The sequence below is a fragment of the Arachis ipaensis genome, chromosome B3 (genome assembly GCF_059453495.1).
Source record: "Arachis ipaensis isolate K30076 ecotype BB chromosome B3, ASM5945349v1, whole genome shotgun sequence".
In the NCBI taxonomy this organism is placed as follows: domain Eukaryota; kingdom Viridiplantae; phylum Streptophyta; class Magnoliopsida; order Fabales; family Fabaceae; genus Arachis; species Arachis ipaensis.
Genome location: NC_142438.1, coordinates 1,291,670 through 1,363,758, shown reverse-complemented (window position 1 = coordinate 1,363,758; position 72,089 = coordinate 1,291,670). Strand labels below are relative to the sequence as shown.

Here is a 72,089-nt window from a genome sequence, read left to right as displayed (position 1 = left end):
AAAATTATTGACTAAAAAACTGTTGACCTTCTAGGCACTTGCATCATAAATTGCTGTAATGATTATCGGATGCTAGATTTATTAAAGTTAGTTCCTCAAGAGAAAAACATCTTGTCATATTCCATGAAATTTCCTTTTCATTTTTCATTCTTATTTTGGTATCAAGTGATAACTAAAATTACAAACATTGATTCTGTTTTAATCTCAACTGCCCCTTATTTTGAGAAATCAAGGAAATTTTGATTGAATACTGTTTGGGTTTGTTCAGGATCCAGCCCGAGCTTGCTACGGAGTTAAACATGTTGAGGTCGCCAATGAACGATTAGCTGTGCAAACGCTTCTTATTACAGATGATCTTTTCAGGTGCCAATGTATCATTCTAACTGAACTTAATGTTTTCAGCAGTGTCTTTCTCCATGCCCTTTCAAGTTCACATTGGAACTTTGTGCCTTAATCTGAATGCTTTTCGCTACAGGAATTCAGATATAGCAACAAGACAGAAGTTTGTCGAGTTGGTCAACTCAGTTAAGGATTCAGGAGGCTCTGTCCATGTATTTTCATCCTTGCATGTCTCTGGAGAACGTGAGTGTTTTTACTTTATTACTTTCCTAGAACTCAATTTATGTTTGGCTATTGTATGTATTTGTTTAGAACTCAAATTGTCCTTTGCTGTTGATGGACAGAGCTAGCACAGATAAGTGGCATTGCCGCAATTCTTCGGTTTCCTCTGCCTGATCTTGAAGACATTGAAATGTGATGTTGCAACAGCACCCTTTGTGATAATAACTTGTATTGCTTGGTATTTATATGTTGAAATTAACACTCACCATCATATATGAATCTGTAATTCTTTGTATTGTTATGTTTATAAAATAATTTTTCACCGGAGATGGGAAACAAAAGTAGGCATCTAGAGTTGAAACAAGATAAACTCCACATATCTGTGATCGACTAGTGATATTTGCATTTGCACAACAATTTCAAGAGACACCCCAAACACCCCCTCTACTTTTTCCCACTTCAATAAGTTATACACATGAGAATGACAATGCAGCTAGTTTGCGGGAATGGTTTCTCTCAATTTTTTTTTTAACAATTGAGGGAGTAAAGTGTGATCTATAAGTTAGCTTGTCTTACAACATTTTGATAACATTCCAAAACATATCTTGTCAACTGGACTTGACTTCCCTATTTCAAAACAGGGTTCTTCCGACAGTTGAAATCGGCTGCTATTCAAGTTATTCCAGCTCAGGACTGTACTGAGTAACCAACATGATACAAGTATCTCCTGTATAAGATACTCGTTAATTTGTTTAGGTTAACAAGCATAAACCTTTGGATATCCATCAGCAGAGAATCAACAATAAATTCCTAACTATGAAATTTATTACACACATCACTATTATACGCTACAATTTGTTATCGATAAAATTACGAGTCGTTAGTAAAATAGGATAAAATAGACTATCAATACATTGGTTGTCAATAAAACTATTGGTAATGGAGAATTTTCTAAGGTTGTGTTTATTTTCAGAGACTAAAATTAAAATTTCAGTCCCAGAACAAAAAGTTTCAGTCTCTTTAGTACCTTTAGAAAGTTGAGACAGGAAATTGAAATTTTTTGGAATTAAAATTGAAATTTTAATTCTATCTCTCAATCTCCATATTTATCTTAAATTAAAGCAACTCAATCTAGTTCATTTTACACTAAACATAATACAATTAAGTTTCAGTCTTGGTAACGTTTGTTTTGAGGTACTGAGACAGAGACTGAGAGACTGAGATTCAGTATCATGTTTGTTAGTTCAGAGACTGGTACTAAAATTTCTGTCTCTGTTTCCAAAATTTCAGTATTTCAGTACCTCCAAAAAGTAGGGACACAGGAGACTAAAATTTTTAGAGATGAAGACTGAAACTTTAATAACATTTTATACCTAAAATACCCTCATTTCAATTAATTAATTCCAATTTTACCCTTTGTGCAAATTAAATTAGAGTTTCATTTTTGTTTCAATTCCTGTCTCCCATTTTGCACCAAACAGAATACTGAGATTTACTTCAATTTCTGTCTCTTAGTCTCTGTCTCTCAGTCTCAGTCTTTCCGTCTCTGTCTCTCCACCAAACGCTACCTTTAATTCCTATCTTCCAATCTCAGTCTCTCAATCTAAGTCTCCTTTTTAAATACAGTCTAATAGTGCATATTGTCTTCTAAATATCAAACCTAGGACATAACTATATTTAAATTTATCCTTAAATAACTACAATTGTGTTATAGATTTTATGGTTAATTAAGACATTTGTTAGTTAATTCACTACATTTTACACATTCTCATAAAATTACTAAGAACTAAATAGATAAAATAAATTTACCAAATCTATCTCGTTATGAATGTGCCAACTAAATCAATGTAAAAAATAAGTGTGCTAATGAATATGAAAGGTTAGAATATGATTATGCAAAACTATCAAATTTAATTTCCCTTCGTTTTCGTACTGATTTCTATCTGCAATGACTACAAAGACATCATTTTATCATTACTTACTGATCTCCGCTAGAAAGATAATGAAAAATCTTGACAATATGTACAATGAATTTTGAATTTGGCACAATACAAAGAAAAAAAAAACAAACCCAAACAGTTATTTCAAAAATTTAATTATCTCAACCCCAATTTACCAAAGAAATTTATTCAAACATCCTCTTCTCCCCAAATCATCTATTACCCCATTCTCATCAATCATCTCACCTCTCCGGCGTTAGAAGCTCCTTCATTGGCCATTAAACAATCATCTATGTAATTATTAAAATAATCATCTGGCTATCTAGTGAAATGACCATCCAACATTTGTTAATTGTATATGCTTAAATTGAATCGAATAAAATAACCGTCCAATTAAAAATTAAAATAACCATCTACGTACTTCGTAAATTGAACATCCAGCACATTTACAGGGTAAAAAGAGTCGACAATGACGCATGGAAGCAGGGGAGGAGATTCAACGGTGAAGGAACAAGAGGTGCAAATCATTCCTTTGATGTGTATCTGGCATACCTGAGCATTTTTCTCATTGGATTCGTCTCTGTATAAGATGGCTTCAAAACCAGCATCTTCAACGGCCTCCCGAATGGTCTCATCGTTAACGAAAGTTGGGTAGAAGAGGACCTGAGCACAGTTGTTAAGAACATCTACATTGCAAAAGGTGGCCGGAACTCAAGCCTCCATCATTGCATACGCAAGCTAATGCCAGAAAGTTGTTAGCCATTGCGGCATGTGAACAATAACTAACGTAACAACAACAATATCGACCAGAGATGGAAGAGGAGGAGGAGTCGAATCGGTGGGAGTAAGGGCAGCGCTGATGAGGTGCGATACAACAGCAACAATTGACGCAGACTGCGCCACGGTGCTACTCAGGCGATCGCGGTGCGCACGGCGGCGTCAGGCAGAGCTATGGACGACTGTGGCTGTTGTCGGTGGCGGCGCGACACCCATGAGACTAATATACTTTTTGAATTGAATTTGAGTCATGCTTAGTACTAGATTTAACTGGGCATGAAAAGTTGAAAACATAATTTATAAATAAAATACTCATTTTAAAGTGAAATTAATAAAAAATATTATATTTTTATATTATAATTGATATTTTTATAATATATAATGTTATTTTTATTTTAAAATAATTTTTATATAAATATTATATAATTATTAAATATAATCTTTAAAAATAAGATTTTATAAATTTATTATATAAAATTTACAAAAATTATATATATTGAATTGACCTAATATAAATAGTTGTCTTTAAATTGTCACCAAAAAACACTTGTTGTTTTTATATTAAGTTAGACTAAAATTTGAATATTTAAAATAAATCTAACAAAATATTAATATTTTATTACAATACATTCATCACTGTTGCAAATTACAATAATCTACACAGTATTTTGTTTCCATATCTAAGGTCCATCAAACCATTAAAAAAAAATCCTTAACCCAATATTTTCCAATCGGCTCCCAAACAATTAGGCAACCGACTTCCCACTATCGACAATGGCTTGATGCGTTTAGGAAAACACAAAGGTAATTTACAACATGGTGCTTTTGGATAAGGGTATCACAGGTTGAAGGTTTTCTTTGCACTCCCTTTTTATGGAGTATATTGCAGATTTCTGGTAATCAATCATGTCCATTACAATATTTTAATATAGATCTGAACGCCTATAAATAATGGAATAGCAGATTTCCAATAAAGTGGTTTGGTACATCTGAAAACTTTCCTATTAATTAATGCATATGAAAATTATTTGGTTATAAATTTCTGAAAAAATATTATTTATTTGTAATGAGAACTTTTTCTTTTTAATATTGTATTACTAGAAGTGAAATCCTTCATCATGAACCAAACTATGTGTTGAGCACAACTATGGCCATTTACAAAACGTCAGTGACGTTTTGTGTTTCTTCAATTAAAATAATATTTTTTATTACAAAACGTCAGCGACGTTTTGTTCTTTCATGATTAAAAAATTTTTTTTATCGCAAAACGTCAACGACGTTTTGTGTTACTACCACAACCGTGTAGAACACCAAAATGATCAAATATTTTTGTATTTCACATTAAAATTATTCATATATAAAAATTTTAGCCTTGTAATGATGATGTGTCAACTTTAATTTCAAGTTCAACATACAGGATGGATATTTTTTAATAATTATTTTGAGTTATATTTTATTCTTAATAACAAAAATTCATATTTATATATTATGACTATATAATATGAATAGATCGAATCACAAGATATCCCAAAATAAATACATATAAGTGGCTAATTTTAAAAATGAATTATCTATTATATATAAATATCGATCAAATTATATATATTTGTATCATGTTTATAAAATTTTTAAGAAAGATATTTCTTTTACAAATAAATAATATTTGCACTTATTTTAACAGAAAGATTTAGTTTGATAATTTTTTTGAAGAGGTATTTATATTTTTTAAAGATACAAATGTTTTTTAAAGCATCTAAAATAGAATTTTTAAAGATGATTTGTGTTGATCAAAATTAAAAAAATTTAATATAATCTCATAATTAATTAATATCCAAATTTAATTTTTATATTAATATTAATTATAATATTTTTTAAAAATTATTTTATCAAATACACTTATTATTGTTTGTATTGATTAAAATTTATTTTTAATTTAATTTATTAAACATAAATAATACAACTTTAATTTTAAAAACTAATTTTTATAAGCTCTTTTTGAGAAATAAAAATTTTACAAAACCGAACAAAAATATAGAAAATAGAATTGAGATTATTTTCCATGCGCATATGACACTACAAGCAGGGATAAAAGCATGAATGTTTAAACTTGTTTTTTTTATATGAATTAGTCAACGAATTATAATTTAATTTTGGTCGTAACAAATTTATCAAAAAAGCATGAATGTGATATAATCAAGATTTGATTCTGATTTAATTTCTTATTTCTTTTTCGAATTGCAATTTTGTTATATTCTCTATTTTTGTATGTCTGATGTTCTGTAGTTATGTTAAAAAAAGGAGATTTATTTTCTTTTAGGTGGTGAGTGATTGAAATTTAAATTATATATTTTTTATTTATAATTTTGTTTACTTCATGTGTCATTAATAATCTTATGAATTTGTGTTAATTTAATTAGACGTCACCTTCATACAAAACGAAAAAAGCTCTTGCCATGTAACATGTAAAAGTATTTTAATATTCTATATGATTAGTGCATATAAAATGAGGCTTCTACCTACTAAACCTTTGACGAAAGTTCTGTGGAAGTCATTGTAATAGGTGACACAGTTTTTTAATTATGTTCTTTAGATTTTTTCTTTTAGAAAAACATTTTTTCCTTTTATTCATCTAAAAAATTATCTTCATATTTAATAAAAATATTTATTATTTATTATTTATTTTTAAATTTTATTTTATTTTAATCATAAAACAGACGTTTACCTTAAGATTTGATTTATTAATCATTTTAAAAAATTGGTGAATAATAATAATACTCTCGTTACGTTTTTGTTGAGTAACCATCAACAAAAAAATATTGGAATAATCTCCTTGAATAAACTAAAGGAGGACCATCTGCACATCTCTCTTGTATCGTATATGCAAAGAATTTTTTTATTGATCCTTCTTCATGACCTCTTTCGAAGTTAACATTCTGTTTGTTTAGGGATATATCTTCTTTTTCGCGATCTTCATCATACGAAAACAATAAAGGATATTGTAATCTCAAGTACGCTGGATTAAACTGGTTTATTCGCTTGAATTTCAATCAATATCTCTAAGTCTTATCAATTTGATGCTGTTGCTGCTTAGTGATGCTGTTGCTGCTTGAGTGATGTTGTCTGCTCTGTTTGGCTGTTTTAAAAGTCCTATCCCAGACACTTTGCTTTGCTTATAGTATACCTAAAATCGGATTCATATCTACACTTTTAAAGAACGCCTGATTTCTCAATTTTCATATTGTGAAGGTTATCTAACTAACAAAAAAAAGTTTTACTTAAGAGGTTTAGTTTAAGTACATCCAAAAAATAAAAAAGTGATTGGTGGAAAGGTAGCTCTCCTTACCAAGTAAAAGTTGAAAGTTTTGACAACTAAAAATGACCCACAAAAGAAATATGATATATTCTCTTCAGTATAAAAGGATTCAAAACTTTTGGCCCATCACTATTTCACTATAAAGAATGAATTGATTTGGAATAAAGATGTGGGCTAACACTAAAAAGTAGATATAAGCAAAAAGGCTACCCAAGAGTTTGATTGAGAATTAGGATTAAATCCTGAGTGTCAAGCAGAGATCCAACTTTCCTAACAAGACTAAAAAAAACAACAATGCTCAAGGCATTAAATCCTGAGTGTCAAGCAGAGATCCAATTTTCCTAACAAGACACTAAAAAAAACAACAATGCTCAAGGCATTAAATCCTGAGTGTCAAGCAGAGATCCAACTTTCCTAACAATGCTCAAGGACTTAAATCCCGAGTGTCAGCCTCGATATGAGGGGACACAGCTAACGAAAGTTGAGTTGGAGTAATCAAACAGAAATAATGGCTGACAAATCGAGATCCTCTGAGGAGTAGGATGCACGGACGAGCAATCTTGCAAACATCGAAAATTTCCTCCAAAATTGGAGGGCAATCCTGCTGGTTAACCGCAAGGAATGGAATTACGTAGTGCAGCAGCTCCTTAGTCTGAGTAATGAATGCCTTATCAACATCATCAATATCACCTCTGAAAAAAACAAAATAAAATTATTACTAAAAATACATAAATATTGATGGACGAGATAATACATGAATAAACTATAACAATACATACTTAATTAGCAGCAGATACAAATTGCTTGAGGTCAGTAATTCCCCCAATGATGGATCCTTCAGCAGCTCAGCCATGTGGGGCTCCTCAATGCCCGACAGATCAAATGTATCCTTCCAACTTTCTTTGTCATGTTCTTCTTTTTTGGGAGATTCAAGATGGAATCCACGCTCTCTGTTTTTTTTCATTCTCGGAAGATGATGTGCTGTTACCACTGGGAGGGGAGCTCCCAGTAGGTGACTTCTCGGCAGCACCTAATCCGAGCACGTCTACCAAGACGTATTCACTTTCACTTGTCATCTAGGAGAAAAAACACAAAATTAGATCATAAAAAATAGGGATGAGATTCGCAGATTAGAAAATCAAGATAAACAGAAATCATAACATAAACACAAATAGGAGACGAGAGATCGAGAGAAAAATCGAAAAAAAAAAACAAATCACAAACAAGAAAACAAAAATAGAGATGAGATCCGCAGATTAGAAAACCAAAATAGACTGAAATCATAACATAAACACAAATAGGAGACGAGAGATCGAGAGAAAAATCGAAAAAAAAAACAAATCACAAACAAGAAAACAAAAATAGAGATGAGATCCGCAGATTAGAAAACCAAAATAAACTGAAATCATAACATAAACACAAATAGGAGACGAGAGATCGAGAGAAAAATCGAAAAAAAAAAAAAAACAAATCACAAACAAGAAAACAAAAATAGAGATGAGATCCGCAGATTAAAAAACCAGAAGAAAAAGAAAGAAATCAAATCATAAACTCAACTCCGAATTCGAGAGGAGAAAACCGCTAATACGACTGAGAAGTTGGAAATTGACAACTCCCTTGAATGATAAAGCACTAAAATCTCTTTAAATATGCATCTTTCGATTTTTACTAAATTTTTAATTAAATTATTATAATTATTTTTAATTAGACTTTTATATTTTTTTAATTTTATAATTGATTTTTTTTTATGTCAAAAATATTAAAATTAATAAAATATTTTTTTAAAATACATACCTTTAAAAATATAATTATATTTTTAATTATAAATATTTTTAATTTATAAAAAAATATTCAATTAACTATAATATTTATTTATACTAAAAAAAATTAATTATAAAATTAAAAATAATATAAAAATATAATTAAAAATATATATATATATCTAATTATAAATTTAATAAAATTATAAAAATCAACCAAATAATTAAACCGAAAATAAATTTTACCATTCACCCTAGAATATAAAGGGAGTCCTTATTCCCACTAAAAACCATTTGGAGAATTTCGAAAGAGTATAGAAGGGATGAACTGACCACAATTCGCATACAATTTGCGTTGTAAATTCACTAAATGGTAAGTAATTATTAAGGTATTTTTTAGTTATTAAATATATATTAATAAAAAATTATTTTAAATTGTAATTTTGTTTTAAAATTCAAATTAAATCATTGAATATTATTGGCATCCAAAAACCAATTTACTACACCTTATCGCAGATTACGTTGATAACTTAAATACTCATAAATAGCTACACTTTGTAGCGGTTTATGATCATATGGGCTCGAAGCCTATTCCGCTACACCCTCTAGCGGATTATGAAGACAGTGGAAATAAAGAAGATGCCTATATATACTCAGCAAGTTGTGTAGAGTGTCATTTTCATTCATTCATAACTTGAGGAATGGATAGTGAAGAGAGCTTTTTGGTGTTAGTGCACTCTTCTGGAAAAATAAAAAAGAGTAAGAGGTACGGTATGAAGTTTACAGATAGAGAACCATGGAGTGTTTTTATCAGGTCATCTAGTACACCGTTAGATCTGAAGACCAGTATATTGGAGAAGTTGGGCACGGGTGGCACAAAGTGGGTGAAGAAGCTGTTCTACAAGATTCCTATTGCGATTGTGTCAACCGGCGTGCAATATAAAACATTCGTGTTACGATCAGATGAAGATATGTAGGTGTTGTTTCATTGTTGTCGGAGTTTTCCATAAGTGAGGATACACGAGTTGTTTACGAAGTTGGAACATGGCATCGATAGTTCTAGCGCATCCGCGTCAAACCCTCAGTCCACCACGATGGGGGGTGCCTCTACCTCGATGCCCGTCGTTGCACCTGAGTGTTTGTTGGAGTATCGGCCAGCTCGTCCAGTTGAGGTATTCACCTCAGCTCATCCATCTCCAGATGTAGGACGTGAGGGGGAACCATATCAGGTTGAAAATGCGATGCTAGAGGATGATTCCGACGAAGAGCCTGCTGACATTGGAGGGGGCAGCGATGATGAAATTTCGACAAACCCAACAACATGTCAACCACCATCAAGTGTCGGCACACATGAGCAACCTGCACATTATTCTACCCTAGACCTGGAAGCCATCGGCCAACCACCGGAGTCAGTTCCAACCTTTGGGGGTCAAGGGTTGCACGAGAAAAATTCTGTAGTTGAATTTCAAGTTGGCCAATCTTTTCACAGTAAGGAGGAAGCTGTTCTTACTGTAAAGGATTACAGCATTCGGTGCGGTGTTAAGTACAGAGTGATGGAGTCGGATCATCTTAAGTACCATGGGAGATGCAAGGAGTTCGGGAAGGGTTGCACGTGGATGATTCGCATCAGCCTTCGCGCGTGGAAGGGAACCTGGGAGGTTCGACGGTACAACGGACCACACACGTGCTTGGCTACATCGATATCAAGCAACTACCGACAACTTGATTATCACGTGATCTGTGCGAAAATCTTTCCTCTGGTTCGAGCCAATGCAGCGGTATCGATAAAGGTGTTGCAAGAAGCTACCGAAGGAACGTACGGGTTCATGCCAACTTACAGGAAGACGTGGTTGGCAAAATAGATAGGCACAACGGCATCAAGGCTGCACTAGAGAACCCTAACAGTGGGTGGTTACCCCCTCATGCGTACCGAGCGTTTTGTATTTAGCATGTTGCAGCTAACTTCGCACTCAGTTTCAAGGGCACGGATGCAAAGCGTTTGCTTGTGAACGCTGCTGATGCAAAGTTTCAATATTGGTTTGATATAATGCGGACTGAGAATCTGGCAATGTGTGATTGGACGAACATAATAGAATACGATAAGGGGACTCAGCACCAGGATGGTGGCAGACGATTCGGTCACATGACGACCAATATATCTGAGTGTGTTAATTCTATTCTGAAGGGTACACGAAATCTTTCGGTTACTGCCCTTGTGAAGTCCACATATGGTCGGCTAGCAGAGTTGTTCGTGATTCGTGGTTAGACAGTAGAGGCTCAGTTGGCCAGCGGTGCCAAGTTTTGCCAGTCTTTTATGAAGGCGACGGAGCGCAACTTGAGAGACTCCGGGTGCTTCACTGTCACCCTATTCGATAGACACTAGTCTGAGTACACCGTTGTCGAGACAACATCGACCGGTAGCTTTTCACTTGGGACGTACCGAGTTTCCCTTCAGGATCGTACATGCGACTGTGGATACTTTCAGGATCTCCATTATCTATGTTGCCATGCGATTGCATGTTGTGCCCAGTCACGGCTTGACTGGTCTATCTATGTCGACAAAGTCTACACCATACAGAAGGTGTTCAGGGTGTACTATATGGGTTTTGTGCCGCCAATACCAGAGGGACTTTGACCACCTTATGATGGTCCGACCGTTATTCCGGATCCTAGCTTGAGGTGTTGTCGTGATGGGCGACCGAGATCTACCAGAATCCGGAACAACATGGATGAGACCGACCCTAACCGACCGAAGCGATGCGGGCTCTGCAGACAGCCTAGGCATACGCGTAGATCTTGCCCACAGAGAGGCTCTACCGTTGCTGGTAGTTCGTAGGGCTCATAGTCTTTGTGCTTCTAGTTTTTGAATTTTATTTTCTCATGTAGCGATTTATGTTTTTGGGTGTTAGTGTTAGTGCCTTTGGTGTGTTGCTATTAGTGTTAGTTCCGACCTATTTGTATTACTTATGACATTTTTATTTCCTTTAACTGTTAATCGTTTGGACTATTACATTTGTATGACCTATGTAGTAATTTATTCTATATTAGTGTTAATGTCTGGTGGCTATTATATTTCTACGACTTATTGCTTATGACGAGTATATTTGTATAACTTCGTACATTTTGCATCACGAGTTGTTACTATTAGACTGGTATTCATGAATATGTTTCTAAGTTTTCACTTTCTTCATAATCCGCTAGAGGGTGTAGCAGAATAGGCTTCGGGCCCATATGATCAGTGTAGCGGTTTTTGAGTATTTAAGTTCGCAACGTAATCCACAACAGGATATAGCGGATTACGTGTATTTAGGTTTCGCGTTAGGGTGTCGCGAATTACATACAATTAAATTTGTTGTATTTGCGTCTGATTTTTCAGAATATTGTATTTGCATAACAGTTTTTCTCATTCATTTTATTTATGTAAATTGCCCTATAAAAGAGTGACTTAAAATGCGTAGCTGAGACAATGCCAAACACAAAATGGTCCAAAAAGCGGTTTTCATAGTTTAGCTAAAATTAAGGTTGAAACATTTAAAAAATTAATTATTTTAGTAAATAATTACTTAGCTAAAAGAATATATTATTAACACATATAAATAAACAATTATATATATGTGATGACTAGTTTTAAATATTCGTAAAATAATATTTTTGTAACAGCCCAGACCACCCGCTAGCACGATATTGTCCGCTTTGGCACACAAGGCCTCACGGTTTTGCCTTTGACGATAGGGATGCTAGCCGAAGCCCCCCACACTCACTCGTCAAAACGCGTCATGCTAGAGAGAGGTATCCACACCCTTATAAGGCATGCTTCGTTCCCCTCTCCAACCGATGTGGGCCTTACAATCCACCCCCCTAAGGGAGTCCAGCGCCCTCGCTGGCACATCGATCCGGGTTCTGGCTCTGATACCATCTGTAACAGCCCAGACCACCCGCTAGCACGATATTGTCCGCTTTGGCACACAAGGCCTCACGGTTTTTCCTTTGACGATAGGGATGCTAGCCGAAGCCCCCCACACTCACTCGTCAAAACGCGTCATGCTAGAGAGAGGTATCCACACCCTTATAAGGCATGCTTCGTTCCCCTCTCCAACCGATGTGGGCCTTACAATTTTTATATTATTGAATTTTTTACTATCTCAACCATTTTATTTTATTTATTTGAGTATCAAAAATACTATAAACATACTAAAAGTTAACTATTATATATTTAACTCATTTTAATAAATATTTTATATTTTAGTGTATATTATACACAAATATAAGTGATTTAATTTAATGGATAATTAATAGTATTCACTTTATTGCATGATGGATTCTAGTATTAGAAATTATTTTTTATATTGAGAGTTTGTTGGTGTTTTGGCTGAATATTGGGGAGTGAAATATTTTGCCGATCTATAGAGGTCACGGTCAACACGCAGGAGGCGTGGTATCGCTGCTCGTCAGAAGCGTGTTAGCACCTCAACAACATGCCGGAAGCGTGGTGGAGTAGGCTTTGCAGATTTCCTAATGTGTTCAGCAACACTGGGTGGGCGTGTTGGAGGCTGTCTGCATGCAGGAAACAACTCTTCTACCTCGATAAACAGCAAACGTTGTTCATGATTCTATAAAAAGAGAGCCTCCTCCACCTCTAGTATATGCATTAGTTAGAGTGTGTTAGTGAGAGAAGGGTTGCTGTTCGTTTTTGTTAGAGAGAAAAAGGGGGCTTCGAGGAAACAAAGAAAAAGGTGGATAAAAAATAAGGATAAAAAAATATTAGTTTATATTTAATTTTAAAAATGGTACGTAATTATACCGCTCTAGAAGAACATATTATAAATTATTTGAATCATCTAATTTATGTAAATTGACAAATTATATTTTTTTATGTATTTAATTTTTTTATATTTTATTATTTAATATGTTAGAATATAAATTTTTTGTTATTTTTGAATTAATTTTCTACTATAAAAATACTATAATAAAATATATATTTTATCATTTTTATTATGAATATACTAATGAATAAATAAATATTCGGAGTTTTTGAAAATAAATATGTATCTCGAGCATGTATGTTCAAAATTTTAATATATAAATATTAAAATAAATATATAAATATTTAAAAAATATATTGTTATTAAATATCAAAAAAATAAATATTTTGGCGTTCTGAAAAAAAAATCAGTCATTTATATTTATTTAAAAAAACTGTATATAATATTTAAAAAAAATGTTAATATATAATTTTTTATTATTTTTTTTAGAATAAAATTATTTTTCTGTGAATTTAATTAATAAACAGTTTGTAGACATACATTTTTTAAATAAATATGCTAATATTCGTTAATTATTTTAATAAATGAATACATATACTTTTTAAATAAAAATGCTAATATTTGTATATTAATAAATAAATATTTATTGTTTATTTAATCTAACAAATATATTTTTGTTGATGCAGAGTAACAGGAATTTGTTGGTCCGTCCACAGACGTAGAACTTGATGGTCGAAAACTACTTACACGTCACGAAATTCTACTACGTATCTAGAATTGGGGTGAAAAGAGGATTTCACCCCTTATTAGCTGTTCTGGTTGAAAGGTGAAGGCCAGAAACTCACACTTTTGTATTGCCGGTGGGTGAGGTTACAGTGACATTGAAAAATGTCGTTCATATATTTGGCTTACCCATTAATGGAGAGCCTGTGAGTGGATGGACTGATAGTAGTAGCGACTTCCTGCAGAGCCAGAGCATCGCAATATTCGATCGTGAACCAGTAGTCAATCATTCTTCGAAATCCTATATAAAGCTGGGTTGGGTTCGACGTATTAGAGACGCGGAGCCGTTGGACACTAAAGAGTCCATTAGGAGATACGTTAGATGTCAGATTCTGCATACTTGCTTCATCAGTGATCGGTATGATATCAAACTGTATTAGACCACCAAAACTACAACAGGATTCCGATACAGAATTCTGCTCACTCTCGTTAACATACAGTTCTCCATGCTTTGACAGAGACCATTCTGAAGCTCCATTAACGCCATGGTGCATGGAACCACAAACGAAAATGAATTCTGGCACACAAACATCACTCCCTCATGAGTATTCCGTATTATCTCACCGTTGCGATACACTACCAAATTTACGGTACCCTCCATTACACTACCGACACTCAAAGACCACTCAAAACATACTCTTCTTCGGAATGAAAATGGTACCGAACTTTGCCTTATATAGAGGTGAGCATTCAACACGCCCCACATGCTACCAGCTTCAACCAACCAAACGTCGTCACGTGTCAACACGTCCCCTGCGTAGTGATTCAGCACGTCTCCCACGTACTACCAGTTTCAGCCAACCAGCCCTCGCCACGTGTGCTCCATGCCCCCTGCGTGATGAATGTAACACGCCCTGTGTAATACACCTCTCATCTGACACGTCTACTAAAATGTAAATACACTTTTTTTACCCATTTCTAACCTAAATACTACCCTTTATTCCATAACAAAATTCTTGAACCTCCTTGTATATCTAATATCTCTTTTTCCGTAATTTTAAGTTTGTTTTGGAAATTTTCTTTTCCAAAACCACGTCATTGATATGCCATTTGTGGCGTGGTCTCCTATTTATATATTAATATAATAATTATATTCCGTGCAATTCTGCTATATGTTACTCTTTTTTAATAAATATCATTTTCACATTAGTATTTTTTAATAATAAAATATATTTTTTTTATTTTATTAATTAAAAAATAATTTAAATACACAACTAATTAATAATAACTGTATTTTTATATATATGGGCGTAACAAATATTTGATATATAAATAGTATTTTTCTATTACATGCATACAAAAAAATTGTCACCGATTAACTATTATGTATACAAATACGTATTCGATCTTTTATATTTTTTTATTATATTACTAAAAATAAGTTTGGTTATTTATTTATTACACAACATTTAATTATTTTATCATGACATATTTGACATTTTGGTATCTAATTATTTAGTTAAAAAAATGTAAATATATATATATATATATTGATTAATTTGATTTTTTATTTTTAATATATATGAAGTATTTTAGATTATATGTAATATAGTAAATATGTAGGTGAGCACTCTTTGTATTTGTAGGCCATGTAGCTATTGTGTATGTATCAATGCTAAATAATTTAAAAAATAAAGCATAGTCAAATGGATGGTACAATGAAGTCATATGGTGATTTAATTTACCTTTTATGTTTGGTAGTTGTTTTTACTTTTTATCACCAAAATAGGAGATATATTATTATAGAAGAGTGCTAGATAACCAAAGAATAATTATAATATAAAAAAATTACGTAAAAAATTTTATTCTCTTGATAAACAAGTGATATATAATTTTTTATTATTTATTTTTCTTATCATCTATCATTTTACTACATGTTTGGATTAATTAATGTTCTTTCTAAAATCAATTTCAGTTTTTTCCAAATCAAATTCCTAACATCTCTCAATTACATTATTATTCATTAAAATGCAATAATTCTCTGCAAAAATTATGGAAGTTAAATTAAAAATTTTTAACAACTTTTACTATATAATTTATATTTTACATATAGACAATTAAAAGATAAAAAATTAAAAATTAAAAATTAAAAAATTAAAAAATAAATTTTAAAAATAATTATGAACTCGTCATATTAAAATCAATAAAAAAGCATACATACAAATATTAAATAAAAATATTAAAATAATTAAAATCATGACCTATTAGTACACATATGAGATAATTTGAAGAATACAATAAGAGGTATAGTTTAAAATTTTATAATATTGATTATAAAAAATTATTAATTATAGACATCATATGTATGAAATTATGAATATTATGAGTACAAAATTATAGATGTTATTAATATGAAATTATGTATGTTATGTGTATGAATTTATGGATGTTATGAGTAAATTTATCAATTGAATAAATTAATTTAAGAATTTGACGTTTTTTAAATTCAATTATGATAAAATTTAAAAACATCTGTGTTAATTTTATAGTTACTTAAGCAATAACTAAAAAATGATATGTGTATGGATGTAATATCTAATAAACATGAATTTAATTTTTAGATGTTAGTTGTATGTAATTATGGATGTTATGTATATAAATGTATGAATGTTATGTGTATGAACTTAGTTAATACAATATAAATATAAATGCACATAAAACACACACAAAAAAAAAATAATCAGTTTATTACCATACCTCATCAAAGCTAGTGTAGTTTTTCATATTCTCGAAAATTGATTGATTGACAACAACCTCGTCGAGTAAGTCCATCTGTTATTCAAATTCTTCAGCACTTTTTACCATAGATACTGTATTAAGGTAGAATTCAAATGACATACTATTTGTAATGATAAAGATGATTTCTTGTAAAATTCCTTAACATATTCTAATTGTGCTTGCAATGGTATTAGAGTTGTGAATTTTGAATGAAAATAATTGAATTAACAGAAACAAAATCATATTATGGTAGCTTTCAGATTTTGTATCTCTCCATTGAATGATGATAAATGACTTAACAAAAATAGAAAATTAATTACAATAAAAAACGATAATGATAATAATAATAAAACAAAAAAGCGTTTATGATAATAATCAATTACAATTATTGAATTTATGTGATATTATCGTATCTCCATTAGGCAAAGGAGCAGAGTAAGAATCAATTACAATGATAAATTATAACCGTTATTAATTATTATTATTATTATTAATCTTTATTATATTTTTAAATATAAAAATCAAATTATAAAAAGAAATATTAAGTATTGATTACAAGAATGCCTAATAGTAAAAAATATAATATTATAATTAATATCATTAATAAATAAAATTTATAAGAATATGATAAGTGGAATAATAAAAGAATGGACTAAAAAATAAAATTGTTATTAAATAATGTAAATAAAATATATTATAAAAAATTTTGGCTAATTATGGCCGAAATTTTTTGGTTACCAAATCTATTTATCTACTTCTACTTAATATACTAAAACTGGGTTTTTTCCCAACTAATAAAGGTGATATGTCGATCTCTCGTGAGTTTGTTTTTCCTCCAAAATGCATGAAATTTTCCATCTATTCTAATTTCTAAAGTATTTTATAAAAAATATCTTTATTATAATTATATTATAATTAATATTTAATGTATAATATATAATTATACCAATTTAAGAATATATCTTCATTATAATTATATCAAATCAATAATAATAATAATAATAATAATAATAATAATAATAATAATGATGATGATGATAATAATGTCACCGGTCGTGGTAATCATGATAAGAATATTTGATTCTAATCATAAAATGATCAAATCTTATAATATTAATAACGCACCTCCATTTTGAATATTTTTAGTTATTTTAATTATATTAATTATAAAAATATTGATATAATTTTAATTCTTATTCATTATTCAATAATAATAATAATAATAATAATAATAATAATAATAATAAAATAATAATAATAATAAATTATAATAATAAAATTGAAATTATCACGTGGATAAAGTAACAACTTAAAATTATAATAATTTATCACGGGTAATCGTAAAAATTATAATAGGGTTACGTAAAATTATTTTTAGCATTAGCATATAATAATTGTACAAGTTATTTTTTTATTACTTTAACCCGTTATAATTCTATTTTCTTATGATATTTATTTCAAACGTTTTAAGTTATTATACTCGTCCATGATAATATATCTCTACTCCCTTTCTATTTCAATCTGTGTATATTAGGTATAATATTCTTATTTATTGTCCGAAATTTCTCTGATCATGATAGAAGATAATGATTCAAATTATGATATAATAAAGTTATATAATTTTAACAAAATTAATATATAATGCATAATTACTGTATATAATAAAAAATTATCTTAATAATAAATAATTTACATATTTATTTTTATTTTACTAAAGTCTATATATAGTATTTTTCTGTGGTACATGAATCTAAATATTTTTTACTCTTTCGCTCTTTTTTCTCTCTCTCTTCCTCTCTTCCTCCCCCCTCTCCCTCTCTCGTGTTTAAGGTACAATTTTTGTAATTTATTTATTTTTTGTTTCTTTTATCTTTATTTATACATTTTATTTTTTATATTTTTTTAAAATTTTTGTTTATTTTAATTGCTTATTATTAGGTGCATACTTTTTTTTCTTTTAGTTTTTGATTAACAAAAAAAAAGTGCCATTTTTACGTTATTTTTAAATAATTTTACTATAATTTTATTTTATAATATTCTATTTTGTTTTAATAATCTTACTATAAATAATCTTACGATAATTTTGTTTTAATAATCTTACTATAATTTTGTACTTCTTAAATATATATATTTTTTTGTGATTTACAATTAATATATACATTGTTCGTGTATGTGGTTTATATGTTAATGTTTTTATTGATTCTCTTTATTATTATTTTTTGTGTGTTTCTCTTTGTTGCTTTTTATTTTAGTTATATTCATTGATTTTTCTATATTGATGCTCTTTTTATTTGAAATATCGTGACAATTTAGAGTGTATATTGTGACCCATGTGATATTTGTTAATTTTGTGTATCTTTTTATTAGATGATTTATGTTATAATGTGTTTAAAGAGTTAACTTGAAATTATCATATGATATATAAATTTATAATATGATTTATAGTATGCTAAAATGTTAGGACATTATCATATAGATATTTTTTTATTTGTTTATTAGATTTAACTATATAGGATCTTGAAAATTATGCAATTATGTAATTAGTTATTTTTTATATAATTATTGTATTGATCATTTACATTAGTGAGACTATTTTTTATTATTAATAATTATAAATATGCTATTATTCGTATAATTGATTGAATCATCTTATTCGTTTAAATTTAATTCTATTGATTAATTATTCAAGGTGTCATCGCTATTTCTATTTTTAAAGATTTTTTTAATATTATTTAACAAATCTAATAACATAATAACAATTAAAAAAGACAAAACAAAAATTTTTTTAATGTAAAAATAAGGCAAAAAGAATAAATTTATTTAATAATTTTTTCAAGATATATATGTTTTTTATAGATAATTACTGTAAGGCATGAAAAATTATTAAATTCTAACAATAATTATTAAGGATAAATAATTATTATAATTAAAAATAATATCAATTTAAATGATATACATATAAACCATACCAAACATAATAATTTAAAAGGATTACTTTTGAAAGAATATAGTTTATAATATTTAATTTTTTACTATTTATTAAATAAAGCATAATTATTTAACCATATTTATTTTTTAAATTTACTATGTATGCAATTTTATTCTTTTTTTTTTTAACAAAATTTTATTTATGATGGTAATTCTTCTAATGGTGTAAATATGGATAATTATATTTTTACTTTTTGATATAATTGATATATTACTAATAATTAACCCCTCATATTTTTAATCAAAGCATTTTGACGATAGTTTTTATTTATAGATATTAATGGATGATTGTTTCTTTAAAAATAAAATACATTATAATTTTAGGTTATTTCATAATTAACAATAATACTTGATTATTTCTTTAAAAATAAATTACATTATGATTTTAGGTTATTTCATAATATTAAATTACTCTAAATTTTTTTATTAACAATAATACATTTTTTATCTACTCCACATATTATCTTTTCTATCTTCTTTTACTTTTTTAATTGTTCTTTTTATTTTATTTTTAATTATTTATTTTACTTTTACTTCTTATATATAAATTTATTATAATTCATCACATGTTCTTTTTAAATTTAAGTGTTTTTTTAGGTTATATTTTACCATTGATGCTTTTAAATTTTTTAGTGTGTTTTTTTAGTCTGTGTTTAATATAATAATTTGTAAATAAAATTATTTCTGCAAAAATTAAATTTCTGCACTTAATGATTAAACTATCGTAACATGTTTCTGATGATATTTTTCGATTTATTTCTTCTAACTCATTAAATTCAATTTATTATAATAAATTAATTATATCAACTAATTGATTTGGTTAATTATTTAAATATCATATCATTTATTATAATTTCTATCTATCAATCAATTAATTGTAATTTAAATTGAATGATTATTTTATTACGAAATTATTATTTTCTAATCTATTTATGGGCAATACATATATTAATTATAATCATAAATTAAGCTATTTTACATTAAATGACTTATATAATGATCATCTTATTTATTATCATAAATGCTGAATTAAATAAGTCATTATTACTTTTGATTTAGAATTAAATGAGAATAAAACCAGAGATACTATTTTATTTGGCCTTTCGGATTTAATGAGTGTCACACTCAAATATAAATAGTGACTTTTTGGATTTTGGTATCCAACACATCAAAGCCATCTCCGTAACTCTTTTTCCATAAAAGGAATTACGATTCAACTCTATCAGGGATACAGAAGGTTTTCAAAGAACAAAGGAATGGTCTGAATTTACACGAATTCTAAATGTTCGAACTTACGACGTTGTTTCAGTTCGTTGTCGTTACGAGAATGACTCTAATCTATACGTGTTTAATAAGGACTAGAATAGATTAAATATTATTTAAGTAATTTATTTCTAATATTGGTATTTGATTAAATTAGTTTTAGAGAAATTTAAATGGTTGACTCAATTTATATATTACGACTATTCTTTTTGAATATATTATTTTTATATTTTTTAATATAAAATTTCTTTTTTTATTTTTAAGTTTATTTTTTTCTTGGATATATATATCACCTTTTTTTCTCATTTTATATTTCAGATTAGTAATGTAATTATTAAGAAAAATATATTTAAAAAAATATTAAAATATCACTATTTTTAAAAAAAGAAAGATACATGTAAAAAAGGAAAACAAAAAATTAAAACATCACTATTAAAAAAAACTGTTAATATGCGTATGAATGGAGCTGGAATTGAGGAATATATATATATATATATATATATATATATATATAAAATAAAAAATTATTGCACGATTGTAGAATAAAAAATAATCATATATATAAAACGAAATAATTATAACAAAAAATAATTAATATATGTAATTTAGATGTTTTTAATAACCGGTAACATAGAGTTTAACAAAATATAATTTATATATTTTTTTATTTATGTATATGTATATATTAAGAAAAACAACCATTATTATATATATATATATATATATATATATATATATATATATACCAAGAACACGACGATTTACATAGAAATGGTTCTCATAAATAATAAGGTAAGTTGATTATTTTCCATGATTCTTTCAAGTGATGCTAGGTCCATTTTATAAATATTTTTTGTTCATATTTTAAGTTTATTTGATAAGTAAACCTTTGCACGAATCAAAGACACTGCGATTTTATAGATTTATAAGTGCTAATAGCCTTTATATTTAATTTGTTTTATAGTGTGATAATAGCCAATATATTTGTTAGTGGATTTAACTATTACTATATTATTTATTATCACATTCAGTATATATGTCTGATTTATTAAAAAAAGTAAATTATTAAAATCGATTAATAACTATTTTATAGTTAATCCAATTAACACTAGATTAAAACAAACAAACAATACATATTATATTTTTTTATATTAATCAAATTATTATAATTTAAATTAATTTTAAAAAATAATTTAAAATTATAATTTCAATCTTATCACCGTGCCATGCGCGAGTAATTACACTTGTTTTTTTTTATTACATAGCATAGGTACAGATACAATAGAGAAAAGTGCTGGTAAGTAGAAGTTGAAACTGTGAAAGATGAGTATTTATTAGAGTGCTAAATTGGGACATGGAAACGCGTATTTTAAGCTATGTAAATTGGGTTGGGTTGATGATTTATTAATGAAAGGCATAAATATTGTAATGTAAATAAATATGTTTGGGCCAGTTTTGAGAAAAACAAGAAGAAATGTAATGGGAACAATCAAAGCTAAAGTCACTACTTTTAAAAGAGTTGAGTGTCCGTTGTCATCAATTTTTCAACCCCACATTTCACCCTACTCTTTCCTAATTATTCTTCTCATTTTTTTGGTCATTTTGGAACCTAGATAAACATACTATTCAATATAGAGATACTAGTAGGGCTGTGTTTTTTCTCCTCCTTATTATCCAACCAAAGACACTAGTGTGTTTTGGCACTAAAATTCAAAATGGTCCATGAGATTTGGATCGTGTTTTAATTTAGGTCTTTTAAATTTTAATTTATTTAAATTAGACTTAAATTTAAATTATTGATAGGCTTTTTTATTTAAATAAATTAATAGAAGAACCAAATTACTCGATTCCTCTAAATAGATTTTAAAAACGTGATTTTTCTAAATCATATAATATATAAATCGTACTAGACTTTTGTGTTTTAAATAATAGAGAAAAAAATAAATAGGTCCCTCACCTTTTGCCCTGCAGATATTTTCGTCCTTGAGTATTTGAAAATACTTTTAAATCCCAGACCTTCACAAATCTTGGACAGATGAGTCCCTCCATCCGATTGCCTCCGTCAGACCCAACAGAAAAGTCTGACGTGGCTCCGTTCTGATGACGTGGCATGACGGATTAACATGTGGACTGCTGACTAGAAGAGTACTTTAAAAAATTGGACAAATAAGTCCCTGTACCTAAAAAAAATTCAAAGACTGGAAACGAAACATTTAGATTTAGAACATTGAAGAACATAGTGTGCAGGTTCGTCGATCTTCCTTTGTCTATACTTCTCAACCATGAAACATATTAATCATCAAAGCCTGTCATCACTCATAAGTCATAATGAAACAAATTAGGGACGAAAGTAAACAAGCAACCTGAACTTTTGAGTTGTGGTTGCATTTGAAATAGATGAGGAAACAACAAGATCCCCATTTCGGATTGAAACAGCATTCTCCGGGTTAAGGTTAGTATCCGGAATAACTGAGATTTGTGCCTCAGCCTGCATTTTTTCACCCTAGTATATGCTCATTCTATGGTATTCAAATGCACTAAAGATACAAGATTTAGTTCCTTGTGATCAACAACAAAAATCAATTCTTTTCCCTGAGAATAAAAAATATGCCTCAGCTGCAACTCACTCGAATAACTTGTGGATCATAATTTTTTTTTAATTCAGGTACACAGCCAAAATTCACAATGTAGCTTATAGGCACAGAAAAAAACTACTAGCATCAGTCTTATTCCCAGTGGCCCACTTCACCTTCTTGTAACCTAATTTTCCAATCAATGGCGCATACAGCTTTTCAAGGTCCACCCCTTTGCTGAAGAATCTGTCAATCCACAAGTACCCTCCACCTCTCAAAACCCTATCCACATCAAACTGCAAGAACTCCATCATCGTCACCGGAATCCACCGATTCACGGCACGCCCGCACCGCACAAGGTCCACCACTCCGTCGAACATCGGTAGCCGCTGCTGCAGCGGCACGTGAAGTGGCACAAGCCCCCTTAACGCCATCGCCTCGCTGTATGGCGCACTGATGCGCATAGTCGTCGTCACAACTGTCACGTTGCAGAGTTTCATCGTGGCGGTGAATGACCCGGTGCCGCCACCGACGTCGAGGCCCAGCCAAATGACTGACTTTGCGGACTTGGCAATCTGGAAGAGCTGCGAGATTGGGAGATCGAGGTCGGTCTTGTAGGTTGTGAACTTGGACGAATCGAAGGAAGGGTTGAAGCCTATGTTAGGGTTTTGACGGTGGAAGCAATCGAAGGATTTGTGAGGTAATGGTCCCAAATTACAGAAAAAACGGGGAGTGAAGAAGGGAAAGGGCTTGAGGGAGAAGGGATGAGGGTTTGTGCGGCACGGTTCGGGAGAAGTAGCGGCAGCTGGAGAGGGGGTGATTTTGGCGATTGGAGAGTTGAAGAGAGGTGCTAGAGTGAGAGGATGTTGGTGACCACCATTGACATCAGAAGAACAAGGTTCAGTGTCATTGAAGAAGGTCTCATATGAATTTGAGGATGAGGGTAACACATAAATCGACGTCGTTTTGAGCGACAGAGACTTATGTCTCCATTTTTCAAAAGCTCCATCCCACTAATGTGCCACGTGGGAAGCTGTGATGCCAGGTAAGCAGAGGGAGGAGCCACGTCAGCATTTTCCGTTGGATCTGACAGTGGCTTATGGACGGAGGGACTGATCCGTCCAACTTTTAAGGACGCCAGGACTTAAAAGTATTTTCCAATGGTCAGGGACTAAAATGTCCGCGGGGTAAAAAGTTAGGGACTAATTTGTCCTTTTTCTCTAAATAATATATGAATCATGTTACCCTGGGACGATTTATGCATGAAATGCAATGCTCAAAAACACATAAATCGTCCCAGGCTTTTGTGTTTTACAAAATGTATATAAATCGTCCTAAACCACCATGAGTTACATTTTTTTTTATCCTAAAGCTCATTGTCCTAGCATGATTTATGTGTAACTAGTCACCCCTCAAGACCCTAGCACGATTTATGTATTACTATGGTAAGACACATTAGGTTGGGACGATTTACATTAAAAAACACAAAGCTCATGACTATGGAATAATTTATGTGCTAAAAGAGGTCATAAATAAAGGAGAACCATGAATATCGATCCATAGTTAAGTTGAGAGTTTTAGGAAGATGGCTGAGAATGTATTTTTGTAGTTCATTATCAGAGAAAATTGATGAAAAAGTAAGGGTGTAACGTTCAGTAGTAAAAAGTAGGTCAGAGTGTTCGTAAATCCTTCAACGAATTTAGAGGATTTACGAAATAGTATATTATAGAAGTAAATAAAATTACAATAAAAAGTAAATAAAATTCATAGGAATAAAATTAAATAAAAATAAAAAATTTTATACACAACATAAATATAACATGAGTTTTGAGGGGTGACTAGTTACACATAAATCGTGCTAGGGTAATGAGTTTTAGGATAAAAAAATGTAACTCATGGTGGCCTAGGACGATTTATATACATTTTGTAAAACACAAAAGCTTGGAACGATTTATGTATTTTTGAGCATTGCATTTCATGCATAAATCGTCCCAGGATAACATGATTCATATATTATTTAAAACACAAAAGCCTAGGACGTTTTATATATTATATGATTTAAGAAAATCACATTTTTAAAATCCATTTAGGAGAATCGAGTAATTTGATTCTTCTCTTAATTTATTTAAATAAAAAAGCCTTATTGATATAATAAAGGTTAGTTGCAAGATTTATTACTGATAAAAAAATAATTTCAAAAGAAACGAATAATAATTTAATTCTTAAAAAATTATTAAATTCGACAAAAATAATCAACTGTCGAATAATCTTGTTTCTATTAATGAAAATACTGAACTGAATAAGAAAAGAGATGAAATTAAATGACAAACTCATCAATTGATAGTAGTAATATAAATTTTTAGGGTTCATGAGTGGTAATATTAAAAGTCATGGAATGATTTGAAGAGGAAACTAATTTAATTTCTTTATTGAATAATATCTATTCATATAGGTTTGATCTTGCGAATTAATTTATATAATTGGTGACATAGTTAGTGGGTATTTGTGAAAAGAAGAGAGAAATGGTAACGAATACTAATATTGCATTAAAGTAAACTAATTACTCAATAGGTATAGCATCATAATCAATATTAATTATTTGATAGGTACAACCCTAAAAAAGATAACTAGTGCAAGGGACCATATTTTGAATTTTGTACTGCTTCACATACAAGAGATTTTTTTTTTTATTTCTCACGGTATTTTGTCGCAATATGATTAGAGCTGTCGTTAATTAATTAATAAATCACTGCATGTATAAGATGAGATTCGAATTCTCGACACTTACTTAAACAAACTAATGAACTAACTACTTAATCAACCTAATTTAATTATATACAAGAGAATTTTAATATATAATTATGTTCATGTTAGATATGGAAGAATATCTTTCTTAATCCATTTGTGGAATTGATTATGAGCTAAAAGTATGGTGATTAAATTGTTTAATTATAGTAAAGTACAAAGGTTAATGTGGCAACGTGCTTTCCTCTTATTATGCAACCTTATCCTTTTAACACTTCTTTTATGGTTCGATCATTTTTTGAAAAAAATAATGCTAGGGCCAGCAACATTTGTGATTGGTAGCCATTAACTAGCCATCAATGATGATTTGATGGTGTGAAATTGGTATGAGATTTTATCCAATGACTCACCTTTTTCTGTTGGTTACATACTGGCTAAAATGCAATAAAATTACTAGCCCCATAGACTTTTTCTATTGAAAAAACAAAGATGTCACCTTTTTTTTTCATTAAATATCTTTTTAAAGACATGACTTTTATTAAATCCTTAGGTTAGAATTTTACTCCAAATTTCCAATCTATATTTTTTAGAACAAAATTTTGAGCATTGGTTATCAACTTTTTTCTATGTGTGGTTGGAGGGAATACAAGTATATTTTCAGAAATTTTGAGATGGGAATATCTTATTCCCATGTTTGGTTCAAGATTTAAAAAATTATTTCTAGGTATGTTTTATTCTCTAGAATCAAAATCCAACCTATTTCATTCCCATCTCCTCCCTGGTTATCTTTAATTCTAATATAATGGAATGTGTATAATACAGTAAAAAGATCAAAATACCCTTGTTAATTTCACTCCAAGATATTTGATATTAGGAGTATTTTAGTAAATTTAAAAAAATTTGGAGTCAATAATAATTTAACTAAAGATATTTGTTATTAGGGATATTTTAGTAAATTAAAAAAAAATAGAATCAATAATAATTTTAATTAAAGATATTTGATATTAGGAGTATTTTAGTAAATTTAAAAATAAAATAAAAATAATATTTTATTATATTTATATTTATTTAAAAAATTAGAGTCTAAAAAATTTAATTAAAAATATTTTATTTTATTATATTTATATTTTATTATATATATTTACTAAATTTAATCATTAATATTCTAATTAAAAATTATAAGGGCATTTTGGACAAAGTATTCACAATTCCCAAATATATTAAATATGAACCAAACAAAAACTAAAACATTCCTAGACATATTATTAATATTCCATAGATTTTATTTTTACAAACCAAACATAGGAATACTATATACTTGGTAATATTATTCCAAAGAATCATATTCCTAGTAATGATATTCCTAGACATAAAAATTAATCCCTGAACCACACACACCCTAAGAGTACAGTTCATCACTTGCGAAAAATGTCAAACTATCGCTAGTGTTACGATAGGTAACCGGAGATTAATGGGCTGGATTTGGTGGTTGGCCCAATCGTTAGAGGACGGTAGTCTCCGAGCAGGTTCGCACGCTGGAGGCTCCTTCCGACTTGTGTATGTGAATGAATGGGGGTGGTACCTGCAAAGACACTCCAATGTCTAAGTCAGCAAGGGTGTAAGCAGGTTTAGAGAGTATTGGGGCTTAGAGATACCTGAGGAGTGTTAATGTATTTATAGTGGGGAGCCAATAACCACCGTTGGAGTAGTTCCACCTTCTAAGGTGAATAACCGTCCCTTTATCTTAGGGAGGTTGAGATATGGCTCCTGAAAGTGAGTTGAGAGATTTTAGGGGCAGTTATTTTAGTATTATCTGCCAGCTAAACCTCGTTCCCGACTTCCTTAGAGTAAGTCGTGGTAGGAACCGACTTCTAGGGGAAAGTCGATGTAAAATGAGGGCCAATTCCTTGGATTGGGCCTTTCTTTTAGACCTGGACCTAAGCGTTGGGTCAGGGTGTGAACAGTGCCCCTACTCGAGCCCAATCTCTTTCAGGAGTTGGGTTCGAGTATTCTAACTCGGGATTGTAACCGACCTGCAGAGGAACCGACGTGATTTTTCAGAACTGATGTGATTTTTGAATTTTTCCACAGTCGCGTCTAATCAAGCGTCGTGTCCGTTAGGAGTTCGCGTATTCACACGTGGGGATCAGTTGCATTGGTAATGGTGCACCTATTAATGACTGTCTCCGTTTTTACCATTATGCCCCTAGCGTGTTTATAAATACTTTCCCTCTCTTTCGTTGTTTCGTTTATGAAAACTTCATATTTGCATACTCTTGTTCTGGAGAAAGCTTCGTTCTTGTCTTTGGTCGACTGCTGCTGTTCCTGTCGCTTCAGAAGTAAAGGTCAGTTCTTCTTTTCTCCTCTTTTACAAATGTTTTCATTTGTATGTTTTTATTTCGGAGGAGTGTTGACCGTAGTTTTAGCAATTCTGCTGGTTTTGGAAACTTCTGCCTCAGACCCTCAGAGACTTTATTTTGATTTCTTTCCTTTTTTCTTTGTAGGATTTGTTGCCCCCTTTCCTTAAAAAAGATGTCTACCTTAGAGTCTTTCATCATGGGTTGACGGTACGGTTCTTAGGGAAGAATCTTGGGTGGATACTGACTATATTATCGATCTCTGCATACGTCATAGGCTTTGTACTTCTGATGAGGATGAGCCGAAATATGAACTGGTTGCCCCGGGTCCGGAAGACCAGGTTTGTTTTGGGAGGGCTTCTGAGGCAGTCCCTCATTTTTTCTATATGTATGAGAGCCTGATTACCCATTTGGGCGTTTTTCTTCCTTTTTTCGACTTTGAGATAGCCATTTTATGTCATTGTCGTGTTGCTCCTACCCAACTTCACCCTAATTCTTGGGGTTTTCTGAAAATTTATCAATTTATCAGCCATGCATTAGACTTTTCAACTTCCTTGAAGATTTTCTTTTTCCTCTTCCATATGACTAAGCCCTTTAGTGGGCAAAATAACAAACAGCAGTTGGTGTCTTTTCGGGCTATACAAGGCCGGAGAGTTTTTACCCTTTTTGACGAATCCTTCCATGATTTTAAAAACTTCTTTTTTAAAGTGCAATCTGTGGAGGGTCACCACCCTTTTTTCTTGGACCAAGATTTTTCTCCTCGCTTTCCCCTATACTGGCTAGAGGCATCTCCTTGTGAAAAATATAGTTTGGATAATTTGGATGAGGTGGAGGCGGCCATTATGGAGTTCCTCCGAGAAGTATGGGGGAGAGCCCCTTACCTGGATACAAAAAGGTTCCTCCAGGGGTCTCCGACCTTTGTCCAGGCTCAACTAGGTAGCTTTTTATTTGTCATATTTTCCGACCTGATGGTCATCAGGGTTGTTTTCTCGGACTTGTTTTACTGACTTTGGCTTCCTAATTGCTTTTATAGAGATGGCGAAGAAGAATTCCAGGGAATCTTACCAGAGAGTTCAGGAGGCCAAGGCGAGGTCTCACGCCAGAGTCGGCGGCGTCAGGGCAGCTGGTTCTTCTCTTTCTTCCCCTCCCCCTTCTCACAACTTGGGGACCCCCACCCAACCTATTGTCATCTCTTCCTCAGCCTCTTCTCTGTCGTCCCTTCCTCCCCAATCTTCCCCTGAGCCAGAAAAGAAGAAGCGCAAGACTTTAGAGTCTAGCTCTTCTTTTGAAGGTGAGGCCAAGGTGGATGCGCCTCAGTTTGTTCGGAAGCATATCTATCCTCATACTCGTATAAGTATGGATGATGCTTCTGTTCGAAATCACCTTAATATTCTGGCTCAGGAGAGTATCAGGGCGGCAGGGGTGTGCACGAAGTTTCTGGATATTTTTTAGAAGACTCCCCTTAGCTCTTTGGGTTCATCCCTGAGGGTTGAAGAGCTGGAGGGGAGGATTCTCTTTTATCAAGAGGGGGAGAAGAGGCTGAGGGAGGAGGTCGCCAAATTGAAGGAGGAGAGGGATGGCCTCCGGGAGAGGGAAAGGAAGTTGCAGGCCCAGTGTTCCATGGCGGAAGGCCTGAGGGAGAAGGCGCAGCAAAGTTATACAAGTTTGTTCGAAGACCTCATGGAGGTGAAGAAGGATTTGTTGAGATCTCGGGATGCTTATGCGGAGTTGGAGGACTCCATTGCTGATGGGGCTAAAGAAGCGTGGAGGATCTTCAAAGAACAGGTCGGGGTTCTTGCTCCCGACCTGGATCTCTCTCCTTTAGACCCGGATAAGATTGTGGTCGACGGGGCTATCGTTTCTCCTCCCCGACCTGTTTCCGAGTCCGAGCTGAAGACTCGGAGGCAGAGAGTAATGGAGTCCCCTTCCCGACCACAAGATGCCCCGAGTTCTTCGAAGGCTCCCGGAACTCCCACTCCGTCTCCCATGGATATGGCTCCGACTTCTCTTCCTGGTTCTGATGGCGCTCCAACTACTCTTCCTGACTCTGGTGGTGTTCCGACTACTTTTCCCGGCTCTGGTGGTGATGTCCTTCCTAACTAAAAATTTATTACGGCTATATGGGGGTCCGGCCTGTGGGCCCCTGTTTTTAGACAATTTTCTTTCTTTTTATGTTTGTGATGACATTTTGTTGACATTTTGCTGGCCTTTTATGGCCGTAAACAAAATATTTAAAAATACCTTTTTTTGATAAGGGTTTAGGTTATCTTTTTTGTTGGTTGTGCGCATGCCTTTCTGTTTAGGTTTTGAAAAGGGCTTTTTGATCATTTCTTTGAAAACAACCTTTTCCTTGGCTGACTGTCCTTTTCGCGAGGACTTGGGATAGCCTTTGCCTTGGTGTTTTCAATAGGTTTTCTTATCTCTTTTTGGTATTTCTTATACTCAAATTTTTGATTTATTGAGTTCTTACGACTTAGGTTATTTTTGCGATGCATTTTTTTGTTTCTCGGTTTTTCCGACTTATAAGTCAGATGATTTCCGAGTTTGTCACGATCTACTTTTATAACCTCTTTACACCGACTTGTACCTCGTCGTTTTATCCTGATGACCATCTAGGTCGGTTCATGGGATTTTCACGCTTTGTCGAGCTTAAGTCGAGAAGGAATTTATAAGAGATATTGTAAAAAGATCTTTATTTATTTGCAAAGGTACTTTACTGCTACTAAGGGTTTTTGACTATTTTATGGCCCCTTAGCCTCTATTGTGATGCCTCGTTAAAAACCCCCCTTCAGAAAAAATCCTTTTTGGGAAAAAACCATGAAGTTGGGAAAAGAGTACATCAGGGAGTAGAGTTCGCTTTTAACTGTAGTACCTTTTCATATTACAAGCATGCCACGACCTAGGTAGCTCGGTGCCGTTCAAGTCGGTTACTTTATAATAACCTTTTCCTTGGACTTCACTAATTTTGTATGGTCCCCTCCAATTAGCAGCGAGCTTTCCCTCCCCATATTTATTGACTCCAATGTCGTTCCTGATTAAGATTAAGTCATTTGGGACAAAGCTCCTTCGAATGACTTTTTTGTTGTACCTGGTAGTCATCCTTTGCTTTAATGCTGCTTCTCTTATCTGGGCCCTTTCTCGGATTTCAGGGAGCAGTTCAAGTTCTTCTCTGTGCCCTCGTATGCTCCCGACCTCATCGTAGAGGATCACCCTTGGACTTTGCTCGTTGATTTCTACTGGTATCATGGCTTCCACGCCATAGGCAAGTCGGAAGGGTGTTTCCCCTGTAGCAGACTGGGGTGTTGTCCGATAGGCCCATAATACTTGGGGGAGCTCTTCAGCCCAAGCTCTGTTTGCCTCTTGTAATCTTTTCTTCAATCCTGCCAGTATAACTTTATTCGCTGCCTCGGCTTGTCATTTGCTTGTGGGTGTTCTACCGAAGTGAATTGGTGTTTAATCTTTATACTGGCTACCTGGCTTTTGAAGGTTGAGTCAGTGAACTGAGTTTCATTATCTGTGGTGATGGAGTGAGGTACTCCATACCTGGTGATGATATTTTTGTAGAGGAACCTCCAACTTCTTTGTGCGGTGATGGTGGCTAATGGTTCTGCTTTTATCCACTTTGTGAAGTAGTCTATTCCCACTATTAAGTATTTTACTTGTCCTGGGGCTTGGGGAAAAGGTCCTAAAAGGTCCATCCCCCATTTTCCAAAAGGCCATGGAGAAGTTATACTGATGAGCTCCTCGGGAGGAGCCACGTGAAAATTTGCATGCATTTGGCATGGCTGGCACTTCTTCACAAATTATGTGGCATCCTTCTGCAAGGTCGGCCAGTAGAACCCAGCTCGGATTACCTTTCTGGCTAGCGACCTGGCTCCGAGATGGTTTCCGCAGATCCCATTATGAACCTCCTCTAGCACTTCAGTGGTCCTTGAGGTCGGAACGCACTTCAGCAATGGTGTTGATATTCCTCTTTTATAGAGGATATTTTTCACCAGAGTGTAGTATTGTGCTTCCCTCTGAATTTTCTTGGCCTCTTTTTCCTCTTTGGGGAGGATGTCGAATTTTAAGTATTCAACTAGGGGATTCATCCACTCGAGGTTCAACCCGGTGACTTCAAGGACATATTGTTTGGCCTCTGTTTTAACTACAGAGGGTTCTTGTAGAGATTTCTGGATCAAGCTTCTATTGTTTCCTCCTGGTTTGGTACTTGCTAACTTGGAGAGGGCGTCTGCTCTGTTGTTGAGATCCCGAGTTATATGCCTGACCTCGGTTTCTGCAAAGCGCCCGAGATGTTCCAAGGTTTTGTCCAAGTATCTCCTCATATTCGGGTCTTTGGCTTGATACTCTCCATTTATTTGGGAGGTTATTACTTGAGAGTCGCTAAATATCATCACTTTTGTTGCACCGACTTCTTCTGCCAACTTCAACCCCGCGATCAGGGCTTCGTATTCTGCCTGATTATTGGAGGCTGGGAATTCAAATTTGAGAGAAACCTCTATTTGTGTTTCCCCTTTATTAACTAATATTATGCCTGCCCCGCTTCCTGTCTTGTTTGAGGATCCATCTACGTATAGTTCCCATGTAGTTGGTTTTTCCTCTTGATCTCCCGCATACTCTGCTATAAAGTCGGTGAGGCATTGGGCTTTAATTGCCGTCCGAGTTTCTTACTTTAAGTCGAACTCGGAGAGCTCTATTGCCCACTGAACCATTCTCCCCGCAACATTCGTCTTTTGGAGGATTTGCTTCATGGGTTGGTTCGTTCGAACTCTTATCGTGTGAGCCTAGAAGTAAGGTCGTAACCTTCGTGAGGCTATTACTAGGGAGTAAGCAAACTTTTCTAGTTTGTGGTACCTTAGTTTTGGGCCTTGTAGAACTTTACTGGTGAAGTATACAGGATGCTGCTCGACCTCATCTTCTCATATCAGGGCTGATGCTACAGCTTTGTCTGCTACGGACAAATATAGGACAAGCTCTTCCCCAATTAGAGGTCGGGTCAGGATTGGAGGTTGGCTTAAGAACCTTTTGAACTCCAGGAATGCTTCTTCGCACTCTGGAGTCCATTTGAACTGGCATCCTTTTCGTAGTAGGGAGAATAGTAGAAGGGATCTTAATGCTGATCCTGCCAAGAACCTGGAGAGGGCTGCAAGTCGGCCATTCAATTGTTGGACCTCTCTTAAGCAAGTTGGACTTTTCATTTCTAGGATGGCTTTGCACTTGTCGGGATTGGCTTCGATCCCTCTTTGGGTTAGCATAAACCCTAGAAAATTTTCAGCCTCCACCGCGAAGGTGCATTTTGCGGGATTTAGCCTCATCCCATGTGACCTTATGGTGTTAAAAACTTGCGAGAGTTCTGTCAAGAGGTCAGTTTCTTCCCTGGTTTTCACCAGCATGTCGTCTACGTAGACTTCCATTAAGTTCCCGAGGTGGGGAGCGAACACCTTGTTCATTAGCCTTTGGTATGTAGCCCCTGCATTTTTTAATCCAAAAGGCATGACCACGTAGCAATAATTCGCCCTAGGCATGATGAATGATGTCTTTTCTTGGTCCGGCTTGTGCATCGGGATTTGGTTGTATCCCGAGTAGGCATCTATAAACGACAAGTATTGATACTTCGAGCTGGAGTCTACTAGAGTGTCGATGCTTGGAAGTGGATATGGGTCTTTAGGACACGCCTTATTCAGGTCGGTATAGCCAACACACATCCTCCACTTGCCGTTTTGTTTTTTGACTAGCACTACGTTGGCTAGCCATGTTGGATATTTAACCTCTCTGATGAAGCCGGCTTCCAGGAGTGCTTGTACCTGCTCCTCCACTGCTTGAGCTCGTTCTGGACCGAGCTTACGCCTTCGCTGCTGTACAGGTCGTGACCCAGGGTATACTGAGAGCCTGTGGGACATGAGCTCGGGATCTATCCCTGGCATGTCGGAGGCCTTCCAGGCAAAGAGGTCAGAATTATCTCGTAGGAGCTTTGTCAATTTCTGCTTTAGGTTTTCCTCTAGGCTAGCTCCTATGTTGGTATTTTTTCCTTCCTCCTCGCCGACCTGTATTTCTTCAGTTTTTCTCCCTGGTTTCGGCCGCAGCTCTTCTTTGGCTCGAGCTCTACCGAGCTTTATGGTGTGAACTTCCATGCCCTTTCCTCTCAGGTTAAGGCTTTCATTGTAGCATTTCCTTGCCAATTTCTGGTCTCCCCGTATTGTTGCTATCCCCGCATATGTTGGGAATTTCATGCAAAGGTGAGGGTGGATACCACCGCTCTGAGCCGATTCAGGGTAGCTCTGCCAATCAGGGCATTGAACCCTGACCCGACATCAATGACTATAAAGTCTATGCTTAGAGTTTTGGATTTCTCCCCCTTCCAACGGTCGTGTGGAGGGGTAGGAATCCTAGTGGTTTTATTGGCGTGTTGCCCAAACCGTACAGGGTGTCAGGGTAAGCCCTTAATTCTTTTTCATCCAATCCTAGTTTGTCAAACGCGGGCTTGAAAAGAATGTCCGCTGAACTTCCTTGGTCTACTAAAGTTCTGTGGAGATGGGCATTCGCTAGGATCATGGTTATCACCACTGGATCGTCATGCCCAGGGATCACTCCTTGCCCGTCCTCTTTTGTAAAAGAGATGGTTGGGAGGTCGGGTGCTTCGCTTCCGACCTGGTAAACTCGCTTTAGGTGTCTTTTGCGAGATAACTTAGTGAGTCCCCCTCCCGCAAATTCCCCCGAGATCATATGTATGTGTCTCTCGGGGGTTTGTGGTGGTGGGTCTCTTCTGTCTTCATCATCTCGTTTTCTCTTTCCATGGTTGTCCGACCTTTCCATGAGATATCTATCAAGTCGGCCTTCCCTGGCCAACCTTTCTATCACATTTTTAAGGTCATAGAAATCATTTGTTGAGTGACCATACATCTTATGGTACTCGCAGTAGTCGCCGCAGCTTCCTCCCTTTTTGTTTTTGATGGGTCTAGGGGGCGGCAATCTTTCCGTATTACAGATTTCTCTGTATACGTCTACTATTGAAAATTTTAGAGGAGTATAGGAGTGATATCTCCTCGGCCAGTCGGAACCGACCTCCTCTTTTTTCTTGGGCTCCCTCTCTTTCTCTTTTTCTGAGTGAGGGTGCCCCTGTCGCCAACTCGGCTCCTGTAATCTGGCATTCTCATCCATGTTGATGTACTTTTCCGCTCTCTCTTGTGCATCACTCAAGGAGGTGGGGTGCCTTTTTGATATGGACTGAGAGAAGAGACCTTCTCTAAATCCATTTACCAGCCCTATGATGACTGCCTCTATGGGCAGGTCTTGAATCTCCAAGCACGCTTTGTTGAACCTTTCCATGTAGTCTCGTAAAGGTTCTCTGACCTCCTGCTTTACTCCTAGGAGGCTTGGTGCGTGCTTTATTTTATCCTTCTGGATGGAGAATCTCATTAAAAACTTTCGTGAGAGGTCCTCGAAACTAGTGACCGACCTCGGAGGGAGGCTGTCGAACCACTTCATTGCTGCTTTTGACAGAGTGGTCGGAAAAGCTTTGCAACGAGTAGCGTTAGAAGCATCAGCCAGATACATCCGACTTTTGAAGTTGCTTAAATGATGCTTTGGGTCGGTGGTCCCATCATAGAGGTTCATATCAAGGCTTTTGAAGTTCTTGGAACTTTTGCCCTCATTATGTCCTTGCTAAACGGATCTTCTCCTCCCAAGGGCGACTCTTCTCGGTCGCCGCGGGAGTTCCAACTTTTAAGGGAGGATTCTAGCTTCAAGAGTTTTTCTTCTAACTCTTTTCGCCGTTCTATTTCTTTCCTTAGTTTTCTCTCCACCTCTCGTTGTCGTTCAAACTCTTGTTCCTGTTGTTCTAAGTGGCCTTGATGACCGTGGACCAGCCCCATTATTTCCGTCGCATGGGGCGGTCCTTCCCTTCCTGACTCGCGTCCCTCCGAGGAGTTCGTCTTTGGATTTTTTAGCCCCGAGGTGCCTTCTCTGTGTTGGTCGTTTGTCTCCTGGTGAAGGGTCAGGTCCGCGTCATTATTTCCGGCGTCTAGATTTTTCTGCTCTGAGTCGGACGCCGTATGACCGTCTTCTGGTGAATTGTCCGCCATTATGGGTTGATCTCTCGGGTCCCCAGCAACGACGCCAATGTTACGATGGGTAACCGGAGATTAATGGGCTGGACTTGGTGGTTGGCCCAATCATCAAAGGATGGTAGTCTCCGAGCAGGTTCGCACGCTGGAGGCTCCTTCCGACTTGTGTATGTGAATGAATGGGGGTGGTACCTGCAAAGACACTCCAATGCCTAAGTCAGTAAGGGTGTAAGCAGGTCTAGAGAGTATTGGGGCTTAGAGATACCTGAGGGATGTCAGTGTATTTATAGTGGGGAGCCAATAACCACCGTTGGAGTAGTTTCACCTTCTAAGGTGAATAACCGTCCCTTTATCTTAGGGAGGTTGAGATATGGCTCCTGAAAGTGGGTTGAGAGATTTTAGGGGCAGTTATTTTAGTATTATCTGCCAGCTAAACCTCGTTTTCGACTTCCTTAGAACAAGTCGTGGTAGGAACCGACTTCTAGGGAAAAAGTCGGTGTAAAATGAGGGCCAATTCCTTGGATTGAGCCTTTCTTTTAGACTTGGGCCTAAGCGTTGGGTCAGGATATGAACAGCTAGTATTAAAAAGGAAGTGTCTAATAGTCAACCTATAATTGACTAAGAAAAGTCAATAACTAAAAAACATATTCTATTTTATTTTCGTACTTTTTTATAGAATATTTTTTAAGTAAGAGAAGCTAGATTTCTAAAAAATTTTGTAATGCATTATAAGTCTTTAAAAATAAATAAAAGTATCAACTAATAAGTTTTTTTAAAAAAACTATGATGAACTAATATACATGGTTCCGAAAATCGGATCGAACCGGCCGGTCGAACCGATTTAATTGGAAACCGACGATGCAAACAGTCTGGTCTTCTATCTATAACCGTTCGAAAAAAACCGTTAAAAAATCATCGAATCGGCCGAGAATCGACCGGTTGGACCGGATCGGTAACCGGCTAGTTCGGATAAAACAACGCCGTTTTTAAATTTGTTAAAAAAAAAGACCCGTGAACCAACCCCCCTCTTCCCCCAATCATTCATTCATCTCACTCCATCGCCGCTGTCCCTAGGTTCTCAGCACCGCCGCTACTTCCTCTTCCCCGTGTCCGGAACCCAGTAACTCGGCAGGTCCTCTTCGTCTTTGCTGGCTTCTCGAACCTAGATTAGTGGCTCCTCGTCTTCATCTTCTCTGAACTTCTTCTTCAATTTTTGTTCCATGTTTCTTCAATTCTTCTTGGGTCTTGGCTTGAAGTTTAGTTCTGAAATTTGGTTCTTCAGTTCTTCTTCTTGGGTCTTCGGTCTTTGTTCTTCGGTCTTCTTTGTATGTATGGTTCTGATTGCTGTGGAAATTTATATGTATGGATTAGTTGCTAATGCTGGAAACTTACTCTGTTATGTCATTTGTACCAACTAGAGTCCAGAACACCTAATACAGTAACTGTTACTCTGTTTTAGTATTTTACTATTTTCTAATTACTCTGATGACTCTGTGTTACAATATTATTGAATGTTGTAGGCAGAATTTAGATATGGTCATGTTGAGAATTTAGTGTTTTACTGTTTTGTAATTGCTGGATTTGGTCTGAAACATTGTTCGGTTAGAAAGGTGGTGTCACACAGAAAAAAATAAGTTATGAGTAAAAATTTAGAGATATATTTTTTAAATTACTTAATTAATACATAAATAAATCGTATTAGGACATATGATGTATTGATGTTATTATTTATTTCAGTATATGGTCAAATATTATATTGGCACATGACATTGACTCGAGTAACATGAAATACAAAGCAAAAATTTTGAATCCAAATTGAGAGTCAACTTTAGGATCGAGGTAAATTTGAGGATCAAAGTTTGAGTATTAAGTATTAACTCTTCAACCAATCAACTATATACTCTCTAGATTCTTTAGTACTCGGTCCCGTACAATTTTGATCATTGTAGAATTATCAAATACACACATTCCACTATATATATATACAAGTATGAACTCTCAAATATTCTCCATCGGTTTTCTCAGTTACGCTCATCTCTTTACTTGATGCATTCATCTCTTCATATACATCTTTAATCTTTCTATTTTCAAATCTCACTCAATTCACCGTTGAAAATGTACCTGAAAATATCTTGAAAATATGCATCTGAGCACGCAACAGCTGGATTCGCGGGAAGGGAAATTCGCTGTGCTACATGTGACTGCCTGAAACACCACAAACTTTTTATAGTCTTCAGCAGCACAGGAAGCACCGCGAAGTTGTAGGAGGCGCCTTCAGAAAGTTTTGGCGCGTTCTACCTGTTGATAACGGTATTGGCGTATCACATTCTTGTAACCTAATTTGTCTTTTAGAAAATCAAATTCTTTAATCAAAGTTTTGTTTTTATACTGAATAATTTTTTAAATCTCCATAGTTACACCATTGCCCACCGCCTCAAGCATGAGTTCTCCAGGATCATCCTCAACCTCAAGAGGTAATTCTTATTTTTAATTCTTTTAAAGTACTTTTTAAAATTTGAATTGAGCGGTGATATTGAGATTTTAAATCTCCATTTTCTTTATATTTTATACAAATTGTTGAGATTTAATAAAATAACCTGCTAATCAAGTTAATGAAAATTTTCTTTCATTTTTAAATAGACTGCATGCCGTGATGCTCTCCCTTGGTTTTTTTTTTTTCTATAATCTTTTTTATGACTTAGATAAAACTACATGCATGCTCAAAAAGCAAGCGCACTGTTAGTAGTTTAACACTTAAACAGAACCTTTTCCTGAGTTGTTGCCAATAATTAGTGTGTGAGAAAGAAGGCTGAAATCATTTATTTGGTTAGTGTTAAACAGCTTTGCCCATGGAATTTATTTATTTATTTAAATGATTAATGTTAAACAAATTTGGATATTGAGAACAAATTGCGTTTTTGTTGTACCTGTGAATAGCTTAGTATTCAATTTAACAAAATGTTAAGTGTAAAGATGTTCCCAAAAGGGCTTTTGGTTTCTTGATGTGGGTTCCAAAACAGGACAAAACATTGTCCCTTCCCCTGATTACCTCTCTACTTGACGTAGTGTTTAGAAGCTGTCTTTGGGACACAAATACAGAGATAATAAGTATGCAAAATATGTTTGATATTAGACGTGATGTGGGAGTTCCTAATGTAAATCGGAGTTTAATGCCTTATAACCACATAATATGGCATATCTAAAGGTTGAAAGAGTGGTAAATCAACAACTTGGTGAACAAAAGCATTCTACAATACCACTTGATTTAGTAGAAAGTGTACTCCTCAAAAATTGATAAGAGGGGAGTGGCTAGATAGTCCATGTATCACAACTTGCAAAAATTGTTGACTTTATCATTTTTTCTAAGGGGAGCTTTTGAGCAACGGCTGAATTATTCCGTGTGACCTTTTGGGTTCAAGTCGTGGAAACAGCCACTAATGGAATTATCAGGCTAAGCTATGTACATTACATCCTTTGGGTGTGACCCCTTCCCTGCATCCTGTGTTAATGCGGGATGCTTGTGCTCCGCCGGCAAACCCCCCCCCCCCCAACCCGGTTCACGCGCTTTATCTTTTTCTTTCCTGAATCTCATGATTTTAGTGACTGGTATACTGTTTGTATTTTATCTTTCTTTCTTTTTTTGTTCTGTTTAATCTATCATCTCTTTAGGGTACATAAATCATAGGTAATAGAGACATTTAGGTTAACCATGATGTGATTGAAATCGGTAAAAATAAGTTGTATAGAGTTAAATGTTTTGGAAGTGTTTAGATAATGCATCTAAAGAATAAAGAACTTTAGCGTGGCAAAGTTGGAAACTAGTCTCCAAGGAAATAGGACTAAGGGAATTAGTAAAATTATTTATGGAATATAGACTCATAGTTGGAAAGTCTGTGATCCGATGAAACTATTTGGAAGGGTTGTGATCCGATGAAACTCTGTATGCAACATTTAAATCTAACTTCAACCAACTCAAATTTTGCAGTTTCAGTAGAAGGGCAAGCCCCATTGCCAAAGCCAGCTGATCCTGCAGCAAACTTATCGAGCAATGAGATTGCACCACTTTCAAGAAATCCATTCTTTCATGTAGTTCTTTCAAAATCACATGTTCGTCGTAGTTGTCTCATGGTAATTTCACATTATGTTATAATTTCATTCGCCTCTGATATAGTCAGAGAAGATTAAGAAGTCATATGAACGTCTAAATTTCTGATGAATATCAATCTTCCACATTTCAGAAGACCATTTCGTTTAATTTAAGGTTATCAATTAGATTAAAACGGATGCATGTTTGCACTTGATGTCTTCAATGGAAAGGATAAGAATACACAAAATCAGGATAACATTTTTTTTTTTTTTACATTTCGATTATTGCTTTGAATTTGCAATAGTCATTGGAGCTGAATGCACTTGTTCTTTCAAAGGTCCATTTCATGTATAGGGATTTTTTTTTAAACTCTACTGTGCCTGTTGAGCACATAAAACACAAGACAATTTAATGTTTGTGTTAGCTATAAAATATTTATTCCCTTCTTTTACACTTCCAATAATAAATTAATCATGTTAAAATCTTATATTGGTAAATAGGGGCCATCAAAGGACTTAATAGATATACTTCCATCTGCTGAGGTCCCTACTGTTCTTAAGTGTGGAGGCGAGAGCTGGGACATGGTGTATCGTGGACATGCTCCGGGTCGCAAGTTCTTCGATGGAGGCTGGAGAAAATTTGTCAAAGCTAATTGCTTGGTGGAGGGAGATGCTTGTGTTTTCGAGCTCATGGCAAACAGTGATGAGAAAATTGTCTTTGAAGTTCAAATTCTCAGAGGTGATCTCCCCGAAGTGTTTTTTAAAAGGGATAGAATTGGTGCAAGTGAACAGAAGCCGATTGTCATTGACTAGTGAACCACAATATGGTATCGTATTGCAGGGTTTCTTTTGGTGCTTAGGTTGCTGCAACTAATTGTTTGGAATATCTATTTAGTGAATGAATGCACTGGAATATTTTTGTATATTGTAGTGTTGTTGACTTGCTCTGGATAGATAGTAAGTGCTTGAGTATGCAATCTAAAATATGTTTCTTGGAATTTATGTTTTAGAAGACAAATGATTGATCCTATTTTAAGTATCTTTTTAAAGATTGTTTACTCAGACTCAATTTATGAATTTTCACCATCATATGAAAACACATTTGACTGGAAGCTTGGAAAACATTTAATATTTTATATTATAACAATAAACATGTTTTATAATTTTTATTGTGTTGATGATTTATTGATTGTTTTTTATTGTGTTGATGAGAGTTATTTTATAATTTATTTATTATTTTATTGTAAAACGATTTTTTCGGTTGAACTACGGTTAAATTGGTTGAACCAATAAATTAGTGAACTACTGAGTAAAACGGTTCAATAACCGGTCTGGTTCTCAAAACCTTGCTAATATATATATATATATATATATATATTCTGGAAAAATGGTAATATTACATACGCTTTATTATTCTATTAGTCTTCCATTCCTTTTTTAATCTATTATGAATTTTGTTTGAAGGTTATTTAAAACGGTGATTTAGGTCTAAATGTGAAATTCAGACTCCTTTTGAAGCAGCATCTGACTTGTGCAGGTGTTGAGATGTTGTCGTCCGAGTTCCTCGTGAGGAGATGGGGTGGTACCTGCACGAGACTTCAATACTTAAGTTAACAAGGGGTTTTAGGCAGGTTTTTAGTAGATTGGGATGTGAATATACCTGAGAAGTGGCAGTGTATTTATAGTGGAATAGATAACTATATTCTTTGAGTAGTTCCACTTTTATTAATGGATAGTCGTTCCCTTTATCTTAAAAGTTTGTTGAGGTCTATTTTTTAGGAGAGATAAAGATAGGAGAGATTCGGAGAGGTAGTTACTTATTTAGATAAGTAAAATTTGACCTTCTTGTTGTGTCAGAGGTCTAATAAGTAGAGGAAGTCATTAGTAATAGGCCTTTATCTTTAATAAGCCTGACTTTATTTTGGATTAGGATATGAATAGATCTCCTAATAAATAATATTAAGATTAAAATTAAAATATATTTAAAATATTAGAAACCAGATTAAAAATAAAAACTTTTAAATATAATTAAACTACTGAAAGAAAAATTAGAATAATAATTATATAAAAATATTACTGTTAAAAAGATTGAAACTAAACATAAATGTTAACGATGATAGAGTAAACTACCATTTATACTCATAAAAGTTGAAAACGCTGACATATCTACCCATAGAAAAAGGAAATTACTATTTGTACCCATGAAATATGATTTTTACAAGCAAAATTATCCAAACCCTAAAAAATTAAATAAAATTCCTAAATTACCCTTTATCTTCACCACTACACCACCTCTTTCACCCAATCATCTAACCCTAACCCTCTTCACCCAACCACCACCTCTCATTCCCTTTTTAATCTCAAATCCCACCACCACCCTCTTCACCCAACCACCACCCCTCTTTCCCTTTCTAACACTCTCTCACCATTACTTTCCACTCAATCCCCACTGCTGCTCCAATGGCTCCTTGTCACACCCTCCTCTCTTTCATCCTCACAGTCATAGCAACACTTGTTGCCGCTTCTCCGAAGAAGAAGAGCACCTTCATAGTGCAAGTCTACCATGAAGCCAAGCCCTCCATCTTCCCAACCCACAAGCACTGGTACGAATCATCTTTCACTTCTATTATCAACCATGCCACTGCAGCTGAAAACACCACCACCGCCGCCTCCGCCGCCATCCTTCACACTTACGACACTGTCTTTCACGGCTTCTCAACAAAGCTCTCACCTTTATTGGCCCAGAAGCTGGAATCCCTGTCCCACGTCGTCGCAGTGATCCCGGAACAGGTCCGCCAACTCCACACTATCCGCTCGCTGCAGTTCTTGGGCCTCAAAACTGCCGACAGGACCGGCCTCCTCAAGGAGATGGATTTCGGTTCAGATCTCATCATTGGAGTCATTGACACCGGTATCTGTCCTGACAGAGAGTTTCAACGACCGCGACCTCGGCCATGTTCCTCCCAACTGGAAGGACAGCTGCATCGCTGGAAGGGACTTCCCCGCCGCACCCGGAGAGTCGAAGAGTCAAAGTCTTCCCCCCGACTTCTTCTTAGAGCTACTTAGGTCGAGGTTCTGAAAGAAGAGTTGGCGAAGTAAACAATTCCATCTTCCAACAGTAGCTGCTCCGCTATGACTCTGATCGAATCCACTCCCGATAAAGTCAAACTCCTAACTCAAACAAAGAAAAGAATTTCATTTCAAGTGCCAGGCAAAGGACCAAGCCGGGGCTTAGGCTCTTGTTGAGGAGTTCCGGAAGCTGAGTCAAAGCGAAAATCTAAATTAGAAAGAGGGGCGCCTGCGAAGGAAGGAAGAAAGAATCTGAACAAGAGGAATGAAATGAAACGAGAGGAATGGGACTGTGAAAGCTGCAGCAACCCTTGATCCTAGCCCGCAGACTTTCACCAGTTTATTGAATGATGTTGGTTGAGTTCAAGTTTGAGGGGACTCCGATGGCCATGGCACCCACACCGCCTCCATCGAGATTGAAAGAGAGAGAGAGGATGGGGGAGGAGATGATAGTGGTAGTGGTGGAGAGAGGGGTAGTTTAGGGATTTTATTTAATTTTTTAGGGTTTGGATAATTTTGCTTGTAAAAATCATATTTCATGGGTACAAATGGTAATTTCTTTTTTCTATGGGTAGATATGTCAGCATTTTCAACTTTTATAGGTACAAATGGTAGTTTACTCATGAAAAAATATACTTAAAAAAATGCAATATCACCACCCAAGAAAAAGGAAAAAATGTGGTGTGGCTAAAAAAAAAAAAAAAAACTCATGCTACTCAAAACAATACTAATGATATTCTAGATTTCTCTATCTTGTTTTGCTTCCATTTTTCATAGCATGGGAGATAAGTTATGGTTGCCATTAACAACACCATCTACAAATTGTCGGCATAATATTAAGAGGACTTTTGACACATTCACATTGGTTAATCAAAGCTCATCACTTAGGTAAATTTGGACATAGTATTTATAGTGAATATTCATATCTTATATCCTAAGTTGTTGGTCCCAACTACCTTATAATAAATCTTATTCTTCACATAATAATAATAATAATAATAATAATAATAATAATAATAATAAAAAAAAAAAACAAAAATATTTGATAAAAAAAATTAGTTAAAAACAATCAGAATTTATCTTATTTAATATTTATTAATTATTACTAAAATTAATAAATATTAAATAAAATAATTTTTTTTTGTTTCTCTAACATCATAAAAAATGTAAACAAAACCAACATTATTAACGAGAAATTGCTCGAGAAGACGGAAAAAAAAAGAAATTACTTAATGAAACCTTATTTTATCGAGTGTTAGTCAATATTTAACGGAACAAACTAATAATTAAAAAAAATAAATATTTTATTACGACCAAAAATTTATTTAAGTCTCACTTTATTATAAATATTCATATTCTTTTTAAAATAACTTAATTATAATTATTTTCATATTTTTATTATTATTTTTTTAAAAAATATATAAAAAAATAGGATAAATCGATTGAAAATGAAAAAAACAATGTTAGGGAGATAAAAAAGTTTAAACTTGTCTTATTTAATATTCATTAATTATTATAATTAATGAATATTAAATAAGAAAAATTCTGACTATTTTTTAGTAATTTGTTGTTATCAAATATTTTCGAAAAAAAACTTTAATGAATATGTAAAAATTGATAGAAAATTAATAAACTATATTATAGGCTCCCTCCACTGTCATAAAATCATAATGACATAATTGAACAAAAATGATTAGGCATGGCCCATAAACGATTTCGTGCTATCTTCCTTTGGTGTCATTTTTTTCTTGGGCCAAATCCTAGCAATTAATAATTTGAGTTAAAGCTGATTTATGCAGATGAGAGTGCTACATCGTTATGTTATGTACCCAACAACACAAAATGTGTCATATTCATATATTTGATTTTGAAGGTGGAATGAAAGTGAAAATAACTACTCATATCTTTGGTTAAGTCTTCCTCATAATAAATGTCTACTTTACTATTTTGGACAAAATTACTTTTGGAATATATATAGAGAAAGTATTAGAAACCAATATTAATTGTGTACAATGTGTATAATGAATTAAAAAAATTAAAATTAAAAATTAGATCATTAATTAATTATTTAATTTCAAAATTTAATTTAAAAATTAAGATTACTATTTAAATCTATTCACACTATATACGGTTATTTCTAATCTTAGCGTAACCTTCAATACACGTCCAAAACTCACCGTCATCTTCTCCGGTTCTCACCTCGCGTCACTGAATTTCTCGCCGGCCATACCGAGGCCGCCGCATCCTTCTACCGACACCGTCCTCACCTCCGCCGGTCAGCCCGATGCGCCTGCCCTCTGACGTTCAGCCTAATGTTGCTGCCGTTATTTTCGTGCCTCTTTGGAACTAAATTGTAAAGGAAAATATATTATATAAAGGAGTTGAATATATACAATAAATAAATTAAACTCAAATAAAAATATATAAGAGGTAAATGCTAATTAAATTGTAAGCTTAATCACAACGATTATATTTATTTGTTTAGTACACTATGATTTATAAAAAAAAAAATACTGAATTAATTGAGCTTTTTACTTGAATAAGTAGAAGGGTTTATTTTTCTCAATTATTATACTTTTGAAGTTTAATCATCTATCTAAACTAATATAATGGAGAAAGTGATTGTACTATTTAAGTTTTGCTGATAAAATATTATTAACTTAATCCAATTTTTTATTAACAACTAATATGTATTTTTTGTTGATTAAAATAATTTAAATACATAATTAACTAATAATAACTATATTTTTATATAATTATCAAGAGTGTCTGATGTATAAATAATCTTACTGATTGCATTAAAACACAAAAATTAAAATAAATAAAAAAATAAATAAATTATCATTCTATATGATTTTTTATATAAAGAAAGAATACATGTATATTAGATAATTTTGTTTACTAAGTGATCCAATCAACCTATATCCGACAAGGGTTGACCGGTTGACCTTGATAAAGAGTTAATATCAATTAAGCTAAGATTAATTAGTGAAAAAAAAATATTCTTCAACAAAATAATTAAAATAAAAAATAAAAAAAAATTGAAGTTTGGAAGGTGTAATGCAACTCCACCTATAATAAGTATTATATGTATGGTTCCTAAATCTTCCATGGTGTGTGTGGGGAGCACAAAATCAATACAACCCTTCTCTCTCTCTCTCTCTCTCTCTGAAGAAGGGAAGCAATGAGGACCAGTTGAAGAAGAACTTGTTTATTCTTTATTCATTTTCATAATTATATTTATAAAAAAAAAGGGTGTGAGAAGAGAAGAGAAGAAGAAACTCATAAAAAAATATCAAACACCTTTGTCTCTGTTCTGTTCTGTTTAGTACTTCACTTCACTTCTCTGTTCTGTTCTGTTTTTGTGAATAATAATAGAGACATGAAGAAGGTATATTCACATTGCAATAATCATCATCATCATAAACAATTCAACACAAGAACAAGAACAAGACAACACAATCATCATTCTCATTCTCATTCTCAATACCAAAACATTAGACTACAAAATCTACTACTTCTACATTCTTTGCTTCTTATCATTGTTACTCCAGCATTGTGCAATGTTCACCAACCATTGTTGAACTTGAAGTCTAATAACCAAACTCTAAGATCAAATCTTGAGTTACTCAAGCTGAGAAGGATTAGAGCACACTTGGCCAAGATCAATAAACCTGCTCTCAAAACAATTCAGGTACTTGTCTTTTTTTTTTTTCTTTTTCTTATAACATGTTTTTGGTTTGGTTTTGACCAAAGTTGGTTTTGTTTTTTGTGTTGTAGAGTCCAGATGGTGATTTGATTGATTGTGTTTTGTCTCATCAACAACCAGCTTTTGACCATCCTAACCTTAGAGGTCAGAGACCATTGGTAATGTCATCATCTTGATTTCCATGCTTTGATTTGATTTGATTTTATAGTTCTTACATTCTCATATTCTCATGATTATGGAAAATTCTATTCCTGTTCCCTTCATGATTTAAGGTTCAACAATAATATAAGAAAATTTTTAAATATTCTTGAAACATCAGTGTTGGTATTCTAGTAATTTTACCTGTTGATTTTAATTAATATATATTTTTTATAATTAAAATCAACAGGTAAAATTATTAAAATACTGATATTCTAAAAGTATTTGAAATTCTTCTAGTAATATATTATGTCGTTGTTTAATTCATGTAGTCAACGTCAAACTCGACTTGAGATTTGACTTCGGCTTTTTTTTTTTAGGATCCGCCGGAGAGGCCAAAGAAATACAAGAACAAGAACAATGAGAAAATAGAAATGAAAAGCTTTCAAGTATGGAGTGATTCTGGTGAAGAATGCCCTAATGGAACTATTCCAATTAGAAGAACAAAAGAGGAAGATGTTCTAAGAGCAAGTTCCATTAGAAGATTTGGAAGAAAACCAAGTCATGTAAGGAGAGACTCAACCCATAACGGCCATGAGGTTAGTTATTCGAATTTTATTATCAGAAATTAGACTAATTTATCTCGAAAAACTACAATAAGATTAATTTTATTTTAGAAACTCAAATTAGAGACTATTATGAAAGAGTTTAATTATTTTGTTGGGTCACCAAAAAAAAAAATTTATTCTGTTGGTCTTTATAGTTTTACAAAATTTTTAATTAGGTCCGTATATTTTTTTTCTTTTTAATTGGATTTCTGTACCAATTTTTTTTTTTTTAATTAGGTCCCTAAATTAGTGTAGAGACTCAAATAAAAGAAAAAAAAATGTAGGGTCTCAATTGAAAAAAATTTTTGTGTAGGAACTTAATTAAAAACAAAAAAAGTATAGGGACCTAATTAAAAATTTTGCGAAACTATAGAGACTAACAGAGTAATTAAACTTTATGAAAGAGATTAATTTATTTATCATTTTGTAAGTTGAATAAGTGTTGTCAATCAAATTTAAACCCTATGCATTCTTCTTTCATTATTATTATTTTTTAAATTTATTTTAGCTTATTTTATTTTCATTGCCAGCAAGAAAAGAATAGCACTACTTTTTCCGTATTTATCATCAATATGAGAGACAATGAAGGGACACCACTATTAAAAGGTTGTCCTCTTATATGCACCTTAAAGCCATATCAAAATCATCACCAAAATGAAGATCCTCTCTTTGCATCTATATTGGTTACATATTTATTAGATGAATTTAATTATGATATAATGCGTTTAATTGTATATCGTCGTATCAGTAAAAATAATTATATTTTTTATTAACAGCATAAATAGTTATTCAAAAAAATAAATGTGATTAAATATTTTATACTGTTAGTATATTAAAATTAAATTTTTTTAGCAAGAACTCAAGAAAAAAATAAATTAAACTAATCTTCTTTATGATTTATTTATCATGTCTAAACTGACTAGATTAATATAATATTTATAAATGTGATCAGTGTCATATTTTATAAAATACATAAATACTAAATATTATATATTTTTATAAATACAATTCAATCTTTTTTATATATAAAAAAAGGGTAAGATAGAGTAATTGTTATTTATGCATATGTTAATTTGAATGCAGCATGCAGTTGTTTTTGTGAATGGAGATCAATATTATGGAGCAAAAGCAAACATAAATGTATGGACACCAAGAGTTACAGATCAATATGAATTCAGTTTGTCACAGATTTGGGTTATTGCTGGCTCCTTTGGTTTTGATCTTAATACTATAGAAGCTGGTTGGCAGGTACACATTTATTTCAATAAATTTAATTTTAATACATTATTAATATAAAATAATTTTACACATATATCAAATTACTTAATATCATATCAGTAAAATTTTATATTGATTACCTAAATAATCATCTAAAAGAACGAATGTAATTTATTAGACGACTATGTAAAATATTTTATAGTATTAATGGATAAAAATTAAATTTTATTTGAATATATTTTTATACATGATATCTTTTTATTTATAAAAATGTATATTAATCTTCGTCATAATCTAATAATAAGTGTAATAGAGATATAATTATTCATATTGCTTTCTTTTATCGGTTTAAACTTTTGAGATGAATGATTTAATAATACAGTATCAAAGCTCTATGTCCGAAAGATCTAGAGTTTGATCATTGGAGAATTCCAAAATTAAAAAAATAGCATAAAAAAAAGAAAAAAAAAACATATACAAAAATTAAACAAATTCAAAAGAGGTTCTTGCTTGAGAGGACTTAATAGAGATATAGTCATTCATAATGCTTTCTTCTACTAGCTTAAACTTTTGATATGAGTAATTTAACGATAAATTTAGAATTATTATTTATTATTGATTATTGTGGCTGAAACAACCATAATAACACTTTCAGGTAAGTCCAGAATTATATGGAGACAGCAATCCTAGGTTCTTCACTTACTGGACAGTAAGTATTATTGCTAAGCCAATTTTTTTATTTTTATCTTCCAATTTATTTATTATTAATTTTTTCAAACCCCCAATAATTTTCTTCTCTTTATTATCTCACATAATAATTATAATAAAAATGTAGACAGATGGTTTGGAATAGCAAACAATTTGATATTGGCCTAATGGTTTGGAAGGTGAGCATAATTTCTTCGTTAAATTCTTAATTACTTTAGATATGTCAATAATTAATTTGAAAATTATATTTTGAACATTTCAATATTAGACTATTATTTTTCTAAGTTTAATTATTTTGTTAATCTTTATAATTTTATCAAATTTTTAATTAAATCTCTATACCAACTTTTTTTTATTTTAATTTAGTCCCTAGTCACAGTAGACGTTAAAAAATGTTTACATGTGTTGAATTCAGAATTTTTTTAATGTTTACTGTGACTAAAGACTAAATTAAAATTTAAAAAATTGGTATATAAATTTAATTAAAAAAAATATATATAAAAATTTAATTACAAATTTGATCAATCAATAAAAACTAACAAAATAATTAACCCTATTTTCTATCATTAGATCTTGTGTTTTTTAAATGTTCAAGTAATAACATTACTTAATTAATTTTTAATATCTAGATGTTATACTAGTAAAATAATAAAAGTAAACAAACTTTAATTTTAGTTTGACCCACAAAACTTTAATGCATGTCGAAGATTGATTTTATATATGCTTGAATTCAAAATTTTGATTCAATCCAACAGCAATTAAGGAGAAAAGAGTTATTGACCCTTTTAAAAATGTTAGTATTTTTTAAATAATATACACATACCATGTTCTGACAAAATGTTTAAACCTTAAACAATGACCATCACCATTATCCAGTGATATATATTAGAAACTAAGAAAAAAATTGTTAATACATAATAAAAAAATATAAATTTATTTTATTTAATATTTATTAATTCTATCAATAATTAATGAATATTAAATAAAATAAATTTAGACTGTTTTTGTTTTTGACTAATTTTTTTTATTAAATATTTTCGATATTCTATTTACTACTTTTATTTTCCCTAACTTGTAAATACATAATAAAAAAATATATATATTTATTTTATTTAATATTAATTAATTTTAACAATAATTAATAAATATTAAATAAGATAAATTTAGACTGTTTTTGATTAATTTTTTATTAAATATTTTTGATAATCTATTTACTACTTTTATTTTCCCTAACTTTTTGCATATTTCTATATGTTATTGAAATGGAAGATTCCTTTTGTAACCTTAATGGGGTCGACCATCCATGTCTTTTGCTTTTTTAGTTTTCTTTATTAAAGCAATAGTTCATGCTTTTCTTATGGTCTTTGCTGTAACTGGCTTCCCAAAAAAGGCTATGAAACTTGACCAATGATTCTTCTTTTTCTCATCATTTCTACTTTTTACTATCCTTATGTTTCATTAATATTATTTTAATTAATATATTTTGAATCAACTATACTCTTTTTATTGTCAAAGAACTATAGTTCAAATGATATAATTTTTCCATATTCATCTAGAGGTTGCAGATTTTAGTCTCATTCTTAATTTTAGAAAAAAAAAAATTCTTTTTACTAGACACAATAAATAAATAAATTAATAATAAGTATTTAGCATTTTCTTTACTTAGTAATTATGAAAATTATTATAAATATAACTTAACAAAATTAAGTATTGTTTTATCAATAATGACAAACAACCATCTTAAAGTATGACATTTTACCAAGAAAGGAAAAACAAATTGAACATTGTTAATAGAATTCATGGCAACTCATGAAGTATAGAAACAATGCAAGCAATACAAATCATTAAATTAATCTATCTAAATAAAATATCACAATAGGCAAAAGGGAAGAGAACAAGTAATTAATAATTTTGCATTATCCTATTTTTGTTTCTATTAGTACTAAATGAAGTATACAAATTTTTAAAATATACTAAAAATCAATCACTAAATCAGCAACTATATTTATGTATTAATTCACACATTTCTCCAACTAAATAATCAATTATTAAAATCAATTTTGCAAAAGAAAAATAATCAAACTTGTATATAATAATATAATAAAAAAGTCACTAATTTTATAATTTGAAGACACATAATTTTTTTACTAATTAAAAATACAAAAACATTTTTTATTTTCTAAATGTGAGACATTTAAGTTTTTCTGTCTAAAATATATAAAGACAAATAGATCTTCCAGAGAGATTAGATGTCTCCCATTTTAAAAAGTAAGAGATGTTTTTGTATTTTCAATTATTTGATGACTTATTTGTCTTTGAAATAAAAAGTCAGAGACTTATTTGTCGTTTTCTCTAAAATTTATGAGATTTCAAAGATGTATTTCTATATGATGTAACCGATTAGTGACCGACTTTTGGTGTACAGTTAACATGTTTAAATTAAATAACCCTCTATGTGTGTGTGTAGGACCCAAGACATGGACACTGGTGGCTGGAATTTGGTTCAGGATTATTAGTTGGTTACTGGCCAGCAACCATGTTTAGCCACTTAAGAAGCCATGCAAGCATGGTTCAATTTGGTGGAGAAATTGTGAACTCTCGTTCAAGGGGTTACCACACTGGAACTCAGATGGGGAGTGGCCACTTTGCTGGTGAAGGTTTTAGAAAAGCAGCATATTTTAGGAACTTGCAAATTGTTGATTGGGATAACAACTTGCTACCTCTCTCAAACATTCACCAATTAGCAGATCATTCTAATTGCTATGACATTAGGCAAGGAAGCAACAATGTTTGGGGACATTACTTTTACTATGGAGGTCCCGGACGAAATGTCCGATGTCCTTGAAACATATACAAATGTCGAATTTATATGCATTTACATCGCGTTTGGTAACTGTCCTGTGATATAATACGTAGACGTTGAAACAGTAGAGATAGAGAAAAAGATGGAGACTCATATGCAGTTGTCTTCATATAAAGTCGATAATTGAAAATCGTCAAATGAAAATTTAGTATCAATCTCACATGAAGACAACTGTTTATGAGTTTTTCTTCCTAGAGAAAATTTGTTCTTTTCTTAAATATGTGTATTTCACAACGCTTCTGTATTATTGCTTTGAGACTGTCGCTAAACGTAGGTTTATATGATAAAATAGCTTTACACTATCAAATTATAATGGTTTGTTGCAAATTCTGTAGATTAATTGATAGTGTAAAATTATTTTTGATGGTTTCTCTATGTGTGTGTGTCTGTTTTTTTTTTCTTTTTGTCTCACTTTCTAGGGTTTTACTTTTTTCATGGCATGCTTCACATGCTTTAGTGATAATCTATAGAGTAATTTGTTTTGTTTGTATTCTTTTGACTAACAATTTAATTAGTGACAGTTCAAGTTTGATTTTTCCAATTCTTCCTAGCTGTTACTATTTCTTTGTTTAAAGAGATCTTATCTTAAACATAGTGAATGATGAAATTGAATTTGACTAACATTATGAATTTTCCATATAAAAAAACCAATGCAAATTTTTTATGTATCTAACAGCTGAAAATCATGTGGAGGATCAACAAACAAGTATTATGAAAATATCAAAGACTTCGCTATTGAACCTTCTGTGCTATATTCTATTATTATTTTTCAAATTGCATCCCTCTATAAGAGTTGAAAAACTGAAAAGAATATTTTAATGTGTCATAGAAACTACTACTACGAATGTTGCAATGGGAAAGAAAATTTAAAATATTTTTTTTAGATCAGTGAACCAAGACCAATTAATTGCAACAATTGTTTTCAATCCCATATTGTGCTTTCCAATGAACAAATATGAAGGCATCATGCTATGTATTAGGATATTGGAAAAAACATTTCATAATAATAATAATAATAATAATAATAATAATAATAATAATAATAATTATTATTATTATTATTATTATTATTATTTTGTCTTGTTCTGAACTTTGGCTTGATGATAATTTTAAGGACGTGTTTAACAAATTATAACAATGTCAAGTCCATTTAAAGACACCTATATAGTGCCTATAGGTACAGTGACTATCCTAACTATAAAGTTTTAGCAACATTTTTTAAAGTGTTGCTAAAACAAAAGAACATTTTTTATTATTTAATATTATTTTTTAATTTAAAAAATAAAAATAACCAAGTGTTACTAAAATTTTGAAAAATTTAACTTTAATTTTAACAATATTTTTTAAATATTAACTAAAGAAGCATCATTCTCAATCTAAACCAGCAGTGTCACCAAAAAAAAAAATCTAAACCAGCAGTAGTAGACTAGTAGTAACACACAACAAAAGGTGAGAGTCAATGTCAGCAATGCATCATTTTATTTACTATTCTTAGATGATTCACACCAGAAATTGACTAGGGTTTATTTACCCAAGAGCTAAGAATTGACACTTCTATGTTTCATGTGTGAGTGACACATGAAGGTCCCTACCATGCCCTCATTTTCAAAAAGACAAGTGCATATATAAAATAAAAAGTGCTAGTTCAATTCAAATGTTTCAGCTTTTAATCCTAAAAGTTGTTCCTCTCAATAACAGAAAATTACTAATTCAAGCAAATTTTATGTGTATATCTTTAGAGTTTAATTTTAATGCACTAATAGTATAAAGCGTTTTACACAGTTGTGCAATCACATCCGTTCTTTTGTATGACCATTCACGCGATCAATGTGAAAGGTAGTTATTTTTATTGATGTGACATTACGTAATTGGATGCATGTGTAAAATTACTTTACACTGACAGTGGATCAAAATTAAATTAGTATCTTTGATGCTACAGTGCAAATATTTTAATAATTAATAACAAAACACCAAATGTGTAGGTATCCCTATGAGATCTTGGGGTGAGAATCTTACTAACCTTCCTTCAAAATCACACTACTTCAGGAAACACATAATAGGCTTCAACTCCCTAGTTTTCTAGGACTTCACCAAACAACTCTTTTTCTCTCTCTCATTACAGAAACATTGAGAGCTTGACATCAAGGAAGCATTGGTTTCTGAAACATGGACCACATAAGAAAGCAGGGTAACTCATGAAAGACAAACAAAAACTATTTAAGAATTTAAATGTAGCATGAAATGCGGAATAAGCAAGATGGATCAGTTAAACACAGTAATGAGTATAGATTACTCAAACATGGACAAGTTCCAAAAGGGTCAGTTAAAAAATGTAAGAATGCAGTTGCTGGATCCTACTTCATGTGCAACCGTAACATCGTTTTTCGTTTAGAACTTCAAAACCATGGCATGTAGAAAGAGGCTAGTGATGCCGATAGGCTCATCGAGTGCTTACAGAAGTTCTTATAGATCGTTGATCAAAGGAGTCCTCGCAACAGTAGTGAGGACTCTGAGAAGAGTAGCTTTTGCCCAACCATGGTTTGCAGCTTTCTAAACGGAAAATCGAACATGGTATTACTTATCAAATATGAACTTTGGAACGCATTGAGCATGGTCATATTGCAGATGAGTTGATGTAACAGTCACCATGTTCTGCAACAGCATTGTCTATAAATTCAACAAGATCTTCAGGTGTGTAGAACTGAGATGAAGTGTATGCTTTCAAAACAGTGAGATCCACTATTTCACCAGCTGAAGCTCTCTCGAAATCAAAGGACAAATGAGACTCTTCATGTATCATTGCATATGTTCTTCCTATATCCATGCACAATTTGCAAAAGCTAGGATCTTCAAGTGTTTCTATAATGTCCACAGCGCGATCCTGATTTCCTTTTAGAGCATGCCTGTCTTTCATCTCCGATGCAACCTTCCTTATGGATCCAAGATTCATCAATAAATGCTGAGCTATTGTTGATGAGATTTGAGTGATATTTCCATGTCTTCCATTTATATAACAAAGCAAGACAATGTTGGCCAAGGTGAAGCGTGATATGAAAGTAAAGAAGTCATAAAAGTTCATCCCTGTTTCAAATAATAATAACAACACCACTACTATTAATCATAAAATATATGTCCCTTTATCCGTAATTGAATTATCAGAAATTTCTTTTTCAATGAAATAAATCAATCTTTGAATGATAACTGATTATGCCATTAATACCCGTGTTAGCAGCAAGATTGCGCTGGCAAAGACCTTCGAAATCCTCACATACATCCTTGATGTCTTCTATGTATTCGTTGGCCTCATTGTAGTCCCTCAAAAGTAAATTCCACTATAATAGTACAGAAAATTATGATGCAAATTTAGTTAATTATATATTTCTCTTTAAATTTGACTCCCACACATGTAGTTGATCACATTGCTCAACTTACCACCCATGAAAGGTTATTCGCATTGAACCAGTTGTGGTTTATAGATATTGTATCCTCCTGAAATGTTAAGAAATACCATTTAATGATCACATCATCTAAAATATCCTTGATAGGTTCATCTAATGATTCTTGTTTAGAATAAAAAATCTAAGGCATATTCTGTTTCTGCTTTCATGTTCAGTGATTTTGGTATTAGGATTTTGTTAAGAAAACATGATTATATTCTTTTTGCATTTTTCTTCACAAACTTTGAAAATTGAAAAAACTGGAAGAAAAAAGAAAAGCTAAAAAGAAACCATATTGATCCTTGAATATGCTTCAAAACTCCATGTTTCAGAAGCTAGCTATATCGCTGCCTCTACCATCTAATGCAATCGACATTTTTTTAAACAGGGGAGTAAACATTGTGAGCTAAGTGATCCCAACAGAAGCATTACTTTATTTGGTCCATAAAAAATTCCAACTTTAAAGGGATTGTAGGAAACGATTTCAAAAGCAAGAGGGTATAAGTGTATAACATCGATAAACATAAGAAGCTAGGGCATACCAAATTATGAACTTGATGGTACCATCCACTGGGAACAAATATAATTTCACCTGCTTCTTGCATGCGTTCTAACCAGATAGCCTGCATACATGGGCAAATTGCTGAAGGCTAATGCAGAAGTTTCTCGGAATAAATAGGATTTACGACAAGATGGAGAGCTAAAATTTACCTTTTTGAAACCAGGAAATTTTGAGTCAGATACTTCATCAAAGATATTATATACACAATTTTTCATATTCCTAAATAAAAGTTGAAAGCAACTTAGCTCTGACAACTATGTACAAAACAATTCATAAAGTATTTTGAAACAACAACCAAGTGTTGTCTCATTGGGATCAATGTCTTCTGAAACAACATCATTAGTTTGTATTTGGCAAAAGAAATGAATTCATACCTGTCAAATACAAGATGATGTTGGGAAGGATCTAGAAATAGCCATCTCTTTTTTCCGCAAACATTTGCCGACCAGCTATATGACCGGAAAACATTGGCATGAAGAGGAGTCCAAGATCCTGCGAGAAGAATAAAAAGCTAGAGGTTAATAGTGGTAAGATTAGTACATAATCATCTGACATTAGTTGCTACTAGACCAATCAAACCTTTAACTCCCATGTATACGAAACGATAGTCAGAGCAACATATTTCGTTATTTTCTTGGTATGTGTCAGAATCAGTATGCATTCTGTAGTTGTCAAGATACAGGTTAAGCCAATCATCACAAAAGAACATTGGAGTTTTATAAGCTACATATTCTGGATACTCCTGCCAGAGAGAGAAAAGACGAAACCAGTGAGGAAAATGTCATCTGCAAAAGCAAGAATATATAACACATAAAAGCTCTGAGCCTCTGAATCTGATGTAAGGAGAGGATTCTCCATGCCAATAAGACAAATAGTCACCTGTTAACTTCTGTTTGTTCTTTCTAATGGTGTGTGTTTATTATATAAAGAAGCTACTAGGTCACAGAACACAGATTCGCAACTTGATATATAGGAAGGTTGCACTATAAATAAAGAGTAAAACAAACAGCCAAAAACTTTATTGACTACAATTCAAGGAAAGCAATGGTGAAAATCCTATTTAATTGCACCAGAGCCTTGATGAAAAGACACAAAGTGAATGAGAATGATAAACACTTAATTTTTGTAATACAAAATGCACGACGAACCTCTGAAAGGCTTCCTTAGTTCATTCACTAATCAGAGTCTCATATTGATATATGAATGATGCCATGTTTGAGAATGAGACAACATAAAATACTAACTTTTCTGGAGAGTTTGGTGTCCCCTCAAAAATAGGGTGAGATAAAAAGACTCAAGCATGTATTTCCGAATTCCATTTCAGGTTATTATACAAAGTTTATCTCTAAATTTTTTAGGAGGGACCAAAACCCACACGGTGAAACTTCAATGATGACACGCATATCAGAAACATAGACTAGGCTCCAGCTCCATAGGGCATACCTTTACAAAATGCCAATCCTTCAAATACGGTACAGAGTGACTATTGCTACATTGGACTGCAGAACCTTCAACATCTTGAAGGCAACGTCCTATAAACTCCGAAACCAGCATCTCCTCCCTTTTCTGATCGGTGAACTCTCTTGTGTCACAATCTGCAACCTTCCCTTTGACAAGCACAAACAAATTGACTCATTATTGCTATTCACCAACCCTTTTTTTTCCACTTTAAGGAATCCAATTCAGACCATTTGATTATAATCATCCATAATAACTAATCAATAATCAACCATATCTAAGAAATCAAATCTCAAACAACAAAACAAAGCACAAAAGATTATATAGCCATTCACCATTTTTACTTTTAGGAATCAAATTCATTCCATTTTTATTACAATCATCCTTAGTCCTTAATATATTACATCCAACAAAAACTAAAATTCCCAAAAAAACACAAAAAAGAAAGCACAACAATACATATTCCCAAGTACCAACACAAACTCCTCTTGCTACCCAATTACAATCAACTAATCATTTGATAATCAAGGTAATCAAATTCAAGAGTTCACCTAAACTCCACAAACTTAGATAAAACTTGAATCAATTTTAAAGTAAAAAATAAATAAAATTGGGCACCTAATATTAGCTCAAGGGTTTGAATTTGAAAACATTGCACTGAACAAGAGAAGCAATGGATAATGTACCTGAACTTTGGAATCCCCAAAATTTGTGGAGAAAAATTGAAAATTGGGGTGGCCAAGAGGGGTGACCCAATCAACTGAAGCTCTCCAATTGTGATGTTCCGAGAATCCATTGAGCAACAAAGGTTGGTTTTTTTGCATGAATCTCTCCACAAATTCACTGTAACTCAAATTCTTCCAATTCACCTTCTCAATCTCACCCTTTTTTATGTTCATCTTCCCTATCAAACAATTCAATTCACACAATCAAATATCAATTTCACAACCTGCTTCTTTCAGCTGGTAAACTAAAAATTTTATTTTTATTTTTAGGTCAATTTTCGGAGAAGAAGATGATTTTTTTTAGTCTGGTTTCAGAAAATTGGGCCATGAAAATTTAAAAACAAGCCTAGCCTGATAAGAAGATTAAGAATTTTTTTTGCTTGGTAAAAATCAAAAGTAATGAGATCTTATGGAAAATTATATTATATTTTATGTAAAGTTAATTTTAATAGAGAAAAATAAGTTATAAGTTAATTTAGAAAGAAAATTTTTAAATCCTTAATGTCAAAGATATTCAATATTTTTGGTTAAAGACTTCTGATTTTTATAAAGAAGAAATTGTAATATTTAAAATATATTAAAATTTAGTGAATATAATTAGGACTTGTTTGGACGTGATTTTCGAAAAATATTTTTTTAAATGATATTTTTTTAAAAGATTTTTTACAAAAGTTAAAGTAATTTTTTGTTTGGATATCTTATGTAAAAAAAAATTTATCTATCAAATTATGTTTGAATAAAATAAGATAAAAATATTTTTTTGTTCATTTATTATGTAAAAAATATCTTGTTTTCTTAAAAAAATATCTTTAAAAAAATATAAAATATAACTTCTCAAAAATATTTTTAATTTTTTTAATATTTTTATTTTTATTATTAGAAATTTATCAAAAATATTAAAAAATAAAAAAAATATTTTTTATTAAAAAAGTATTTCTTTTATTGATTTAGTGACGCTGAACAAGCACTTAGTATGAGCAATATAATTCTCATAGTATACTTGAACTTTAAAATTATTCTATTTCTTTTTTTTTTTTTTCAAAAGAAGAGTGACAAATTTTCCACATTTTACATTTAAAATAAATAAATCTATCGAAGTCTTTTGCCAACTCCAATAAGCAAATAGCATTTAACAGTTTGTTGTCATTTCCAGAGAAACTAGAATGTGTTGTGTGCTGTTCACTGTCCCAAAGTGTTACATGAAGCATAAATAAACAATAGGAATATGAGTAAATACTCATAGTAGTCCCTGAGATTCACGCAATTATTCATAGTAATCCTTAAGATCTCGAATTTTCTATTGTAGTCCTCTAAATAGAGTTCCGAGCACTCAAACTAGTCCCTGACCATATTTCAGGTAATGACTCATCACCGGAGCGCTGACGTGGCCTAGGATTGCCACGCTGGAAGGCTGCCAACGGCTAGCTGAGCTGGCTAAGTTCCAATTTTTACCCAGATTGGTCCCTCCTAGTATATGTAACCCTAAATCCCCAAATTCTCATACACCTCCCCTCTTCGTCTTGCTCACCTCTTCTTCTTCTTCTTCCATGCACTTCTTCCTGTTCATGCACTCTCATCCAGGGCTGCTACTCATGTCGATGATGGGTGGAGGTAGCACTGCAGGTGAAAGCTCTGTTCATTCCCCATCTAGCTGGAACCGGACTAGAACGCAAACGAAGAGCAGAAGATCGGCCCCGCCAGAATGGTGCGGCTGTGGCTGTAGGCCAGTTCTCAGATGGTCTGGCACATATTCGAATCCGAATAAACCGTTCTATGGCTGCCCCAATTATAATGTAGGTTAGAATAATCACTTGTGTTGTTGTTATTCTCCTCCCTTGACTATTCTTGTGTTGTTATTATTCTCCTCCCCTGACTGTTCTTGTGCTGTTCCTCTCTAAACTTTGATCCTTTATTGGTTACAAACAAGTGGGAAGAGATGGTGCGGGCTTTTTGTGTGGGCAGATTCTATGAATGAGGAGCAGGTTGAAAAGTCAGAATCGTCTGGTGATGAAGTGAAGATCAACTTTGATTGGAGGCTTTGAAGGTTGCAGGAGGATGTCCATATGCAAAAAATGATTACCCAGTTGTTAGTGTTAGCTGTGTGTGTATTGACAGTGTTGTTGGTGATCCTGTATTGTAAATGATGAATGAATTGGTGGTTTTGGGTTCCTTGTTATCAACAGTTGTAAAAATCTGCTTCTTGATGGAATGAAAAGTGGTGTTAACTATGAAATTGTTGTTAAGATAAATTCCATAAATTCCATTGTTTATAAAAAAACAACAAAAGCTGACTGTAAAAGGCAGCCTAGAAACCATTATGCTGCTATCTGTAGTTTCTTCAAAAGCAAGGCCAAGGCATACCAAAAAGGTCTTTGCATCACAGTTCACCATCTAGTCATTATACGATGGAAAAAGACTAATAACAAAAAACAAAACAGAAACTCCTAAGTACATATATCTAAAGTATTCAATTCTTCTTTCTTGGTGGCTTAAATCCTGGCGTTGGGATGAACTGCATCAAGTTGGTAAACTTTGAAGATGTTGCTGAAGATGCACCCTGCAAGGGATTCACTGTTGGTGCGGTTGGAAGCATAGAGAATCGTCTTCTTGGTGACAGCTTCGATGGTCTTTTTGGTCCAGGATCCTATAGGAGAAATAAGTGGCATTAAGTATTATTTATGCATGGAAATAATAACATACTCAAATGTAATATTTTAGTTACTTTTTCAGAATCCTCTTGCTCAGAAGCAAAAGGCTGAGTTAAGTCGATCTCCTGGGGATTGCTTACCAAATCTGCTTGGCCAGAATCGTCTTGGGGCTGCTGAACAGGATGCTCAGGCAGAGGATGTACTTCATCATTTTTCTTCTTCTCAGTCGCCTCGGCGGCAGCGGCTGCAGCAGCAGCAGCAGTAGCAGCATCAGCATCTCTTTTCTTTTTGCAGCCTCTCTTCGTATGCCCCTTATCACCACAGTAACTGCATGTAAAGGCACCCAGCTGTCTCTTTAGGTGTACACTATCTGCAGTGTTGCCTGAGAGTTTTGGGTCAACTTTAGGCTTCTTAGTTCCAAAACCACTATTCTCATCCGCATCCATCCTCCTCTTCATCTTTAGTTTTCCAGGTTTTGTCTTGATTTTAGGGGCATTTGGCCTGTTACAGTCCTCTGCTGTTTCCCACATTGGTTGATCCGGAATTGGATTAATGTGGTGGTTATAAGTTTCCTTGTATGAGTCTATGGTCAGCCATCTGTGACAGAAGTCTTCTGGCTGCTTATTCACACGAGAGAGGGTAGCACAAGCGTGCACACACGGAATACCTGCAGGTGCCAAACAGTGAGATGAACCATAATAATAGTTATGGTTAAAGAAAGTAAAATGCATAAAGACAATTAACTTACCCGTTAGCATTTAAAATTGGCATGTGCACAATCTTTTTCCTATGTCCACAACATGGTTAGTTGGATGTCCGTGCACCTCAAATTTTTCGTATCCGTTATCCCCAGTCCAAATAGGCTTCCAATGCTTGGATTCTTTCCTAACCTTTTCCAGCCTGCTCTTTATAACAGGTGTGAGCTTCCCAGTGTGATTCTGCAGCTTTACCTTGTTTTTCGTTATGGTACGCATAACAAACATCCTTACCTCCTCCAGCAATGTTATGATGGGTTTGGCTCATGCATCCTTGATCTTAGCATTGAACACTTCGCAGGCATTGTTACAGATGCTATCCAACTTCGGCTTATGGCTGAATAAGCTTCTGGTCCAAGCATCCATCGGCCACTTCTCTAAGTATGCCCAAGCATCCTCATTTAACCTTTTGATCTTCTCCATTCCATCCCTGAATTCTTGGTATGTTGTTGCCCTTGCATATTCCCACAGAAGTCCCCTTAGCTGTAAGTCCTTCCAATTCTTGTTGAAATTTTTCCATAAATGCCAGACGTAGAAACGGTGATGCACATCAGGCATCACCACTTTCACTGCTGATATCAGTCCCTGCCAGATTCAGTAAACATTATACACATTGTACACACATAATGATCCCTGACATTATAATCGTGATACATAATAGTCCCTTACATTTGATTACTATCCCATAATAGTCCCTACAATTGAAGGTCGTGACTCATACAAGTCCCTAACGTTTAATAGGACATCCAGATTAATTAGACAACCAGTCATTACAAGTTTTCCATATAATGCATACAAGCATAACGAAAGCACAATTCTTCAAGTAAGCATAACAGCACAATGGTTTTCCTAATAACTAACCATCAAGATCCAATCATCTAAAAATTAAAGCAGATAAGCAAAACAGCAAAAATCTTTCCAAAATAACTAACCAACATACTGGAATGGAAGCACAATTCTTCAAGTAAGCATAACAGCAGAATTCTTAATATTAAAAACTAACCATCAATATCCAATGATCTCACAATTAATTCAGACAAGCATAACATCAAAGGTCTTTCCCTAAAAACCAACCATCAAAATCCAATGAAAGCACAATTCTTCACAGTAAGCATAACAACACAATTCTTAATATAAGATCACATAAAATCAAAGCAAGACATTCAAATAAAATCACACCTTTTGCATATCCGATATGAAGCACCAGTCATGATCTTTATAATGCCCCAAGTCCTGATGAAGTAGCTCAAGAAACCATCTCCATGTCTCTATATTCTCCACTCTGACAATAGCCCAGGCTATGACATAGATATGATGATTTGCATCTAACCCCACGGCTGACAAAATCTGTCCACTAAATCGTGTCTTCAGGAAAGCACCATCCAGACCTATCAAAGGACGGCAACCAGTCTTGAACCCGTTTTTGCAGCCACTTAAGCATATATACATTCTATCAAAGGTAACTTCACCATCTGGTTGGGGGGGTGGTGCATATTTGTACAGTGGAACCGGGATTAGTCTTCAATAGCGTCATACTATAATCCCTAACCATCCTATATTGCTCTTTCTCATCCTCATACACTACACTTCTTGCATCCATTGATGCCCTGGATATTGAGTTTTTATTCAGTGTCAAGTCAAACCGTGTCTTGAAGTAAGTTGTAGCCTCGCAGTGTCTAAAATTTGAATACTTTCTCACCTTCTTCACAAGCTTGGTGCATACCCAATTCCTGTTGGCAGCCATATTCTTGTCCTCTCTTGGGCAAGTGTGGTCATCATTGAATGTCTTAATTTGCCAACAGGTGTCTTCATGGTCTCTTGATGCATAAGCCACCCATGAGCACTCTTTGACCTTACACACCGCCCTGCACCTTATGTTATCATTTTTCACTATCTTTATGCTTCTACCCTCTTGGATTGTATATTCTCTCACAGCTTCTCTGAATTCCCATTTAGTTCCGAACTTCATGCCTACCTCAAGGTGCAGCTCTCCAAACCTTGCACCCTCCATAAACAGCGGACTTGCCTCTTCAGATTCATTTCCTTCCTCCAGCTCATCTTTTGAGTTTGGAGGCGTCTTCATCTCCTCCGAGTGCCAAGAATTGGTGCCATCTGAGTCAACACCTGGGTCTAGTCCATCCTCTACCCCTTCATGAACACAACCCACAAACCCAAGGTCAACCTCAGCATCGCTCACCTCCTCCACCAAACCATCATCTTCATGTAATATCTTCTCCTTCCCTTTACCTAGTGGACTAATATTTCTCTTACCCACCGCTGCATGTGTCATGTTTCTCCTAATCCTACTCCCAGTTTTAGGATCATTCCCTGTAGCCTCAGAATCAGAGGAACTACCCTCATCCGGACCTGGCTTAAACATGCTATCCTCTTCACTGTCAGAGGAGTCAGAAGATACATCAAAGGGAACTTCATTGTTAAACACTTTGCTACTAAATCCTCTAGCAGCAGACCGTGTACAGGGTCTCTTGGAAATACTTGGTCTCTTGGACAGTTTCTGCTTGTTGCTCTTATCTGATTTGGTGTTCTGACTGGGCTTCGTGGGTTGGCTGATTTTGGTGGGCTTGGTGAGTTTGGTGGGCTTTGTGGGCTTGGTGGCTTTTGGGGAGTTAGTCTTCTTGAGAGGTTTGGTTGTCTTGGAAGGATTAGCAGTTTTGGCATGGTTTGGTTGTGATTGCCGTGGAGATGTTTTGTTTTTTTTGGGACTGGATTTGCAAGAAGTATTGGGTACAACCTTAGGGATAGGAGGAGCAACTACGAGTGCATGAGTCTGTGTAAGTGGGGGGCTCACATCAGTATCTATACCTGCATTACATCCCTCTCCACCATGATCATCCAAGTACACAACTGTATTATCTCCCTCTAACACCTCCGGCACTGACACTGTATGCTCGAAATATATATCAATCAATCCCTCATTTGTCCTAGCACAATTCACCATCTCTCTTATCTCTTTGTCACTGTTTACATTTCTCAACCCATTCTCCAAACCTTTTCCAGGAACATGCCACCAGCACTGTTTTATGTCATTGTACCCAAGCTCCTTATGGTAGTTCCGTATGTAGAAGACATCTAGAGTATTAGTGTCTAGATCACCTAAACAGGCCTTGTTGTCCGGAGAATATATCATAATCCCTTCTGCATTTTTTTTGAAGTCACCCCCATGAAGAAACATGATGTCCAACTTCTCCTCCATCTGCAAGAAATTTAAAATTTTTACAATATATAGGGAGAATTTGAAAGACTACTCATGCATTAAAAAGGAAAAATAATCACCACAAGAAAACATATTTTTCCAAACTTCCATACATCTCCCTATTTCTTTCCTGTTTCATTCGGGTATTACAGCAACCCCACAAATCCCAACCAAGATTCAAACCCTAGACACTACAATGACACCAAAACTCCAGAACCTCAACTACATTGACCAATGCTATCATCAACCAACACTGTATTCAAAATACAAAGTAAAAAAAAAATGAAGGTTACCTTGAGTCCAATCACAACGTCAGAACCTCGTATTTGTGGTGAAGGAAGGGAAGGGAAGAGCGATAACAACTTCTGATCAGATGACTTCTTCTCTCAAATTTTTGTTAACCCAGCAAATACAACCCTACGGCTACGCCATTGATGGAGAGATAAAGAAGAAGTCAGAGGGTGGAAGAAGAAGAGACGAAGTGTTTGTGTTGGGGGAGAAAACTGTTTTTCATAATAAGTAACAACTATACGGCGTCGTTTTTGGCTTTCAAGGGCGCCAAACCCAAAACGACGTCGTTTTGGACACGTACCACGTGGCAATCCTAGGCCACGTCAGCGCTCCGGTGATGAGTCATCACCTGAAATATGGCCAGGGACTAGTTTGAGTGCTCGGAGCTCTATCTGGAGGACTACAGTAGAAAATTCGGGATCTTAGGGATTACTATGAGTAATTGCGTGAATCTCAGGGACTACTATGGGTATTTACTCATAGGAATATGAATAAAGCTTCTCATTCTACGTGTGCATGCTCTCAATTATTCTAATGGGACACTTGCATCTCAACAAAATTGTTATATATTATTTGCAAAATTACTTAAATTTAATTTATATTGTCTTATATGAAATTTGAGTTAACAAAATAAGACTACTCACATAAAATATTTTATATAAATATAATTATTAAAATATTAACATGTATTATATTAAATAATTTAAAAAAATTAAAATAAAATATTAAGTGATTAATATTTTTTATTAATATTAATTAATATTTTATATCAATATTTTATTTTTATATTATTCAAATTTATAATTTAATATAAAAATATTTTTATTAATAAAATATTAAAAAATGAATAAATTTCATTAGTTTGTATGACAAGTAAATAATCAAATTTGTTCTTGAATAATCATCTATTTTTTAAATTAATTTTTATAATTTTTTTAATTAAATTCATCTTTTAAAGATTTTGGTCATATTAGTCATTTCGTCACTTTTATTGTTTATGGCGTCAAACATTTGATCGTTTTAATTGACTACTAATATAATAAATTTATAAAATTACATTAAATTAATTCTAAATTAAAGAATTTCAATACCTCAAAAATTCTTTTAATTTAGAGTTGGTTTGATCTAATTCCATAAATTTATCATGTTATTCCTCAACTAAAATCACTAAGTATATGTTATGGTCTAACTTAATTAAGGTGGTGTCACTTAATATGATATATTAATAAATTTTGATGTAGAATTGTTGCTTGGACCCTCTCTCTCGAAGGCTTTTCTACTCAACAACTCTCGGACTTCTTTATCACTCAACAGGGGAACATTGTGAACTTCATCGGCTTCATACACTTTTAAAATTTTACGGCCTGGCCCAAACCCTTTACGGGCTGGCCCGGCCCGAGTATCACCCGACCCGAACGGTCGAGTGAGACGCCCTGCAACCGACCCGGACTCGCGTCTCTGACAGCTCATCCACCGCTGTGAGTAGGACGCTCCAAAGAAAGTGGGTCTGTCCTTGCTGGGTCCAACTCTGACACAGTATATAAGGGGAAGGTTTTACCCTTCCCTCGAGGTACGTCACATATCACACCACCCTTTTTCGCCTGCACATTCACTGACAAGAGCATCGGAGTGTCTTTGCAGGTGACACCCCCCTTTTTTCCACACGAAGTACTCGGGGCCTCGTGTACACCTGCCCGGCAGTCCAGGATCAGACGTGACCCCACCACTCATCAGGATCTCAACCCGACCCGTCCGGTACATGACCTACCGAACATTGGCGCCGTCTGTGGGGACTTCGTCCATGGACTTCGTGCTAGTCCAAACCGAGACAGGCTGCGAGGCCGTGCCCGGAGGGGGCGCCGCCGCGACGGAAACCCGCCAACACCCGAGGTCGCCCCCCAGGGACGCGACACAGTCACACGAGAGACGCCCCTTTGGGGGAACTGGCGACAACCACGCCAGAATAATGCAAGAGCTACGCCATAGAATGCAAGATGTAACACCCTAACTTTTAGCACGTCATGATCGTACCAAAAGTAAGGCGTTACGGACCTGATTTCCTTTATTATAAATTTACTATTGAGCCTTTACGTCGATGTCGTGTTTCAGTTTTTAAGAAAATTTCAGAAAAAGATTTTAGTAATTAAAATCACATAACAAAAGATCTTCAAATAATAATCACATAATTATTAGTAATAATAGATGCTATGCAATTAAATTCAGTGTAAAACTCAAATACAATACCTATCCCTCTGGATAAAATAAAAGCTAAAGCAACAAGAACGAGGGAACTCTATAAAAACAACAGGAATCACAAGTAAATCTACTAATCGTCTGCAGCTTCTTACTGAATCTTCAAACCTGTCACTGAAAGGGTGGAAGATTTTGGGGTGAGAACAAACCACACGTTCTCAGTAGGGAATGGGAATGCCGTAAAAGTAATGGAATAAAATGCAAATAATTAACTTTACTCAATAAAAAATATATTTTTATCAAACCCTTTGAAAATACTCTTAACTCAAAACAAAACTTAAATATAAATTAGTCACATTTTCTATCTCTCAGCCACATATTAATCCTCAGTCAAATGTCAACTCGTAATTACTTTAATACACTCACAAACAAGTAGTGCAAGCAAGAGATTCAATTCAATGTACAAGCAAGTCACAACAAGACAAACAATACAATCACAAAATAATAAGACAAGCAAGCGCAATCAAATGCAAATGTGCAAACAACATGATGCATGTCTATCCCTAACGCAGGCCATGAGCTCATGTGTCGGTTGCCTACCCGCTCCCGACATTACCCGGGCACAAGTCCTAGATATGGCTTTCCAGATGCATCAATGTGCTTATAAGTCGTACGGCTAGGCCGCATCAGTGTGACTTTCCAAATCAATAAGCGTACATCTGGAAAATAGTTCTTAGTGTGTGGGCGTCCCCACTTTACATTTGGCACTAAGGCCCAAACAATGTCACATCTGCTCTCCTATGGCAGACACTTCATTAATTAATATATTCTTTAAATCCTTGTTCTCTGCTCTCCTGTGGTAGAGATTCCTTTTCTTAATAAACCGAGCTTAAATCTTTACTTAAAACAAAATCTCTTCTTAAAAGATTGGATTTAAAACATTATATTTTTCTTAATAAATCAAACTTTAAAATAGAGTAAATCTTTTCTTAACTAAATATATTTTAAATAATTTAATTTTCCAAAACCAAATCTTTTAAAATAACTTTTCAAATAAAACCTCAGTTTTTATAAAATTTCGGCGGCATTTTCTCTAAAATTCGGTCTAAACCACCCTTACGAGTTCCCTATTTCTCAACAATTCTCAAATCAGCAAAATTCTTAATAATCAGAAAACAGTCACATTCACAGCAATAATCCATACTCAATAACATTACTATTATATATATATATATATATATATATATTTGCAATTATTCAATTAATTTTGTGGGCATTCTAAATTAAAAACGTTTATCTTTAAAAATAAATCCCCTACCTTCATACGAAATCAAAATCAACGAAAATTTTGGAGAAATTTTCTGACCGAGCTGCTGAAAGGAAAAACGTCCGGAATTCTCTGTGCCTCGTAGAACTCCAGTTGGCCAAGCTCAAGGGGTAAGAAAGTTACGTCACCGTCGACTTTCACCGAACAAAAATAACGCCAACACGTAAAGGAGGAAGATACGAACACTTTTACCGGATTAGATTTTTAATTGGAGTTACGGATCGCAAGAAATTAAAATCGAAAACTCACGGTTTCCATGGAAGCATCACATTCTCTCTCAGCCTTTCTTTTTCTTTTCTTTGGGTTTATGTTCGGTGTTGAGCGAAAGAAAATGAAGATAGTTAAGGCTAATGGTGACTTGTGGATATAAAAGATTCATTAGGTGTCAAGTTACACATATATATATTCATGCACCTAGTCCACGTTTCCTTTTTTTTTTTTTTCTTTTTTTTTTTTTCTTTTGGTTTTCGGTAAAGTAAAGAAAAGGAAATGGAATTATATGATGACTAAGGTGCATGTGTGGAATTATATGATGACTAAGGTGCATGTGTCCTTATATATATGCAGGCATATAAATATCTACGTTTAACTTTTTTTTTTCTTTTAAACTTTTTTAATAATAATAATAATAATAATAATAATAATAATAATAATAATAATAATAACTAAATTAAATTTTATTTTATTAAATTAATTTTCGAAAATTTGGGGTTTTACACAAGACTTGGAACGCCGGCTAGCAGATAGGGAACGCGACCAACACACCTCAGAGCAGAGTCACTCCCGCTCTCGCTCTAGACCCCAGGCTGAGTCCGAAAGCACCGGGGGGAGAGGGCGCACCAGAAGACGTCATGACCCTGTCATTTACGCCAGACATGAGAGGCGGCGTACCACGAATCGGGGCAACGAAGACACTCGTCGGGAGAATGATGAGGGAAGAACGACGGGAACACGGGGACCCGTAATAATGGGAGCGATCCCATTCCACCATTCCATACTCGAGGTCCGACTGCCAAAACACTTTGACAAGCCAACAGACATGAGGTACGATGGAACGCAAGACCCGCTGGAACACCTAACGGCCTTTGAGGCCAGGATGAACCTAGAAGGAGTAGGGGACGAGGTAAGGTGCCGCGCTTTCCCGGTCACCCTGGCGGGACCTGCAATACGGTAATTCAATAACCTCCCGCAGGGCTCGGTGACCCGATTCTCCGACATCAGCCATGCCTTCCTGGCTCAGTTCACGACCAGGATTGCCAAAGCCAAGCACCCGATCAATTTGCTGGGAGTTACCCAGAGAGCCGGGGAGCCGACCAGGAAATACTTAGATCGCTTCAACGACGAATGCTTGGAAATCGACGGGTTGACGGACTCGGTGGCGAGCTTGTGCTTGACGAATTGGCTCCTGAATGAGGACTTCAGAAAACATCTTACCACAAAGCCAGTATGGACAATGCAGGAGATCCAATGCGTGGCTAAGGAGTATATTAACGACGAAGAAGTCATCCGGGTCGTGGCTGCCAATAAACGGCAACCTCCCTACAACCAAACCCGACACTACGAGGGTGGAGAAAGACAAAAGGAACACGCCAGGAACGGCGGTCCGAATAAGGCGCCAAAGCCATTTTCCCGAGTCGGAAAATTCACCAACTACACCCCCCTCACGGCACCGATCACGGAAGTTTACCAACAGATAGCCGAGAAGGGGATACTATCGAGACCCCGACCTCTGAAGGACAGGACGGGGAAAAAAAAAAGCCTTTACTGCGAATATCACAAGGGATACGGGCACAAGACCCAAGACTACTTCGACCTAAAGGATGCCCTGGAGCAAGCAATCAGGGACGGAAAGCTTGCCGATTTCTCCCACCTTATAAAGGAGCCGAGGAGACGGAATCGGGATCACGAGGGCGAGGACAGGTCCCGGGCGACAAGACGACGCCAAGAACCAGAGGGGGACGACCACGGTCTCACGGTGGTGAACGTGGTAACAGTGAGGAATTCCGCCCCGAGGTCGAGATCGGCACAGAAGAAAGACGCCAAAGTCCTGGCGGTCTCCTCCTCGTCCGCTAGAAGTTCCCGGGGACTACCCTCCATCTCCTTCGGCCCCGAGGACCAATGGTTCAACGAGGTACTGGAAAGTCCCCCCATGGTCACCACGGCCAGAGTCGGAACCGGCCTCGTCAAACGGATCCTTGTGGATACAGGGGCAGACTCGAACATCATGTTTCACAACGTTTTTGATGCCTCGGGACTGCGTGATACCGATCTAGCGACCCACCAGCACGGTGTGGTAGGGTTGGGGGACCACTTCATTAAGCCGGATGGGATTATCTCCCTCCCGACCTCCGTGGGACAAGGACAGAGGCGAAAGACAGTAATGGCCGATTTTGTAGTCTTGCGAGATTCCATAGCTTACAACATCATCCTGGGGAGAAAAACCATCAACAACCTTGGGGCAGCGATTAGTACGAAG

The 72,089-nt window shown here is 33.9% G+C and overlaps 6 protein-coding genes, 1 long non-coding RNA gene and 1 pseudogene across 17 annotated transcripts in view; 4 read left to right on the top strand and 4 right to left on the bottom strand.

Annotated features, from left to right (window-relative positions):
- LOC107629397 (protein PELOTA 1) overlaps window positions 1–902 on the top strand; it is a 7,114-nt gene extending 6,212 nt beyond the window's left edge. For all 10 annotated transcript variants that reach the window (XR_015907336.1, XR_015907335.1, XR_002358633.2 and 7 more), the window contains 3 exons: window positions 269–363; window positions 476–582; window positions 684–902. Coding sequence is in view for 7 of the 10 variants with exons in the window: in XM_016332179.3 (XP_016187665.1) it covers window positions 269–363; window positions 476–582; window positions 684–757 (276 nt within the window). In the remaining 3 variants the exon portion in view is untranslated. The remainder of the gene's footprint in view (window positions 1–268; window positions 364–475; window positions 583–683) is intronic.
- Window positions 903–6,785: 5,883 nt separating this feature from the next.
- On the bottom strand, window positions 6,786–8,210 carry LOC107629398 (uncharacterized). The gene is made up of 3 exons (XR_015907029.1): window positions 8,149–8,210; window positions 7,371–7,667; window positions 6,786–7,283 (listed from the first exon to the last, which is right to left on the bottom strand). It is a non-coding gene; the product is annotated as an uncharacterized LOC107629398 (long non-coding RNA).
- Window positions 8,211–14,022: 5,812 nt separating this feature from the next.
- Window positions 14,023–25,000, bottom strand: LOC107632415 (putative methyltransferase At1g29790 pseudogene; annotated as a pseudogene).
- A 5,158-nt stretch (window positions 25,001–30,158) lies between these two features.
- On the top strand, window positions 30,159–30,644 carry LOC148569645 (uncharacterized). Its single transcript, XM_088508526.1, has one exon. It carries the CDS (start codon window positions 30,162–30,164, stop codon window positions 30,642–30,644), a length of 483 nt encoding a protein of 160 aa, XP_088364652.1. The 5' UTR covers window positions 30,159–30,161.
- A 7,905-nt stretch (window positions 30,645–38,549) lies between these two features.
- On the top strand, window positions 38,550–41,699 carry LOC107632416 (B3 domain-containing protein Os04g0386900-like). Its single transcript, XM_016336099.3, has 4 exons — window positions 38,550–38,914; window positions 39,019–39,078; window positions 40,590–40,732; window positions 41,192–41,699. Exons 2-4 carry the CDS (start codon window positions 39,045–39,047, stop codon window positions 41,501–41,503), a joined length of 489 nt encoding a protein of 162 aa, XP_016191585.1. The 5' UTR covers window positions 38,550–38,914; window positions 39,019–39,044; the 3' UTR covers window positions 41,504–41,699.
- Window positions 41,700–46,884: 5,185 nt separating this feature from the next.
- On the top strand, window positions 46,885–53,033 carry LOC107634142 (protein neprosin-like). Its single transcript, XM_088507149.1, has 6 exons — window positions 46,885–47,453; window positions 47,540–47,626; window positions 47,987–48,205; window positions 49,298–49,462; window positions 50,088–50,141; window positions 52,608–53,033. The coding sequence occupies exons 1-6, from the start codon at window positions 47,142–47,144 to the stop codon at window positions 52,983–52,985; spliced, it is 1,215 nt and encodes a 404-aa protein (XP_088363275.1). The 5' UTR covers window positions 46,885–47,141; the 3' UTR covers window positions 52,986–53,033.
- Window positions 53,034–54,889: 1,856 nt separating this feature from the next.
- LOC107632417 (arginine-specific demethylase JMJ20) lies at window positions 54,890–59,528 on the bottom strand. 2 transcript variants are annotated; one of them, XM_088508968.1, is made up of 9 exons: window positions 59,147–59,528; window positions 58,446–58,609; window positions 57,582–57,744; window positions 57,377–57,494; window positions 57,152–57,221; window positions 56,983–57,063; window positions 56,436–56,492; window positions 56,224–56,335; window positions 54,890–56,084 (listed from the first exon to the last, which is right to left on the bottom strand). In XM_088508968.1, the coding sequence occupies exons 2-9, from the start codon at window positions 58,554–58,556 to the stop codon at window positions 55,618–55,620; spliced, it is 1,179 nt and encodes a 392-aa protein (XP_088365094.1). In that variant the 5' UTR covers window positions 58,557–58,609; window positions 59,147–59,528; the 3' UTR covers window positions 54,890–55,617. The 2 variants fall into 2 exon arrangements, with proteins under 2 accessions (XP_088365094.1, XP_020975769.2); XM_021120110.2 differs by having other exon boundaries at window positions 58,446–58,604; window positions 59,147–59,519.
- A 3,059-nt stretch (window positions 59,529–62,587) lies between these two features.
- LOC148569644 (uncharacterized) lies at window positions 62,588–69,975 on the bottom strand. The gene is made up of 3 exons (XM_088508967.1): window positions 69,605–69,975; window positions 63,768–65,802; window positions 62,588–63,173 (listed from the first exon to the last, which is right to left on the bottom strand). Exons 1-2 carry the CDS (start codon window positions 69,608–69,610, stop codon window positions 64,054–64,056), a joined length of 1,755 nt encoding a protein of 584 aa, XP_088365093.1. The 5' UTR covers window positions 69,611–69,975; the 3' UTR covers window positions 62,588–63,173; window positions 63,768–64,053.
- Between the last annotated feature and the right edge of the window lie 2,114 nt (window positions 69,976–72,089).

What these genes read in the sequence shown, in the direction of transcription:
- LOC107632417 (XM_021120110.2), bottom strand. Translation starts at nt 59,359, where the DNA reads ATGAACATAAAAAAGGGTGAGATTGAGAAGGTGAATTGGAAGAATTTG. An exon ending in AATTTCCTGGTTTCAAAAAG is followed by an intron (nt 57,064 to 57,151) that starts GTAAATTTTAGC and finishes CCATGTATGCAG; the next exon opens with GCTATCTGGTTAGAACGCAT. An exon ending in CAATCTTGCTGCTAACACGG is followed by an intron (nt 56,085 to 56,223) that starts GTATTAATGGCA and finishes TATTTGAAACAG; the next exon opens with GGATGAACTTTTATGACTTC.
- LOC107634142 (XM_088507149.1), top strand. Translation starts at nt 47,142, where the DNA reads ATGAAGAAGGTATATTCACATTGCAATAATCATCATCATCATAAACAA. An exon ending in TTAGAGGTCAGAGACCATTG is followed by an intron (nt 47,627 to 47,986) that starts GTAATGTCATCA and finishes TTTTTTTTTTAG; the next exon opens with GATCCGCCGGAGAGGCCAAA. An exon ending in CTATAGAAGCTGGTTGGCAG is followed by an intron (nt 49,463 to 50,087) that starts GTACACATTTAT and finishes TAACACTTTCAG; the next exon opens with GTAAGTCCAGAATTATATGG.
- LOC107632416 (XM_016336099.3), top strand. Translation starts at nt 39,045, where the DNA reads ATGAGTTCTCCAGGATCATCCTCAACCTCAAGAG. An exon ending in ATCATCCTCAACCTCAAGAG is followed by an intron (nt 39,079 to 40,589) that starts GTAATTCTTATT and finishes CAAATTTTGCAG; the next exon opens with TTTCAGTAGAAGGGCAAGCC. An exon ending in TTCGTCGTAGTTGTCTCATG is followed by an intron (nt 40,733 to 41,191) that starts GTAATTTCACAT and finishes ATTGGTAAATAG; the next exon opens with GGGCCATCAAAGGACTTAAT.
- LOC148569645 (XM_088508526.1), top strand. Translation starts at nt 30,162, where the DNA reads ATGGCGGAAGGCCTGAGGGAGAAGGCGCAGCAAAGTTATACAAGTTTG.